The sequence below is a fragment of the Aquarana catesbeiana genome, linkage group LG04 (genome assembly GCF_042186555.1).
Source record: "Aquarana catesbeiana isolate 2022-GZ linkage group LG04, ASM4218655v1, whole genome shotgun sequence".
In the NCBI taxonomy this organism is placed as follows: domain Eukaryota; kingdom Metazoa; phylum Chordata; class Amphibia; order Anura; family Ranidae; genus Aquarana; species Aquarana catesbeiana.
The window spans coordinates 211,565,510-211,637,598 of NC_133327.1; positions in this window are offsets into that span (position 1 = coordinate 211,565,510).

A 72,089-nucleotide genomic window follows, 5' to 3' on the forward strand; every position below is an offset into this window, starting at 1 on the left:
ACTTTCTTTCTACTATTTACACTTTGTACTGATTTATAATAGAGGAATATGATGGGGCAGTTTTGATGGGGCAATTCTAATGGCGCAATATGATGGGGCAGTTTTGATGGGGCAGTTTTGATGGTGGCAATATGATAGGGCAGTTTTGATGGGGGCAATTTTGATGGGGCAGTTTTGATGGTGGCAATATGATGGGGCAGTTTTGATGGGGGCAGTTTTGATGGGGCAATTCTGATGGGGCAGTTTTGATGGTGGCAAAATGATGGGGCATTTTTGATCGGGCAATTCTGATGGGGCAGTTTTGATGGGGCAGTTTTGATGGTGGCAATATGATAGGGCAGTTTTGATGGGGACATTTTTGATGGAGTAGTTTTGATGGTGACAATATGATGGGGCAGTTTTGATGGGGGCAGTTTTGATGGGGCAGTTTTGATGGTTGCAAAATGATGGGGCAGTTTTGATGGGGCAATTCTGGTGAGGCAGTTTTGATGGTGGCAATATGATGGGGCTGTTTTGATTGGGCAACTCTGATGGGGCAGTTTTGATGGTGGCAATATGATGGGGCAGTTTTGATGGGGACAATTTTGATGGGGCAATTCTGATGTGGCAGTTTTGATGGCAGTATGATGGGGCAGTTTTGATGGGGGCCATTTTAGCAATTCAGCTATTCAGCATTTTCCCCAGGAAATGCATTTTCTAGTGTTAAACATAATTTTGTGTGCTGCCTTTTAAAAACACGAGACAACATTAATAACCTAGCTACGCTCAGCACTCAGCTAGCATTATTTTCATTGGTCTTTCAGTTTCACATTTTAGTTGTCTCACAAACATTGTAGCTAACTGTTCCTTTTCAGAAAATGCTACTTGCAGTGTTTCTAAAAAATATTGCTCTCCCCTTCAGTCATGTCATATAAATCTTACTGAAACCATTTATCAGCTAAGCATGAGGAAAAACATGTTGGCCTTTTCAATAAGAAACAAACAAATCACAGTTTACAAATGTTCTTTCATATGCCTACAAAAGATACTTTAAAAGGCTGCCCTCAGGCATATTCAATAATGCAGTGCACACTGTAGAAACTTATAGCTTATATTTCACTTTAGTGATGTAAATCATTTAAGAGAAAACACATGAGAGAATGTTTTCTCTAAAACAGTGCAGCCAAACACTACAGCAGTTTTGCATGGCAACCAATCATCTTCTATCTCCAGCTTATTCAGTTAAAACGTTTGTTAACCTAGAAAAAATAAATAAAGAGCCTGTTCCTTTAAAGCATTTTATACAGCACAGTGCTTGTGCTGTGTCATTTGTCCCCCTGTATCACCCGAAATACCTGATCCTGCCTGGTTCTTCCCTCCCCTCTGTAAGATGACCACGGTGTATCATGGCTGCTGAGCCCTGACACTATGGTCAGTTTACGTGCCTCCATCATCTGCTCTCTCCTCTGTCTTTCTCTGTGCTCCCCTCTATCCACTTCCCTGCTCTCTGACTGTCAGCTCTGTGTCTGTGCCTGCCCCCTCCCCTCCTGCTGCTTTAACTAGGGTTACATTTACAGTATCCTCTCAGTTTATTTATATTATATGCCCTGTGTCTGTGCCTTATAAAAATAATGCAGCTATATACCTGTTTCACAGTGCTGATTGGCGCTCACATGACCCGCCGTTTCTCTCCTCTCTAGCATGACAGCTGCAGTGGGCGGGGCCGCCTCTCTCCTCCTCCCCTCCTGACACATCAGCGGGGGATCCTCGGCCCCGCCTGCTGCAGCAGCCAGGCCAAGAAAGGGGAGAGACGGCAGGTCACGTGAGCGCCGATCAGCGCTGTGAAACAGGTATATAGCTGCATTATTTTTATAAGGCACAGGGACACATTAATACATAAACAGATTATACTGTAAAGTGTACTTAGTGGGTTAACAACCACTTCAAGCTTTGAAAATAAAAGATAGAAGCTGATGCAATAAATGATAAATCCCCCTCATTATTTCTTTAGGTTACTGTATTATGAACATCATCTTCACTCTTTCCTTTACCAATCTAAGGGAAATGCAAAAACACTGCGCTCTAGTGGAAAAACCAAATTATATAGATAACAGCTGCTGCATACATTGTGACAAACAATAAATAACCAATCAAAGAAGAAATGCAGTGCTAGGATAGGTGAAATGTTTGGTATGGCCAAACCTTATAAATAAAAACTGCACATATTAATGAAACAAAAATTCACAAATCAAAATACAAAATAAATGGCAAATGTGTGATAAGTCCACATAAAACCGGGAAATTAGTCCAAAATAAATATTAAAAAGCCTCCAAAAAAAATGTGTGTGGATGATGTGCATCCACAGATGGTGAAGCAAAGTCAATGGTGAAAACACTGTAGATCCGTGACTCAGAACCAACATCAAGGTGTAGGACATCAAGGAATAAAACATCAAACAGTAGAGAAGAATGGGTACTCTTACCGACAGGCGTGGACTCCCCTGTCTTATGACATGGAGTCAATAAAACATTGTTTCTTTACCAATCTAAGTAAGCCATTTATGCTTATGTTTATGTTATATTGTAGAGTTCAGAGTCAGGGCAGGCGTATAAGTCAGAATAAGCAATGTGTGTTAACTCAGGAAGAAGGTATCATGGAACTTAGTGGAATGTATGTATGTAAAGCACTGTGTAAATTGACAGCACTATATAAATACCTGTAATAATTAAATAAAATAAGAGAAGTGTTTGTGCAGGCATCACAATATGAAGGGGTTTGAAGTCCTGGTAAAAGGTTTGGTTACAAGAGAACCATTGAATATGCTAAAGTTTCACTCAGTCTCACTCACTCTTCGTACATGTGTATAGAAAACACCTTGTTGTAACAATGTTATATTGATTTATCCTTTGCTATTATTTAAGCTTAATACATTAATCCACTTATGCCCATAGGATAGGAAACCCTGATGTGGTAGAGCAGGTACAGAAAAACAAGTAACATCCACATTAAAAGATTTTAGATTCTACAGATACTATAGACTGTAGAAGAACACCTCTATGACAATGACAAAAAGCAAGAATACATCAACTGCCCGGGAGGGCCAGAAATCCTTTTAGACATTTTTCTGCCCATATCAAGGTAGTAAGGACATGCCTAGCTTCATTTGCCAGAGAATGATCGGACAACCTTTAAAATAACTGGGTGATCAACAAAGTTACCAAAGGACATCATTGTACCATATCATCAAGGCAAAATAACTACATTCACCAATGAAGAAAAGTTCTCTTAGATTAATTTCTGAAACCAATAGAAAAATTGAACATCATACCTGTCCCAAGTTCAGAGCACTCCCCACTCTTTATTGTAAGCAAAAAAACCAGCAGTGACCTTCGACCAGTGCTAGACCTGAAAAATATAAACAGACATATCCAACTCTGTGTTCTCGCAAAAAAAAAGGCATGCCAGAAATCAACTTAATGGCAACACCCAACAGCTCTCAATGCATTTACTTGATGACCAGATACTCTTTCTCAACAGAGGAGACTTCTCACTCTGGATACATATAGGATAAGTGCATCCTCTAACACCGCTGATAATGAAGCTTCTGAGGAGATTTAAACCCAAACCGGTAATCTTTATTGTCATTATTCCTTACTAATCATGCAGACTGTGGTGTACACTGCTCACAGACCTCAGCATGAACAGTCAATGGCAAATTCCTGTTATGCCAGATCCACTTATTCAGGGAGAATTCTTTACCGAAATCCATACAGTTTGCAGTTCATGCCCTGGAAATTGAAAGTTGGAAGCTGAAACAGATGGGTTGTTCATCTCGGGTCATAGAAATGCCTTTGAGGGCAAGATAATCATTCATAAATTCAACATACCGCATGATCTGGGAGAAATGTATACATTTCCTGTATTCTAAATCAATATATTAACTTATGCGGCATACACAAGATCGGAAATGCCGCCAGCAAAACTCAGATGAGAGCTTTTTGTCAGAAAATGCGACCGTGTATGTTCCATCGGTCTTTTGCTGGCGGAATTCCAGCTAGCAAAAGATTGAGAGCATGTTCTCTATTTTTCGGTCGGGGAAAGTTCCTATCCGAAAATGTGATTGTCTGTATGCAATTCACACGCACAAAACATCACGCATGCTCAGAATCAAGTACGAAATGGAAGTGCTCGTTCTGGTAAAACGAGCGTTCGTAATGGAGATAGCACATTTGTCACGCTGTCAATTTTTGAATTTTTAATGCAGCGCATTCTTTTGTTCTTTATAATGCTAGAAGAATGAATTTGTTTTACTGCTGATAATCACACAGAGTTCTCACAAACTTGTGTGTCAAGTTTCCACAACAACATTATTATCTTGTATTTTTAAAGCTCAAGGAGGTTAGTTGTTGTCCCTTGTTAATTTGACATTGTATTTTTGAAATGTACCTGCCTACTCATAAACTGTCCTTTTTGAAGAAAAACACATAGGCAAGTATTTTCATATAAAAAAATCTACATTTATTCTGGCTCATAACAAAATAAAGAGGAAGGCAACGCTGGAGAAACTGCTTGAATTTGCGAAGCCTTTGTACCCCAGGGCACACATCAACTCTTTGTAACTAAAAATTGGTAGCCTGAGAAGTCCATATAATAGGGAGCACAATCTGGTCCAGGACTCCCAGAGATCATGAACAGCAGCAGATGACATATATGTCCCAAGGCTGTGGTACTACCACAGCCTGCGTTTTCTGTCAGACCAGACTGAACCCAGGCCATCACTTTCTTGTCTTCCCTGCAGCCTTCCCTCCATGCTTCCCTGCAGCCTTCCCTGCAGAGGTGGACTTGTGGCAGGAGAAGGAGGAGGATGGGCAAGTGCACATAGGCCCCTCAACCCCTTCCAAAGGGACTGAAAAATACGATTCTCACACATGAAGCATTGGCCCTCCTCCATTTGCTACAATTTTGCAGCTACATAGCAGCCATAAGCCTCTTCAGCATCGAAGGGTGTTTTCAGGCCCGCATTAGCCTCCTTAATGAGGCCCAGTGTTGCCTCTTCCACATTACTCCCCTTCCTGGCCCTTTTTGCTGTAAGGTTGAGGGGAGGCACCTGGGATTGGGTGAGGCTACTGGGCCTGGCCACCTCCTGGCTAACACTTACCCCCACCTCCTCCTGGCTGACACAAGGGGTTTTTAACCTCCCACAAATTTCTCATATCCCTGTATCTGTCTATAAACTGGCCCATGAATTCAAGGTCTTTAAATTGTTTCATATTTGCTGCAGGGCAAAACACCAGACAAAAACACTAATATCAGGATAAACTCTCTTAATCTTATCCCAATATAGGCCTCAATCTCGAATCAGTATAGGCCACTAATGTCCCAAGTTAAACTGTTATAACGTTCAGCGCTTCCTCCACTCATAGATCGTATGTACGGGACACGCGTGTTAGCTTTATATACACTGCGCATGCGTGAAACTCCACCCACATCTCCCACCCCTGATGTTCTTTCTTGAATATTCTCCGCCCCTTCTCTTTCGTCGCAGTGGGAGAGGAACATGGCAGAGACACATCAGGTGCATGATAATAGCAGTAACGAGGAGGAAAGCCCGGAGCGATCCCGCAGGAGATTTAAGGCCTCAAATATGGCCTTTGTAGAGATGGTGGAGATGGTGGACATCTTGAAGAGGGCCGACTATGACGGGAAGTATGGACCGTATCTAAACCCAAATGTGAGAAAGGCCAAGATCATGACTAAAGTTGTGAAGTCTGCACAAGAATTTTGGGGTACGACGATTCAAGGAGCAATTGAGGAAAAGCTGGTCAGACCTGAAATTGAGGGAGCAAGATCAGTACAAAAGGATCAAGAAAGTGCTTCTAAAAAGTAAATAGTTGTTGTGTGTTCTGATTATTATTATTACTTGCATGCTGCTCCATGTGCTTTTCTTTACTGTTGTACAGTTTAAAATGGCTACTTTCATGTTCATGGGCACAGTAATCGGTCGTAGGAAACATTGTTCGTTTGCCAACTAAATACGATGTTTTGGGCAGATACAGGGTTAACTACTTTTGGTCATGCTAATTTGTATTAAAAGAAGTTCAGGACATTGTTGTCTAGATGTGTTTGAAACTAGAAAGAATTGCAAACTTGATTCAGTGTAATGTAAGGAGAGGACACTCAGCAGCTGTTTATACATCTGGACGCAGAAGCACTAGTGTTGGACACAAGAACAAACTTTTTAGGGTGCCCACACAGGTACTCCAGTGGATACTTGGGGTGTCTCCATGTGTGAAACTTGTCCAAAAAAGGTAAGTATTCCAGCTTTGGTAAGTGAAACAATCATGTCTTCAGCTTGAAACTCTGCCAAAATAGACAATTGTACCCCACTTCCAAACAATGTTTCATATTCCTATTTCTGGCCTCAAATATTTGTGTGATAAGTATACCTTCTGTTTCATTCTCATAGGGGAGAAAAGACTCCGGACATCTGAGGACACCAGGAAACCCCCACTTCCTGAAGAACGGGAACAAAGGACACCACAACCTGAGGATGTGGAGGAAGGAGAGGTGGTTGAGATTGTCACAACAACAGGTGAGTGTCTGACACCATAGATTCAGGTAATAGATGTATGCCTGCATATTTATAATACATGGTGTGTAATTTTTCTTTTAGGTGATGTGCATGTTGTGGAAGAATAATCTACTAATTTCACGACTGACAGTGCACAAAGGCACTGTCAGTCGTGATCAGGATTTAGACCTTATCAAGCAAAAAACAAATGACATAGAACAAAAACTGAAGAACATGATTGATGTACTAGGAAGAATCTAAAGAACAACAAAATGACACCATTTTATATTTTTGGAGACCAATTTTTTAAAAAATGTTTACGCATTTTAAAAGCTAAATTTTGAAGATGGACACAGTGTGTTAACATGTGCTATTTGCCATCAGGGGATATCAATGTACGGGGAAGTGGTTGCACCCCCAAAACACGTCCATTGATCCCCCATGTTGGAAGATAGCACATGTTGACATTAGGCATGGGTTCAGTAGTGAAATCCCCAGCTTGACTCCCAATTTGTGTGCATCTTCAAAATTTGGCTTTTACAGGGGGACATCACCCCATCTGATGAAGGCAATATCAACACATTTTTGACACTACAATGTCTGATATTGCCTTCAGTTTTTCAATATTGAACTTTGTAAGTTTCTGAGTTGTGTATGTCATGTTTTGAAACATGCCTGTTTATGTATTAAAAAAATATTTTCAAGGTAAAACTTAAAAAAAAATATGTTTTTTTGAAAAAAATTTTTTTACAGCGCACATGTGAATGTGCACGGAGTGAAAGGTTTTATACTCAACAATCTGTGGCTTCTTCTTTCAATGCTCAATACCATTTTTTGTATTAAGTTGGTGTTTACAGTGACAATGGGTGTTATTTAATAATGGAAAAACCACTTGGCACTACAAGTGCAGTAGGAGAACCTAGGAACCAGCTAAAAGAAACACAAGCAGTAAATCAAATTCAAGATTTGATCAGATCAAATTTTTTTTTTAATATCTAAAATAATTACAAATTTGCTGGCATAGCAATGCCCCCCTACCTGTAAAATAATCTACATATTTTTGACACACTTCACGGGAGCTTTGGGGGGGGCAGCCAGGACGGCCAGTTTCCAGGGCCATCAGTGGATTTTCTGGAAGTCCGGCCTCAGGCCCAACTGAGGCAACATCATTTGGAGCAGATCTCTTCAAAAAGTTGTGAAATATGCAGCATGCTAGAACTATGTGGTTAAGTTTGTACATATTTGCCATATTTATTGCCGTAAGAAAAAGGCAGAACCGGCTGGCCATTATCCCAAAGGCATTCTCCACGACTCTTCTGGCTCTGGTCAGCCGGTAATTAAAAACCCTCTTCTCCTCTGGGGGAATGGCCTCATCAGGTGATCACCCAGACCGAATGCTTCATCAGTTCGCGCCAAATTCGTGTGGCGCGTCATGGCCCATAATTCACTGCGGCATCGCAGTGCATTGCTGGCTGATGATTGGCCAAGCATGCACTATGACCTGCATGCTTGGCCAATCACAGCGCCGTCTGAACAGAGAGCCGTAATTAGCCAAAGCCAAGGAGGCTTTGGCCAATTATGGCTCAGGGGATTTAGCACATGCCTCACACTATATAAGGCCGCCTGCACGGCGGCCCTGTGTAGTGTGTGTTCCGGTGTTCATAGATAGAGAGAGAGAGAGACAGACAGTGTCATTTGATTTGAGTTAGATAGATTAGGCAGAACAGTCAGTCAGTTAGCTGCACTTACAGTGTATTGTGTATATATATGCATTCCAGGTGTTGCATAAATATATATACACTGTATTCAGTTTAGCTAGATCCGTTCCTGTTATCTTCTTACTGACAGGCAGGCTTGTCTTGTTACAGTATTTACAGCTACCTGAAGAAAATTGCTGGTGTTCTTTTGATCCTATTAGTACCACAGTCAGGCAGCTAGACTATTTACAATTAGTGCAGTGCGTCCTGCTCACAGTGTTCAGCTAAAACAGAGGGGGTGCCCAAGAAGGACAGCAATCTGGCAGTCATGCTCCCCCTGCTGCAGCATACTGCCAGGTTTGCTCCAGTGATGAGGAGGGAGGGGATGATGAGGTCACTGACTCAACGTGGGTGCCTGATAGGAGAGAGGAGGAGGAGGAGGCGGCACATCACCAACGAGGCAGGATGGCCTCCAGGGGCCAGCCTAAGGGCAGCACCTTGACTGCATCACACCCCAAAGCTCCACATGTGCAGGGCGCTGCAGTCTCTGCGCGTTATTCAAAAAGTTCTTTGGTGTGGGCCTTTTTTGAGACGAGTGCATCAGATCGCACCGCTGCTATTTGCAACATATGTCTCAAGTGTATCTCGCGTGGCCAAAACATCTCCCACTTGGGTACCACATGCTTTACCAGACATATGTTGACCTGCCATGCAGTTAGTTGGAAAGCGTATCTAAAAGACCCACACCAAAGAACAAGGAGGACCTCTCCTTGCTCCTCATCAGCTGAGATCTCCAACCCCACTATACCTTCAGTCCTCTCTGAGACCTGCACTGTGAGGAATGAAGGTGTAGAATTAGGTGTGTCACAGCCAAGTACTTGTGGGCAATCTGCTTTTGGTACACCGACGTCAGATTGTACCAGGCAAATTTCCCTGCCCCAGCTGCTGCACCGCTGAAAGAAGTTTGCTCCCAGCCATCCACATGCCCAGCGGTTGAATGCTAGCTTGGCAAAATTGCTAGCACTTCAACTGCTGCCTTTTCAGTTGGTAGACTCTGCCCCCTTCCGTGAGTTTGTGGAATGTGCAGTTCTTCAGTGGCAGGTACCCAAACGCCACTTTTTCTCATGGAAGGCGATTCCGGCTCTCTACCGGCATGTGGAAGGCAATGTCCATGCCTCGCTGGACAGGGTGGTCAGCGGTAAGGTGCATATTACCGCTGACTCATGGTCCAGCAGGCATGGACAGGGACGTTACACGTTTCACGGCGCATTGGGTGACTCTGCTGGCAGCTGGGAAGGATGCAGGACAAGGTGCAGTAGTGTTGGAGGTTGTTCCGCCACCACGCCTCCAAAATGCTAATGATTGTGACACACCTCTCTCCTCCACCCCCTCCTCTTCTTCTTCCTCCATGGCCTCTTCCTGTGCTTTGTCCTCGGAACCAGCGGTGCTTCGTAGCCGTTCAAGGGGCTACGCAAGTACGCAGGCCAAAAGATGCCATGCGGTGCTTGAGCTGGTGTGCTTGGGGGACAGGAGCCACACTGGGGCAGAGGTTCTGTCAGCTCTGCAGGGGAAGGTTCAGAGGTGGTTGACGCCATGTCAACTTAAGGCAGGAATGGTGGTTTGTGACAATGGCACCAACCTCCTCTCTGCCCTCCGACAGGGACAAATGACCATTGTGCCCTGTTTGGCTCACGTCCTTAACTTGGTGGTGCAGCGGTTCTTGGGCAGGTACCCGGGCTTACAGGATGTCCTGAGGCAGGCCAGGAAAGTCTGTGTGCATTTCCGCCGGTCATATAATGCCAGTGCTCGGCTGACGGACCTCCAAAAGAAGTTTAACCTGCCCAAGAACCGCCTAATCTGTGACATGCCCACCAGGTGAAACTCAACGTTGGCCATACTGCAGCGGCTGCACACGCAGCAGAGGGCCATCAATGAGTACCTGTGCGACTATGGCACCAGGACAGGGTCAGGGGAGCTTGTTTTTTTTTCCCCACGCCAGTGGGCCATGATCAGGGATGCATGCACTGTCCTGTCACCATTTGAGGAGGCCACGAGGATGGTGAGCATTGACAGTGCATGCATCAGTGACACTGTCCCCCTTGTCCACTTGTTGGAGCACACGCTGCATGGAATAATGGACAGGGCACTTGAGGCAGAACAGAGGCAGGAAGAGGAGGACTTCCTTAGCTCTCAAGGCCCCCTTTATCCAGACAGTGTTCCTGCGTGCCCGCTGATCACACAGGAAGAGGAGGAGGAAGATTGTGTCAGTATGGAGGTGGAGCCTGGCACTCAGCATCAGCAGCAGTCTTTAAGGGATCAGTCCCAAGAAACACATGGACTTGTACATGGCTGGGAAGAGGTGGCTGCGGACCATGTCGTCCTTAGTGAATCAGAGGACTCTGGACCGAATGCCTCAGCAAACCTACGCTGCATGGCCTCCCTGATCCTGCAAAGCCTGCGTAAGGATCCTTGTATTCGTGGTATCAAGGAGAAGGACCAATACTGGCTGGCAACCCTCCTTGATCCACGTTACAAGGGTAAGGTTGCGGACCTTATCTTGCCATCGCAGAAGGAGCAGAGGACGAAACATCATCGGGAGGCCTTGCAGAAAGGTCTGTGCAACGCGTTCCCAGAGACTGGGAGGTTACAAACTCCTGTTTCTGGACAACGTGTTGCTGAGGCTTCGGTCAGTCAAAGAAGGAGCGGTGGAGAAGGTGGCCGTCTGACCGATGCGTTCAGACAATTTTTTGGTCCGCAGCCTTAAGGTATGATCGGTTCCAGCAACCATCGCCAGCGTCTGTTTTACATGGTGCAGGAATACCTAGGGGCAAGATCAGACTTGGACACCTTTCCCACCGAAAATCCTCTGGGTTACTGGGTCTTGAGGATGGATCACTGGCCAGAGCTTGCACAGTATGCAATTGAGCTACTGGCCTGTCCTGCATCCAGCGTTCTTTCGGAACGCACATTCAGTGCTGCTGGAGGCTTTGTAACCGATCACAGGGTGCGTCTGCCCACCGACTTGGTCGATCGACTGACCTTCATAAAAATGAATCAGTCTTGGATCACCACTAGCTATCAAGCACCTGATGCTGATGTAACCGAATAATTTTTTTTGAAATCTCAGATCCCTTCAAAGACTGCCTATGCTGATGCTGAGTGACTATCCCTGAGTAATTATCCTCTTCCTCCTCAATCATCACGCTGATAGCTTGTAAGAACATTTTTGGTTCTGGGTGCCACCACCAGTGCCTAAGGCGTGGGGCATGTAATTACAATTCTTGATCTAATATTTCACAGCAGGGCCCATTTCTGCACCCACCAAGAGCGAGTGAGGACTTACAGTGTTGTGGCACCACCACCACCAAAGGCCCAATTTTTCTGCCCTTGTTCAACAGGGGCATGTAATTACAATTCTTGATCTAATATTTCACAGCAGGGCCCTGTGAGGGCTTACAGTGTTGTGGCCACAACAACACCTAAGGCCCAAATTTCTGCTGAGTATATAGGGCAGGCCCCTACTTTCAAACATCTAACTTACAAACGACTCCTACTTGCAAACGGAAGGAGACAACAGGAAGTGAGATGAAATCTACCCCTAGGAAGGGAAATTCTCTCCTGTAAGAGTTATTATGGGAAAAACATTTCTCCTTTCCACTGATGCTTTCCAATCCTTGTTCCACAAAAAACCCCAAATTTTCAAAAAACATTTGTCATTGGGACAAAAAGTGAGGTGAAATCTTCTGAAGAGGAGGAAAGACAGCAAAACAAATGTCACAGGGGTAATAACCCTTCCCTATGTTTTACAAAAAGCTTAAAAAAGATTTTTTGGCTGGAGCTAAACACGTTAAAAATGTACCCGTTAAAAATTACAAACAGATTCTACTTAACAACAAACCTACAGTCCCTGTCTTGTTTGCACCGCCTGTATACTGCTGTTCAGAGTATATAGGGCCTGGTGGCCCCACACCTTTCCTTATTTTAATTTGGGTGCGGGGTTCCCCTTAAAGCGGGGGTTCACCCACACCGCCAAAAAAAAAAATATTAAAAGCCAGCAGCTACAAATACTGCAGCTGCTGACTTTTAATACATGGCCACTTACCTGTCCCAGGGTCCAGCGATGTCGGCAGGGGACGCCGAGAACCCGCTCGGTTCTCGGCAGCTGCCGCCACCATCCTAGGTGAGGGAATCAGGAAGTGAAGCGTTGCGGCTTCACTTCCCGGTTCCCTACTGCGCATGCGCGAGTCTCGCTGCGCGCCCCAAATGGTCCCCGCTCTCTCCTGGGAGCTGTGTGTTCCCAGGAGACAGCGCGGTGGGGACGGGAAGAGGCGTAGACTCCCATGGGAGTCTATGCCGGAAGTGGGTGCAAATACCTGTCTTAGACAGGTATCTGCACCCCCCTGAAAGGTGCCAAATGTGACACCGGAGGGGGGGAGGGTTCTGAAAAGCGGAAGTTTCATTTTTGTGTGGAACTCCGCTTTAATATCCATACAAGACCCAAAGGGCCTGGTAATGGTCTGGGGGGTACCCATGCCGTTTGTCTCACTGATTTTCATCCATATTGCCAGGACCCGACATTACATTAAACCCGCAAGCAGTTTTAAATGAGATTTTTTCCTTTAAAAATGACATTTTGTGCAGGGACTGTTCTAAACACGGGAAACACGCGCCACTTTACAGGCATACTATAGACACACCCCAGGTACGATATTTAAAGGAATATTTCACTTTTTTTTTATTTAAGCATCATTAAAATCACTGCTCCCGAAAAAAACGTCCCTTTTTAAAAGTTTTTTTGCATCGATACAAGTCCCCTGGGGTAGGACCCGGGTCCCCAAACCCTTTTTAGGACAATACCATGCAAATTAGACTTTAAAATGAGCACTTTTGATTTCGAACGTTCGAGTCCCATAGACGTCAATGGGGTTCTAACGTTCGTGCGAATTTTCGGTCCGTTCGCAGGTTCTGGTGCAAACCTGCGAACGGACCCTATTCATTAGCGATAAAAACAAATGGGAGTCCACGTTCTCTTCCGCAGGTGGCAATATTAGTACTTTTGCACATAACATTGCAAGCAGATTAGACACAAACATTCTTGGCCAACATCAGTATAACATTTATTTTAAGGAGTATTTAAAGACAAAAATATAAGGCCCACTTATCAGATTCCTCACCTCCTCTGATGGCCCATTGGAAACATTTTAGTGGGGGAGGGTTATAAATGTGTTTTGGACCCCCAAAAAAAGCCTCTGGCACTCTGAATTTAAGGACAACAATAACATTTGGACACATTTTAAGGGGTGTTTAGGGTAAAGCACTACAATGGAGCTGACAAATAGGGATGAGCCGAACATCCCCCGGTTTGGTGCGCACCAGAACCTGCAAACGGACCGAAAATTCGCACAAACGTTAGAACCCCATTGATGTCTATGGGACTCGAACGCTCAAAATCAAAAGTGCTAATTTTAAAGGCTAATTTGCATGGTATTGTCCTAAAAAGGGTTTGGGGACCTGGGTCCTGCCCCAGGGGATATGTATCAATGCAAAAAAAGTTTTAAAAATGGCTGTTTTTTTGGGAGCAGTGATTTTAATGATGCTTAAAGTAAAAAAAAGTGAAATATTCCTTTAAATATCGTACCTGGGGGGTGTCTATAGTATGCCTGTAAAGTGGCGCGTGTTTCCCGTGCTTAGAACAGTCCCTGCACAAAAAGTAGGGACCTGCCCTATATACTCAGCAGAAATTTGGGCCTTAGGTGTTGTTGTGGCCACAACACTGTAAGCCCTCACAGGGCCCTGCTGTGAAATATTAGATCAAGAATTGTAATTACATGCCACTGTTGAACAGGGGCAGAAAAATTGGGCCTTTGGTGGTGGTGGTGGTGGTGCTGGTGCCACAACACTGTAAGTCCTCACAGTTACTCCTGGTGGGTGCAGAAACGGGCCCTGCTGTGAAATATTAGATCAAGAATTCTAATTACATGTCCCTGTTGAACAGGGGCTGAAAAATTGGGCCTTAGGCACTGGTGCTGGTTCCACAACACTGCAACCCCTCACAGATACTCTACTTGGAGCGCAGGAACTAGCCCTGCTGCAAAGAATTGCATCAAAAATTGTAATTACATGCCCCTGTTAAACAGGGGCTGAAAAATTGGGCCTTAGGCACCGGTGCCACAACACTGCAACCCCTCACAGATACTCTACTTGGAGCGCAGGGACTAGCCCTGCTGCAAAGAATTGCATCAAAAATTGTAATTACATGCCCCTGTTAAACAGGGGCTGAAAAATTGGGCCTTAGCACTGGTGCTGGTGCCACAACACTGCAACCCCTCACAGATACTCTAGTTGGAGCGCAGGAACTAGCCCTGCTGCAAAGAACTGCATCAAAAATTGTAATTACATGCCCATGTTAAACAGGGGCTGAAAAATTGGGCCTTAGGCACTGGTGGCGGCGCCCAGAACCAATAATGTTCTTACAAGCTATCAGCATGATCATTGAGGAGAAAGAGGATAATTACTCAGCATAACAGGATAGTCACTCAGCATCAGCATAGGCAGTCTTTGAAGGGATCTGACATTTCAAAAAAAATTATTCGGGTTACATCAGCATCAGGTGCTTGGTAGCTGGTGGTGATCCAAGACTGATTTATTTTTATGGAGGTCAGTCGATCGACTGAGTCGGTGGACAGATGCACCCTGTGATCGGTTACAAAGCCTCCAGCAGCACTGAATGTGCGTTCCGAAAGAACGCTGGATGCAGGACAGGCCAGTAGCTCAATTGCATACTGTGCAAGCTCTAGCCAGTGATCCATCCTCAAGACCCAGTAACCCAGAGGATTTTCGGTGGGAAATGTGTCCAAGTCAGATCTTGCCCCTAGGTATTCCTGCACCATGTGAAACAGACGCTGGCGATGGTTGCTGGAACCGATCATACCTTGGGGCTGCGGACTAAAAAATTGTCTGAACGCATTGGTCAGACGGCCACCTTCTCCACCGCTCCTTCTTTGACTGACCGAAGCCTCAGCAATACGTTGTCCAGAAACAGGAGTTTGTAACCTCCCAGTCTCTGGGAACGCATTGCACAGACCTTTCTGCAAGGCCTCCCAAAGATGTTTCATCCTCTGCTCCCTCTGCGATGGCAAGATAAGGTCCGCAACCTTACCCTTGTAACGTGGATCAAGGAGGGTTGCCAGCCAGTATTGTTCCTTCTCCTTGATACCACAAATACGAGGATCCTTCCGCTAGCTTTGCAGGATCAGGGAGGCCATGCAGCGTAGGTTTGCTGAGGCATTCGGTCCGGTGTCCTCTGGATCACTAAGGACGACATGATCCGCAGCCACCTCCTCCCAGTCACGTACAAGTCCATGTGTTTCTTGGGACTGTAAATGATCCCTTAAAGACTGCTGTTGATGCTGAGTGCCAGGCTCCACCTCCATATTGACACAATCCTTCTCCTCCTCCTCCTCCTCCTCTTCCTGTGTGATCGGCGGCCAGGCAGGAACACTGTCTGGATAAAGGGGGCCTCGAGAGCTAAGGAAGTCCTCCTCTTCCTGCCTCTGTTCTGCCTCAAGTGCCCTGTCCATTATTCCACGCAGCGTGTGCTCCAACAGGTGGACAAGGGGGACAGTGTCACTGATGCATGCACTGTCACTGCTCACCATCCTCGTGGCCTCCTCAAATGGTGACAGGACAGTGCATGCATCCCTGATCATGGCCCACTGGCGTGGGGAAAAAAACAAGCTCCCCTGACCCTGTCCTGGTGCCATTGTCGCACAGGTACTCATTGATGGCTCTCTGCTGCGTGTGCAGCCACTGCAGCATGGCCAACGTTGAGTTCCACCTGGTGGGCATGTCACAGATTAGGCGGTTCTTGGGCAGGTTAAATTCCTTTTGGAGGTCTGCCAGCCGAGCACTGGCATTATATGACCGGGGAAATGCACAAGGCTTTCCTGGCCTGCCTCAGGACATCCTGTAAGCCTGGGTACCTGCCCAAGAAATGCTGCACCACCAAGTTAAGGACAAGAGCCAAACAGGACACATGGGTCATTTGTCCCTGTCGGAGGGTGGAGAGGAGGTTGGTGCCATTGTCGCAAACCACCATTCCTGCCTTAAGTTGGCGTGGCGTCAACCACCTCTGAACCCGCTCCTGCAGAGCTGACAGTGCCCCAGTGTGGCTCCTGTCCCCCAAGCACACCAGCTCAAGCACCGCATGGCATCTTTTGGCCTGCGTACTTGCGTAGCCCCTTGAACGCCTACGGAGCACCACTGGTTCCGAGGACAAAGCACAGGAAGAGGCCATGGAGGAAGAAGAAGAGGAGGGGGTGGAGGAGAGAGGTGTGTCAGAATCACTAGTAGTGGCATTTTGGAGGCGTGGTGATGGAACAACCTCCAACACTACTGCACCTTGTCCTGCATCCTTCCCAGCTACCAGAAGAGTCACCCAATGCGCCGTGAAACTTAGGTAACGTCCCTGTCCATGCCTGCTGGACCATGAGTCAGCGGTAATATGCACCTTACCGCTGACCACCCTGTCCAGCGAGGCCAAGACATTGCCTTCCACATGCCGGTAGAGAGCCGAAATCGCCTTCCGTGAGAAAAAGTGGCGTTTGGGGACCTGCCACTGAGGAACTGCACATTCCACAAACTCACGGAAGGGGGCAGAGTCTACCAACTGAAAAGGTAGCAGTTGAGGTGCTAGCAATTTTGCCAAGCTAGCATTCAACTGCTGGGCATGTGGATGGCTGGGAGCGAACTTCTTTTTGCAGTGCAGCAGCTGGAGCAGGGAAATTTGCCTGGTACAATCTGACATCGGTGTACCAATAGCAGATTGCCCACAAGTACTTGGCTGTGACACACTTAATTCTACACCTTCATTCTTCTCAGTGCAGCTCTCAGAGAGTACTGAAGGTATAGTGGGGTTGGAGATCTCAGCTGATGAGGAGTAAGGAGAGGTCCTCTCTGTTTTTTGGTGTGGGTCTTTTAGGTACGCTTGCCAACGAACTGCATGGCAGGTCAACATATGTCTGGTCAAGCATGTGGTGCCCAAGTGGGAGATGTTTTGGCCACGCGAGATACGCTTGAGACATATGTTGCAAATAGCAGCGGTGCCATATGATGCACTAGTCTCAAAAAAGGCCCACACCAAAGAACTTTTGGAATAACACGCAGAGACAGCAGCGCCCTGCACATGCGGAGCTCTGAGGTGTGATGCAGTCAGTGTGCTGCCCTTAGTCTGGCCCCGGGAGGGCATCCTGCCTCATTGGTAATGTGCCTCCTCCTCCTGTCTCCTATCAGGCACCCATGTTGAGTCTGTGACCTCATCATTCCCTCCCTCCTCATTACTGGAGCAAACCTGGCAGTATACTGCAGCAGGGGGAACATGACTGCCAGATTGCTGTCCTTCTTGGGCACCCCCTCTGTCTGGGCTCATGTTACTGCCTTAATCTAGCTCAGTATCATCATCAGAGCCTTCTAAAATCTGGGCATCCTCCTGGAGCATGTACCCAACACTGTGGTCAAACAGTTCGAGGGACTCCTCAGGAGGACATGGTGATGCCATTGACCCGAGGGAAGAGGCGGTGTTGGCAGCTGCTTTGCCAGACAAATACCCTGTGCATGGGTGAGAGAGGATGAGGAGGATGATGACAGCTTGGTCATCCACTCGTCCAAGTCTTCTGCATATTGCGGCTCAACAAGGCCAGCTGCCGAAAAAAAGGCCAAGCGTGTCCCACGGCCACGTGCTGATGAGGATGCACCATGTCCACGACCAGCACTGTTGCCTCTAGACACAGAGCCTGCTTGCCCTCTTTTATTGGCTTGTGACTGTCTGCCTCTCCTTGTTGGCCTTCCAGATATACTAATGGCCTGCAGTGAGATGTAGCTGCACTAAGCTGGGAGATATATATATATATATATATATATATATATATATATATATATATATATATACTGATACTGCAGCTAGCAAAATCAACTGCCTGCCTGTAGTATTATTAGAATGAGAACACCACCAATCTTCTACAGGTAGCTTTAGCTGAACACTGTGCAGAGGTCGCACTACACTAACTTGTAGCTTTAGCTGAACACTGTGCAGAGGTCGCACTACACTAACTTGTAGCTTTAGCTGAACACTGTGCAGAGGTCGCACTACACTAACTTGTAGCTTTATCTGAACACTGTGCAGAGGACGCACTACACTAACGTTTAAATAATGTAGCTGCCTGCGGTAGTGATAGGATCAGGAAAACACCACCAACCTTCTACAGGTAGCTTAAGCTGAACACTGTGCAGAGGTCGCACTACACTAACGTGTAAACAATGTAGCTGCCTGCAGTAGTGATAGGATCAGGAAAACACCACCAACCTTCTACAGGTAGCTTTAGCTGAACACTGTTCAGAGGTCACACTACACTAACTTGTAAATAATGTAGCTGCCTGCGGTAGTGATAGGATCAGGAAAACAACACCAACCTTCTACAGGTAGCTTTAGCTGAACACTGTGCAGAGGTCGCACTACACTAACTTGTAGCTTTAGCAGCACACTGTGCAGAGGTCGCACTACACTAACTTGTAGCTTTAGCTGAACACTGTGCAGAGGATGCACTACACTAACGTTTAAATAATGTAGCTGCCTGTGGTAGTGATAGGATCAGGAAAACACCACCAACCTTCTACAGGTAGCTTTAGCTGAACACTGTGCAGAGGTCGCACTACACTAACGTGTAAATAATGTAGCTGCCTCCGGTAGTGATAGGATCAGGAAAACATCACCAACCTTCTACAGGTAGCTTTAGCTGAACACTGTGCAGAGGTCGCACTACACTAACGTGTAAATAATGTAGCTGCCTGCGGTAGTGATAGGATCAGGAAAACACCACCAACTTTCTACAGGTAGCTTTAGCTGAACGCTGTGCAGAGGTCGCACTACACTAACTTGTAGCTTTAGCTGAACGCTGTGCAGAGGTCGCACTACACTAACTTGTAGCTTTAGCTGAACACTGTGCAGAGGTTGCACTACACTAAAAAATAATGTAGCTGCCTGCGGTAGTGATAGGATCAGAAAAACACCACCAATCTTCTACAGGTAGCTTTAGGTGCACACTGTGCAGAGGACGCACTACACTAACTGTAAATACTGTAGCTAATAGGACTAATAGGATCAGAAGAACACCAGCAATTTTCTTCAAATACTGTAACAACACCTGCCTGCCTGTCAGTAGGAAGATAATAACAGGAACGGATCTAGCTAAACTGAATACAGTGTATATATATATATATATATATATATATATATATATATATATATATATATATATATATATATATATATATATATATATATATACAACACCTGGGATGCATATATATACACAATACACTGTAAGTGCAGCTAACTGACTGACTGTCCTGCCTAATCTATCTAACTTAAATCAAATGACACTGTCTGTCTGTCTCTGTCTCTGTCTGTCAACGTCGAAACACACTACACAGGGCCGATGTGCAGGCGGCCTTATATAGTGTGGGGCATGTACTAAACCCCTTGAGCCATAATTGGCCAAAGCCATCCTGGTTTTGGCCAATTACAGCTCTCTGTACAGACGGCGCTGTGATTGGCCAAGCATGCGGGTCATAGTGCATGCTTGGCCAATCATCAGCCAGCAATGCACTGCGATGCAGTAGTGAATTATGGGTGACGCGCCACTCGAATTTAGCTCGAATGGCCCATATCGTTCGCAATTCGGCGAAGGATCGTACAGATGATGTTCGAGTCGAACATGGGTTCGACTCGAACACAAAGCTCATCCCTACTGACAAAATACATTGTTAAATGACTAGGCTAGGTATATATGGGCCCAGGATAGCATGCTGGGGAGGTTAGTGAAGGCAAATATGCACGAAGGACAAAAAAGGAGCATTAAAAGCTTACAGCATGCATGAGGACAAAGGGGATATTCACAGCATATTACAATCATGGGAATTAGGGAATGATGAAAGAAATACAATACATTAGCATACATTAAATACATAGAATGTGATGTTAAAGGAGAAGACTGACCCTAATATAGTCCTTCTGCAGGACCTGTATGATGGTAGAACAGGTCTTTGGGATAATGATCACCAGAGACTGGGGGAGATGCCTGTAGAGAACTTGAGGTCCTGTAGACTTCTCCCTGTCGCAAAGTACCGCAACGTGGCGACTAGCCTCTGTTCCGGAGTGATGGCTTGCCGCATGCAGCTGTCCTGCTCCATAGTATAAGGGGACAGCAAAGCCAACAGACGGTGAAAAAGGGGGTCCCACATCTGGAGAAAATTCCTGAAATCATCAGAGTTATTCTCCTGGATCTCACGCAGCAAAGGCATATGAGAGAATTGGTCATGCTGGCGCAACCGATTCTTGGTCCATGAACTCCTCCCCACCCTGTTCATGGACCCAAAGCAAGAACCCCAACACCAAGCCCCCGCATAGCATGAACTCTGCGACGAGCACGTACCCGCAACATGGCTTCAAAATGGTCGGCTGGTCAGAGCGAACTAACAGAACGCACTGAATGGACTGAACAGCACGAAAGCTGAAAAACGTAAATCGTCTCTCACCAAACTTCTACTAACATGAGATTAGCAGAAGGAGCCCAAAGGGTGGCACACTGGGTATTGAACTTCCGTTTTCTAGTCCTGTCGTATGTGTTGTACGTCACCTCGTTCTTGACGGTCGGAATTTGGTGTGACCATGTGTATGCAAGGCAAGCTTGAGCAGAATTCCATCAGAAAAACCATCCAAGTTTTTTTGGATGGAAATTCCGCTCGTGTATATGTGGCATTAGTCTAGGGTTTAACAGTGTCCTATATTTCTTTCAGACAGGTCTAATCAAAGTCTTTGAAATAATCTCTCTCAGATTACAGGTGTTGGCCCTCTCTGCCCTCTCTGCGCCTTAATGGGCTACTCAGTCACCTATTACCCTGTACATGAAAGCCTGAAACAAGGTCCAGAGAGCCAAAAAGGCAAAATGGGGTCTCACACTATTTCTGGAAACTTCACCCTATTTCTGTGAAACCAGTTAGTTAATGTTCCCTGTGGAACCTAACCTTTAAAACATCATTCTTAGTAGCTATAGGTTTGAAAAGACGAGTTTCTGAGACACAAGCGACAGGGTATTAAGCCATGGGATGCCCTATCTTGCTCAGATAAGGTGATTCTTCAATTCTTTCCCCAAGACTTCATTTTCTCTTGAAGATCACCTCTGCATTCCATGTAAACAAAAAAATTACCTTATCGGCGCTTTGACCCATCAGGAGTAGGCAACTCCTTAGGCATAGTTTCTATCCTGTGGTTATACCTAGAAATGACAAAATCTTTCAGATCTACAGAGAGCCTTTTTGTCTTCCTGCATGGTAAAAGAGGGATCAAACTCCTTCCTTGAAAACGATTGCAACCTTGTAAGTCAAACACCTCTAAAAGCCTTTAAGATGAGGTGTCTCCCAGTACTAGATCAAGGAGCATGACTATGTCACGGGCATTACTCTGTAGAATCTCTCCAGTAACAATATTCAGGGTAGAGAGTTTATCCAGCCTGCATTACTACTGCTATCTTTGGCAAATAAGTGTTAGGTACCCTCCTCTGTCATGTTAAATAAAGTGTGTTTTGTTTTCTGCACCTTCCTGAGTTGAGATACACTGTGTAAGTCCCATTGGTATGCTGTCATAACGTGCCTGGAAAATGGAAACTTGCCTTCTGTAATTTTCCTTTCCTGGTACATTTAATGGCAGCATACATATACCCACACCTAATGTCTTCAAAGCTAAACTAAATATTGTGGCAAGCTGTTCACTCATAGCTGCACTGCAGTGCAAAGTGGATTTGCCTTTAGTAAATCAACCCCTATACATAGAGAAGGTTGTTTGCCCAAGATCAATGATTAAGTAGGAAGAGCACTGGTCAGAATTACAACCCAGAGACCAATTGCTACTTCGAAAGTACAGTAAAAATACACATGTGAGATGGAATAGTTTAAAAAAAATTAAATGTATTAGAAAGTCTCAGTCAAAACCAAGAGTTCATAACAACTTAGACTCTGTGGTAAGACCTAAAAAAAATTGTCCCCAGTTATCCCCAATTTAACCTCTTCCTGACACTTATATGTTTATTAACACTCTGACCATGATGCCCTGTAATGAGGACACCTTAGTAAACAGTCTTCTCTATGAAAACCAGTAGCCAGCAATTTGCTATTTCTCAATTTTGTTTGTTCACGGTCACCTGATGACTCAATTCTGATTACTATGTACATATTTCTATAGGAGGGGGTGAATATCTGGGGGACACATTTCTATAAAATTCCTTACAGATTTCTTTATAAGCCCCCTCCCCGCACTAATCCTCACATCCTTTTTGGGAAGAAGGCTGAGGAAAAGTGGGCCTTGTTTTTAACATTGGGTGCCCAATGTTGAAAAGCATGAGAGCTGGTATGATATAGGAAGAGGGGTCACGCACTCGCTGCCTTCTCTCTCCTGTCTAACTTGGCAGCATGCCTGGATAAGTGTCTGCATGGCATCTTGTCCCAATGTTGAGCTACAAGAGCCACTTTCCCAAATTCTGTCTGCCAAAAACAATGTGGGGGTGACTTTCAGGTGAATCTAGAATCCCCCTTTATAAGGGAAAATTAGTACAGTGATAGATTAATACCATTTATTACTCATTACCAGAAAAAATAAACTGTAAATAAACACAACACTGTGAAAAAAAAACATTTTATTTATGTTACAAATATAAATGCAATAAAAAAGCCCTGATGTAAATCCTTTATCAATCATGTCATGCAATGGTGTAAATCCATAGTCACTTGTGATGTCCAGCATTGTAAATCCTGGTTAATCATGATGACCTGACTCTCAGTGAAGTTAAACTAAATGACAGATCGCCAACTTTGCAGAAATGTAGGAAGTTGTTAACCAAATAGGGTCGTTCTTGAATTCCAAATATTTTTTATTGAAACATTTTTACAAATGCAGAAATGCATGCAGACTGCAGAGTTTGTTGGAAGGGTACAACATAAAAGGAAAAAACATTACACAGAATGTAATGAAATTTAAATGACTGATAATAACAACTACAGATGCATTAGTTTATACAGTAAAGTCATACAAACCGGATGTGAGATCGCAGGATTAAAATTGTGCAATTCCATTATATGGAAACATAAGTGATAAACAATAACAAAGCTGACCATTGGAAATAAAGATCCAGTGAATACATATTATTATATATAAAGCACCTACAGTACACCAAATAAACCTTGACTATTCATTGAGGTTTGAGGTGTACATCATCATAACTGTAAACACAAGAACCTTACACAAGGATCAGAAGATCAGCGGAACTTCGCCAAAGATTTCGAGCTAACTTCTGAGTGGTTATGAAAGCTTCCTAAATCCTCTCCAGGGAGCACAGAGTTTGTGAAATCTAATCAGCTTGCCTTCCTTGAGATCCATCATCTGTTATAAAGCTTACTGTATGTATCCTATATGTATCTTTTGACCTTGCCTACATTCAGGGACAAATTTGTCTTCGATTCACGGAGTAAGATAAGACATGCTGCGGACAGATAATGCATGGTTATAGGTCTAAAATCCTGGGGAAAATATTCCAGACCCATACTAAGAATGGCCTGAAGAAAATAGTTTTTGGTGATAATCCCAGTTATCTTTGCAATTAGATGAAATACTTTGTTCCAGTAACTATGTAGATGTGGGCATGCCCACAACATGTGCCTTAGTTTTCCAACCTGGCCACATCCCCTCCACCATAAGTTCGAGGAAGATTTATTGTATTTAGACAAAGTGAAAAATGTGCAATACCACGTTAGATGGAGTTTCTGTGCCATTTTCCAGTATGTTATAGGTTTGTTTTAATGGCAGATTCCCATTGTTAATTAGAGATATTAGTTTGTAGTTTGATGTCCCACTTTGTTAATGGGTTGGATTTAGCAAAAAGTGACTTAGCGTGGAGGGAGTTATAAAAAAGAGAAATACCCTTGCGTTTGGGAATAGGTGAGGACCAATGCTGCCAAGCTTGTTTTGAGATACTTAGCTCTGTAACCAGATGATGGTGAACATAGGAAGCTACTTGCATGAGGAGGTCTCTTTCTGGGAGTGCATGTGTAGATTTCAATTTCTGGAAAGAAATAGGGCTGCCATTTTGGACTATATCTGGCAGCCTGCCTATCCCCCTGGCCTCCCCATTTGTAGTGGATATGTTAGGTATAAGGAATTTAAGTGCCCAAATAGGGAGTGGTTTCTTTAAGGACTGTTTGCAGGTGTTAACATGGTTTAGAAAATATTTCCATGCTTCGAGAGAAGCAAGGATCATGGGGTTTATAAGGTGCAAGTCAGGGGTCTGTGGAAGTGTATGTGCTATTAAAAGGTCACGCAGGTTACCTTTGCCAACCCATTCCTCTTCCAGAGGGCGCCAATGCATTGTACCTGGAGCACATCTAGTCCTTCCTTTAACCCAAAGAAACTTCCTTAGTGTACTCTGTAACTTTTTGAAAAAGGTAAGTGGCACCTTTATATGGGGGAGGAGCCACTCACGGATGACATCACACTCTGCCATCCTTGGAACATTCAGCACACTGTTGTGCTACAAGCTTGTATTACTTCATTCCATGTGAATAGTCCGTATTGGACCTTAATAATATTTTAACCTGTTGCACAGTGAGCACTTAAATCTCCCCTTTTTTATCTGTATATGGTTTGATGCTCCTACTGACATTATCAATCTGGATGAGAAGTCCCTTTCATGACTAAGCCTATTTTTGAAATTTGGTGTTTACAAGTTAAAATCCGTATTTTTTGCTAGAAAATTACTTAGAACCCCCAAACATTATATATATTTTTTTAGCAGAGAATCTAGAGAATAAAATGACGATTGTTGCAATATTTTTTATCACACGGTATTTGTGCAGCGGTGTTTTAAACGCAAATTTTTGGAAAAGTGACACTTTCATGAATTTTAAAAAATCCAAACAGTAAAGTTACCCCAATTTTTTTGTATAATGTGAAAGATGATGTTACGCCGAGTAAATAGATACCAAACATGTCACCCTTTATAATTGCACGCACTCGTGGAATGGCGACGAACTACGGTACCTTTGAATTTCCATAGGCGACGCTTTAAAAAATTTTTACGGTTACCAGGTTTGAGCTACAGAGGAGGTCTAGGGCTAGAATTATTGCTCTCGCTCTGATGATCGCGGCGATACCTCACATGTGTGGTTTGAACACCGTTTACATATGCGGGCGCGACTTCCGTATGCGTTTTCTTCGCTGCGCGAGCTTGCGGGGACAGGGGCACTTTAAAAAAAAATTTTTTTTTTAATTTATTTTATTTATTTTTGTACTTTATAAATTGTGTTTAAAAATTTTTTTTTTTTTTTTACTTTTATTGCTGTCACAATGTAAACATCCCTTGTGACAGTAATAGTTGGTGACAGGTACTCTTTATGGAGGGATGGGGGGTCTAAAAGACCCCCCATCCCTCCTTTACACTTCAAAGTATTCAGATTGCCGAAAACGGCGATTCTGAATACTGTGTACTTTTTTAAATTCGGCGCCATTGGCAGCCGAGTAAACGGGAAGTGACGTCATGATGTCGCTTCCGCATTTACAAGAAGAAGGCTGGAACGAAGCCGCTCGCAGCTTCGTTCCAGTCCGCCCCCAGCCGCCGAAGGCAGCGGAACGGACACCGGGCCTCCCGATCGCACGGGAGGCCCGGTAACAGCGGCGGGAGGCGGCGGGAGGGGGGGATGTCCCCTCCCGCTCCTCCGGTATAACAACCGAGCGGCTTTTAGCCGCATCGGTTGTTATACTCGGGTAGCCGATCGCCCGCAGAAAACAACGGTACCGGGATGATGCCTGCAGCTGCGGGCATCATCCCGGTATAACCCCGGAAAGCCGAGTACGCATATATGCGTTCGGTCGGCGGGAAGGGGTTAAACTGACCTGTTTTGCTGCCTACCTTTTGTATGGGTAAAAAAAATATAAATAAAACAGCGCTGTCTAAAAAAGTGAGTGAACAGCTGCCAACACACCTATAGCCCCAGGTAGTAGAAAAATATGAAAAAAAGTGTGGCGCTATAGACTCAAAAAAGAGATTATAATAACATAGGTGACATATCTAGAGCCAAATACAATGTGTAAATATTAACATACCATAAGCTTACATGTGATATGAAAAAACAAATAACATCTATATAATATACAAAGGTGTGAACCGATGTGTGAGAAAATTCTACAGTATTAGTGTAAATTACGAATAATACACTGTGTATACACTATAACATATACCAATAAAAAAAATATATATATAGATATATCAAAATATATCAAAACATGTGAAGAGTGATGGCAAATAAATTATAGAAGTCCAAAAAGATTTGAAGTAGAATTGACACCACAAGGAGCCAGCAAGTTGAAGTCCACCAACAGTGTAAAAAAAGGAGTGAAGAAGCCACCACCTGGGATCATAGGGGGCTTACCAGATGTGAATGACTTGGAACGACGTATGCCGGCCAAGTCATAACAGGCTATGAGACCAGTGGGTTGCACAATTGTAGTATTTTAAATGCCCATAATGGATTGAAGGTTGGAACAAAAAGATGTATGAAGAGGCTATGTAGAAGCAACCAGAATTCCCGGGAAAGGCAATGATGGTAAGGAGAAGCCATCACCTGAAGATATTAAAGGCTTACCAGAGGTTGTTGACCTGGGGAGACTTATGTCATCCAAGTCAAACAGGCATGGTGACCAACTGGTCGGAAAGGTATTCCCCTTTAGCGTATCCTCAAAGTAATCCAAAATGGGGCAGCTGCTTAGCGTCCACAGTAAATCTCAACAGTCATGGAAATAGTATCTCAATGGAAGGCCACAAACGGATATTCATATGCCATGTGAGAAATAGATGAAAGAGACTCACATAGCGTAATAACGTATGTACTGGTTTATTAAAATTATGGAAAACAAACTCACATTTTCGTAGATCATCAAAAAGTTTCAAAGGTCAAGTAGCGGTAATAGTGAGGGGTCCGCCCAACGCGTTTCTGCTAAAGAGCCGTCATCTGGGGTGTGGACCCCCACCTCACCGCTGTATAAAGAACTAATGACCCCCTATGTAAGTGTCATGGTACCGGAAGTGGAACTGAATTGCATCACTTCTGGTCAATATATCTAAAAAAACGGATAGCCAAAATAATCAATAAAAAACAGAGGACTAAATTGCCTCTAGAGAAAATAATTAATAAATATAGAACTATATTAAATGTAGAGCATGTAAATGAACTGTATCCACTGATGTACAGGGAACGAGACCAAGCCTTGTTTTAATATCATATCTACAGAGGCTGTCTGCATTAAACAGAGCCAAGCCTCGTGTTCGTTTTGCGCGGTGACATCATTACACAGTCACGCGATGACATCACAGCGCTGCAGCTCTACAGAGGCTGTCTGCACTGAACAGAGCCAAGCCTCTTATTCATTTTGCACGGTGATGTCATCACGCGGTCACGTGGCAGCGTCACAGCGCTCCAAGAGAGGTGAGCCAAGCCTCCATCTGAATAAGGTCATATGACCCCCTATGAGGGCAGTACGGCAGCGATGGGTGGAGACAGCACTGCCACCTAATGTGACGCCGCTATGCAATGACGCAACAGCATCACAACGCCGCTCAAAGAGGTAAACAAACCCCCTTCTAGAGAGTGGTCCTATGACTCCCAAGGAAACGTCATAGCCGGAATACTCGTATTCCGGGTGGATGGAGCAGCTTAGCCATCTACCGGAATCATTCACAATGGGCAGAATGTATTCGAACACATTGTGCAAAAATTCAAAAATTGGTAGGTATTCAGATAAAGCTGGATGGCATCTGGTAGGTTGTAAAACAGCCATATATATTATGTGCATTCTAGATTACACATATGCACATGAAGGTTTAGTTAGATGGAGGCTCTTACATCTTTAATTTATATATAAATAAAAATATAAAAATATGAAAAATAAAATAATTATAAAATAAATGTAAATATATATTTAATAAAATTATATATATAATAAGTTTACAAAAGAAATAAAAAAAATTAAGATTTGATAGCTGGACTTACAGAACTGAGACCCTAAATATCTGAACTACAACTACCAATGGGGGTCATTATTACATAAAAATTATCGTAAAAATAACAGATATCATAATGAACTACCATGATCAGTTTTATTTTATTAAAATATATATAAAATCATAAAAGAAAAAAAGACAAAAAAATTCCCATTAACCCCGATTAATAAATGAATTGATATCTCACTCCACATTCATTCCTTGTGGGTCTGCAATTCATAAATCCAGAACGTCTTAAGACGAGACTTCTATAATTTATTTGGCATCACTCTTCACATGTTTTGATATATTTTTATATATCTATATCTATTTTTATTTTTATTGGTATATGTTATAGTGTATACACAGTGTATTATTCGTAATTTACACTAATACTGTAGAATTTTCTCACACATCGGTTCACACCTTTGTATATTATATAGATGTTATTTGGTTTTTCATATCACATGTAACCATATGGTATGTTAATATTTACACATTGTATTTGGCTCTGGATATGTCACGTATGTTATTATAATCTCTTTTTTGAGTCTATAGCGCCACACTTTTTTCATACCTTTTGTATGGGACCTGCGTGCATGACTACCTGTTAGCTCAGGGGCCCATGCTTTGAGGCGTAGAACTTAGATTGAAGGTCTGTCACCATTCATTTGATATTGCTGATCTTCACCGGTGGAGTGATCTTTTCATCCTTCTGAGATTTGTTGTTCACCAGCATATTGGACTGTTTTTTTATTGTGCTGCACTTCTTATTTTTACCATTTGCTATGGATTTTTGTGAAAGTCTTTTAGTGTTCAGCTTGCATATGTGGGTTTTTTTTTTGCGTTGATTGCATATTCTATTTTATCTTTATTGGGAGCACCCTAAATATGTACAGAATTTTAGGGAGGGTCAGCATCCTAAACGCAGCGAGTCTACCAGACCACAGCAGGCAGTGTTTGCTCATTTTGGTAAAATCATGTTGCATGGAGGTTAATAAGGGAAGGTAGTTTTGTTAATACAGGTTGGAAGTAGGGGACATTAAGGTGATTCCTAGGTACGACAGGGAGTCCCTTGTCAAGGGATACAGAAACTGAGATTGGAGGCTAGATTTCTTCTTAACAGGGACAGAGATCCCTAGAATTATAGATTTGGACTCATTAACCTTATAATAGGAATACGAGTTAAGTAAATTTAACATTTTATGGACAGCAGGTAGGGATTGTTCCGGGTTTGCCAGTGTTAGGATGATATCATCCGCGAAGAGTGTGATCACATGGGGGTTCTCTTTAGATGTGATCAAATGATTGTGGGATCTTGCCATTTCCACCAGCGGCTCCATGACTAAAGCAAATATAATTGTGGATAATGGATACCCCTGCCTTTACTGTTACTGATTGAAAAACTCTTAGAAAACATACCTACAGTATAGACAAATGGGTGGTATACAGGGCTGCAATTGCTGAAAATATTTCTCCATGTTGGCTGAATTTATGCAATACTTGTGAGACATAGCCCCAATGGACTCTATCAAAGGCCTTCTCTGCATCCAAAGTATCCTGGTACCCTCAGCATGATGCATTAAGTTGAAAATGTGCCGGGTAGCATTTGGAGCCTGGCGTCCCAGAACAAAACCCATTTGATCTGATTTTAGCAGGGAGGGTAGAAATTGAAGGAGTTTATTAGCTAAAAATGTAGCATATATTTTCAAGTCTACATTTAGTAGAGAGATAGGCCTAAAGTTCTGTGGGGTGGCTGGATCTTTTCCCAGTTTGGGCAAAGTGATGATTGTAGCTTCAAGCATTTCAGATGGAAAGGAAGCTTTAGACGCAGCAGCACTGAACACCGACTCCAAATGTGGGGATAAAATGGATTGGAAAAACTGGTAGTATTCTGATGAGAATCCATCAGGCCCTGGTGACTTATTAGGGGGAAGGGTATTAATGACATCTGTTATTTCTTTAGCGGTAAAGGGTTGATTGAGACTATCCAACTCCTCAGGTGAAATTTTGGGTAAAGAGACCAAATCTAGGAAGAAGTTTTGGAGTTTATTGATGAGTGAATTTGTCCCGGTGAAGACTGTAAAGTTTGCCATAGTAAAAACTAAAGGCGTCCACAATTTTCTGTGGATTGAGGAGTTTCTTGCCTAAATTGGAATGAAATAAGTGTGAAATTTTCTGTTTAACAACTTTCTCTTGAAGTTGTTGAGCTAGAAGTTTACCAGCCTTGTTACCATAGTTAATTGTTGGATTGTATATACTTGACCCATCTATGGTGTTGTGACATAAAGAATAGCCTCAGATCATTTCTCGCACAGTTTAGCTTATCTAATAGGAGAGGAGTTGAATTTTGTTTGTGTGCGCATTCCATCTGTTTTATAGATAGGAGGAGATTATCAAGCTTCTGCATCCTATGCTTTTTGGCAATGAAGCTTAATTTAAGCAAATGACAGCTCAAAACAACCTTATTTGAGTTCCACAGTATGAAGCGGTCCGAGGTGGGGGGTTGGGGGGCATTAATGTAAAAAAACTCTTGCAGGCCTTCTTGAATTTATTTTTAGGCTGTGACATCATTAGTACATTGTTTCTCCATCTATTAGCCCTTGTCTCCACCCAAGACCCACCCCCAATGGACACAGGCGTGTGGTCAGAGCACGTAATGTTACCAGTATCTGATCGGGTTAGAAGTAGAAACTTGTCTACCAGTACCAGGTCAATGCAAGAGTATGTGTGATGCGTATGTGAGAAAAAAGTCCTTTTCTGTTAAATGCTGGCAGTGCCACACATCGAACAACTGGGATGAGTTAAGAAAATAAGACAAGGTTGCTCAATTAGCTCAGGTGCGTTTAGGGGAAGATGTGTCCTTAAGCTTACAGGGAATGGCATTAAAATCCCAGCATAGGATGATATGTCCTTTGCACAGAGGTTGTACTTTCTTCCATATCTTTCTGAGGGCAGAAAGTGGTTTGGTGTTGGGGAGGTACACATTAATAATCAAGCAAGTAGTAGCATTATTAGAAGAGATCAGAGCCAAATAACTGCCTTGGGGGTCAGTCAGAGATGCATGGAGTTAGAAGGCCAGCGTGTCCTTAATTGCTATTAACACGCCCCAATTTTTAGAGGGAGTGTTGGAAGTAAACATATGGGTACTTCTTGTGTTGGAGCTTTGAAGGGTTTCTCTTGTAAGCATATGATATCGCAATTGAGCTTGAGTGCCTCCTTCCATACCATATAATAGCATTTGGCTGGGCTGTTAAGGTCCTTAACATTTAAAGAGGGCAATTTAAATTGCATCTTGTGACCCTTCCAGAACTTTAATCCAACAGTGTGAGGTGGTCTTATCAGATGTGTAACCTGGAAGATATTAGATCATAGTTACCTGACACAGAGGTTACCTGACACAGAGATGTTGCAAGAAGCTGCGATCTCTGGAAGCAGTAAAGATGGCGATGTTACTCGGCAGGTGCATACTTGGAGAACAGCTGATATGAAAGTTGCGAGACTTAACTTAGCTTAGTCGACTTTCAATATGGTGGAACCTTATGTAAGGAACAAAGACAAAAAAATTTAAAGAAACAAGAAAAAAAAACAGAAGACGTTTGTCACATCGAGAAAAAAACGTATAAAAAAAGTGATCCTTGTAGGAATATGAGCAGAAAATCAGTCGTTAAATATAGGGGTGCAAATATAAAGACTAGGTATCATTTGGTGAGTGTTCCATGTCGGTCTGCCAGAGCACAAGTATATTGAGATTTTATGGAAGGGTTACTGGGTCTTACTCAGTGGGAGAATTCTGATGGTCAGAAGGGTCTGGGGATGGTGGAGGCAATGAGTCAGATGTGGAGCTTTCATTGCCCAGGATTTGACACTTTTTCAGAAGAGCGATGCCTTCAGACAGTGATGTAATAGTGAAAATGTGGTTTTTCTTGGTGATAAAAAGTTTTGCCAGGTAGCTCCATTGATATACGATGCGGTAATTGTGCAATGGTTTGGTCATTGTGGCAAGTTTCCTCCGTTGCTGCATTGTGTAAGCTTATAGATCTACAAAGTTGGAAAGGCCCTGGAGACATTCTGGTTGTGGATCCAAATTTCTAGACACTGACACAAACTGCTCCCTCATGTGGAAATAATGTATGTGTTCCTGGGAAGATGAAAGGGAATATGTTTTGGCTTGGATAGCCTATGAATGAGATTGACAGTTAGCTCTTCCTCGGACTAGTAGAGTTTACTGTAGGAGACTAACTAAGTATGCTTTCAACTCCCCCCACACTGTAGTCATCTAGGGTCCTGATGTAATTTAAGACCAGAGCACAATCCATAGCCATGCTCTAGATGTAAGGATGCTGAAGGACAGTCCACCAACAAATTGTGGGGGATTGCAGTCTGACTGGGGAGTGGAGGATCAGGAAAGTAAAACTGTTTCTCTTCTCCCCTGTAAAAAAAAAGCTATTAACCCTTGCAGTGCAGGGTTTTTTTTTTGCCCAGAGTTGGGCTTTAAAGTGATAGCCTTATATAGGATGGCAGGAACAGCTCTGAGTAATGTTATACAGCAAAAAAGAGCAGATGTTTCAATGTTGATATAAAATTAGATAAAAAATAATGAATATGCATTAATCAGCATTCACATGCATTCAAAATATGCATAATTATATTTCTAAAAACCTTGCAAGATATTATGTAATCTTATCATTACCAAAATTAGCAACTCCCAGTTTTAACAAACACGGTTATTTTTTCCCAGGTTATAGTATTAATTTTGAACCACCAGCTGTCCAAGCCAATTCTGATATTTCTCTTATACATGTGAAAAACAGCATTTTTGGGTAGAAAATTACTTAGCACCCCCAAACATTGTACATATTAAGCAGAAGCCCTAGAGAATAAAATGATGGATATTGCAACTTTGCAAAGATTGGTTTGATCAGATGATGTTGCAAGCCAGTAACAGGTTGTGAACAACAGATCAAAACCCAAAGTGTCAACATCTTCATTGCTTCCAGTTTCATACCATAGAGATGATTGGGGACCTTCTGTTCCTTCCTCATCTCTATAGTGGTAACTGGAATGGGAGAGCCCGGGAAAGGGAAGCAGCAGCTGTATAGCCGTTTCCCACTTTTACATTATTCAGCATTGCTGGCTGAAAAAAAAAAAAAACAGGTTCATGATTACTGCTACAGCCATAACCCCACTATAACACTGAAACCTGAGGGTGCATGAGTACTTCCTATAGGGCTTCAAGTGGTTGATTTTACATCTTTATGGACCTTGCTTTGTGCACTGATGCGCAGTCATGTTGGAACAGGAAGGGGCCATCCCCAAACTGTTCCCACAAAGTTAGGAGCATGAACTTGTCCAAAATATCTTGATATGCTGATGCCTTAAGCGTTCGCTGCCCTGGAACTAAGGGGCCAACCCCTGAAAAACAACCCCACACCATAATCCCCCCTCAACCAGTAATAGGAATCCAATATGTTATTAACGTTGTGTGGTTATATCAATGAGAGCTCCAACTTTCTTGTTTTTATCTTGTACTAATTTTTAATTTTGCAATATATTTGTAATAAATTGAACTTCATAAAATGATATGGTGTTCCTTTTCTGGTACCGGTAAAGTCCCCTCACAATGTCCTATATCTTTTAAACCCTCCACCAAATGATTTGGACCAGTACACAAAGCAAGGTCCATAAGACATGGATGGGGTGGAAGAACTTGACTGGTCTGTACAGAGTGCTGACCTCAACCTGATAGAACACCTTTGGGATGAATTAGAGCGGAGACTGCCAGCCAAGCCTTCTTGTCCAACATCAGTGCCTGTCCTCACAAATGCACTTCAGGAAGAATGGTCAAACATTCCCATAGACACACTCGTAAACCTTGTGGACAGCTTTCCCAGAAGAGTAGAAGCTGTTATAGCTGCAAAGGGTGGGTTAACTCCATATTGAACTTTACAGACTAAGACTGGATGCCAATAAAATTTATGTGCATGTAAAGGCAGGCGTACTAATACTTTTGACAATATAGTGTATATATATTTATGATAATGGTTTTGTACAGGGTGGTTATGTTATATCAAACTAATGATATTTCCTCCAGTAACATGTCAGAGTTAGTGTACAGAGGTAAAAACATATACATGTCATCACCAGTGTACATAGGGGCTCCCAGTCCCCGCTCAAGTGAGGATATGTAGAAGTGGGTGTACGCTTATCATGGGCTGGGTGGTTGCCTTCTGAGAGAGAGGAATAATGACATTCCTCTGGTGAGTTAAAACCAGAGTGAGTACCTTGAGTGGAGAGTGAACAAGTCATTTTTTTTTTCCTTGTAGCTTTTTAACACCTTTTTCTGACACTTTTTAAACAGCTAGTTTTTTTTCTTTGCTTCCTTCAGCCTACTAATTAAAGGAGTGGTTAATTGCTCACTCATATTGAGCCTGCTAATTTGTGAGTCTACTGGAACTCTGTCCAAGTGGAACTGGTCTAAGTGGTGAGTTAAAACCAGAGTTTAAAACAGGAGGTTATAACAGGGGTCAGAGTACCTGTGTAGTGTGATTACCTGAGTGTTGTCTGAGTAGTGTGTATGGATCGTTAGTATTTGTGTATTGTGTACCGTATACTTGTGTATTGCAAGTGCACGTAGGTCTGCGAGTCCATGTAGGTCTGCGAGTGAGCTGTGAGTGGTCTGTGAGTGCGCGTAGGTCTGTGAGTGCGCGTAGGTCTGCGAGTGGTCTGTGAGTGCGCGTATGTCTGTGAGTGGTCTGCGAGTGCGCGTATGTCTGCGCGTAGGTCTGTGAGTGTGCGTAGGTCTGCGAGTACCTGTGTATTGTATTGAGTATTAGTGTCAGGAAGCTAGTTGTTAGGTAATTTGGACAAGATATAATCCCCAATCCTCATTAAATTTAATAGGTAAGATGCCCGATGGGTGTGGAGAGGCGACTCTTTGTACATATTGCGACATGTATGCGTTCCTTGATCATCCGAACAAGGGTGAATACTGCTGTGCAAAATGTAAGCGCATTGTTTCCCTGGAAGCCCAGGTTCTTAATCTGGGGAAGTAACTGTCAGCACTGAGACGTCCCTCCATACTAAAGGAGAGCCAGGAACATACACGGCAGGTGCGGCAGGGGCCAGCACAAAGGCGGGTGGAGACAAAGAGGTGCAGGCAATAGCAAAGAGTAGATGGGTGACAGTCAGGAAGGATAGAGGGGGAAGTGCCAGGGAGGCCGATCCAGGGCTGGAACATCCCAATAAGTATCCTCCATTGAGTGACATTGGTGAAACCAGTCAGGGATCAGCACTGCTGGAGCTGAGGGACTCTCCTAGCTGCCATAGGAAGAACTCCTCCAGTGAGAGTGTGGAAGCGAAGGGAGAGGAAAGACAGATTCTGGTGGTAGGGGACTCATTTCTTAGAAGGACAGAGAGGGCAATCTGTAACAAAGAACTAAAGCGCCGAACAGTGTGTTGTCTACCGGATGCTCAGGTTCGACACATCACAGATCTGGTGGACAGATTACTGTGAGGGGCTGGGGAAGACCCAGCTGTCATGGCGCACGTTGGCACCAATGACAAAGTCAGAGGCAGATGGAGTGTTCTAAATAGGGATGAGCCGAACACCCCCCTGTTCGGTTCGCACTAGAACATGCGGACAGGCAAAAAATTTGTTCGAACACGCGAACACCGCTAAAGTCTATGGGACACGAATATGAACAATCAAAAATGCTAATTTTAAAGGCTTATATGCAAGTTATTGTCATAAAAAGTGTTTGGGGACCTGGGTCCTGCCCCAGGGGACATGGATCAATGCAAAAAAATTTTAAAAATGGCCATTTTTTCGGGAGCAGTGATTTTAATAATGCTTAAAGTGAAACAATAAAAGTGTAATATTCCTTTAAATTTCATACCTGGGGGGTGTCTATAGTATGCCTGTAAAGGGGCGCATGTTTCCCGTGTTTAGAACAGTCTGACAGTAAAATGACATTTCAAAGGAAAAAAAGTAATTTAAAACTACTCGCGGCTATTAATGAATTGCCGGTCCGACAATACACATAAAAGTTCATTGATAAAAATGGCATGGGAATTCCCCACAGTGGAACCCTGAACCAAATTTAAAAAAAAAATGAAGTGGGGGTCCCCCTAAATTCCATACCAGGCCCTTCAGGTCTGGTATGGATATTAAGGGGAACCCCGGCCAAAATTTTTTTAAAATTTTGGCACGGGGTTCCCCTTAAAATCCAAACCAGACCTGAAGAGACCCCACGCTATTTTTTTACAAATTTTGGCCAGGGTTCCCCTTAATATCCATATCAGACCTGAAGGGCCTGGTATGGAATTTAGGGGGACCCCCCACATCAATTTTTTTTTCAAATTTTGGTTCGGAGTTCCCCTGTGGGGAATTCCAATGCCGTTTTTATCAATGAACTTTGTGTATTGTCGGACCGGCAATTCATTAATATCAGCGAGTAGTTTTAAATGACTTTTTTCCTTTGAAATGTCATTTTGCTGTCAGACTGTTCTAAACACAGGAAACATGTGCCCCTTTACAGGCATACTACAGACACCCCCCAGGTACGAAATTTAAAGGAATATTACACTTTTATTGTTTCACTTTAAGCATTATTAAAATCACTGCTCCTGAAAAAAATGGCCATTTTTAAAACTTTTTTTTGCATTGATCCATGTCCCCTGGGGCAGGACCCAGATCCCCAAACACTTTTTACGACAATAACTTGCATATAAGCCTTTAAAAGTAGCACTTTTGATTTCTCCCATAGACTTTTAAAGGGTGTTCCGCGGCTTTCAAATTTGCCGCGAACACCCCAAATTGTTCGCTGTTCAGCGAACTGGCAAACAGCCGATGTTCGAGTCGAACTTGAGTTCGACTTGAACTCAAAGCTCATCCCTAGTCCTAAAGAATGATTTTAGGGACTTAGGAGCTAAATTGAGGAAAACGACCTCCAAGGTAGTATTCTCAGGAATACTATCAGTACATCGAGCCACACCAGAAAGGCAGAGGGAGATTAGGGAAGCAAACAAGTGGCTGAAGAGCTGGTGTAGTAAAGAGGGGTTTGCGTTCCTGGAGGACTGGGCAGACTTCTCAGTCGATAACCGGTACTATAGAAGGGACGGAATGCACCTAAATGAGGAGGGTGCAGATCAGCTGGGAATGAAGATGGCCAAAAAGTTAGAGGGGTTATTAAACTAGGTGATGCGGGGAGGGTCCAGAGGTAGAGATAGTCAGTGTGGAACATATTCCAGAGGGCAGTATTGGGGCATTAGTGGTAGGTTGACCAAAGCACAAAAACACAAGGTAAGTATGGTAGCAAGTCCTAGTTGAAATCTCGGAACACCCAATACGAGGATAATATGTGACCGGTCTAAACTACGTGGCATGTTCACCAATGCCAGGAGCCTGGCGGACAAGATGGGTGAAGTAGAGATACTGTTGTACGAGGAGCATTTGGATTTTGTGGGAATTTCAGAGACCTGGTTCAACAGCTCTCATGAATGGCTGGCAAACATTCAAGGGTATACCCTTTATCACAAGGATAGAGAGTGTAAAAAAGGGGGAGGGGTTTGCCTATATATCAAGAATAATGTACAAGTGAATGTGAGATGACATCACTAAGGGAGTTAGGGAGGAGGTGGAATCCCTTTGGGTAGAGCTCCAAAGGGATGAAGCAAAGGGGAAAATAATACTGGGAGTATGCTATAGGCCCCCTAACCTGAGGGAGGAAGTGGAGACAGATCTCCTATCACAATTTGGATTAGCAGCAAGGATGGGAAGTGTTATCATAATGGGGGATTTTAATTATCCAGACATAAACTGGGCGGAGGGAACCGAACATTCATCGAAGGCTCGCCAGTTCCTTAATGTCTTGCAGGACAATTTTTTGGGTCAGATGGTAGACGTACCAACTAGAAATAAAGCATTACTGGATCTATTGATTAACAACAATACAGACCTGATCACGGATGTGGAATTACGGGGCAATTTAGGTAACAGCGATCACAGGTCAATTAATTTCAGTATAAATCACACAAATAGGAAACATACAGGGAATACAAAGACACTGAATTTCAAAAGAGCCAACTTCCCTAAACTACGAACCTTGCTAGAAGGCATAAATTGGGATAAAATCTTAGGAACAAAGAACATGGAGGAGAGATGGGTTTGCTTTAAGAGCATATTACACAAGGGCATTAGCCAATGCATGCCATTTGGTAATAAATTTAAAAAAGCGAACAAAAGTCCTGGATGGCTTAACTCCAATGTAAAAATGCATATAAAGCAAAGGAGAAGGCCTTCAAAAAATACAATGTTGGGGGATTATCATCAGCATTCAGACTTTATAAAGAATGCAACAAGAAATGTAAGGGTGCAATAAGGATGGCTAAGATAGAACATGAAAGACACATAGCGGAGGAGAGCAAAAAAATCCCAAGAAATTCTTTAAGTATGTAAACAGTAAAAAAGGTAGGACAGACCATATTGGCCCCATAAAGAATGAGAAAGGACATCTGGTTACAAAGGATGGGGAGATGGTAATGGTATTGAATTTATTCTTCTCCTCAGTCTTCACGAGGGAATCAGGGGACTTCAGTAACCAAAACTGCAGTGTTTATCCTCAATCACCTACATGGTTAACAGAGGACAGAATTAAAATTAGACTTGAGAAACTTTAAAAAAAAAAAAAAATGGCGTGGGGTCTCCCCAAAAATCCATACCAGACCCTTATCTGAGCACGTAACCTGGCAGGCCGCAGGAAAAGAGGGGGGACGAGAGAGCGCCCCTCTCCTGAACCGTACCAGGCCACATGCCCTCAACATTGGGAGGGTGCATTGGGGTAGCCCCCAAAACACCTTGTCCCCATGTTGATGGGGACAAGGGCCTCATCCCCACAACCCTTGCCCAGTGGTTGTGGGGGTCTGTGGGCGGGGGGCTTATCGGAATTTGGAAGCCCCCTTTAACAAGGGGACCCCCAGATCTCGGCCCTCCCCCCTGTGTGAAATGGTAAGGGGGTACAAAAGTACCCCTACCATTTCACAAAAAAAAGTGTCAAAAATGTTAAAAATGACAAGAGACAGTTTTTTACAATTCCTTTATTTAAATGCTTCTTTTTTCTTCTATATTTTATCTTCTTTCTTCTATCTTCCTTCGGTTTCTTCCTCCATCTTCTTCTTCTTCTGGTTCTTCTGGTTCTTCCTCCGGTGTTCTCGTCCGGCATCCTCCTCCGCGGAGCCGGCGTCTTCTTCCCTTCATTTTCTGGGCCACTCCGCATCCAGCATGGTGGGAGGCTCCCACTGTGTGATGCTTCTCCTCTTCTGATGGTGACCCCGCCCCCCTCTGACGCACGGTGTCTTCCCTGTCCGCCCCCTCTGACATCACGGGGAATGCCACAGGGAAGTCCCCGTCAAGTCCCTGTGCATCAGAGGGGGGCGGGGTCACGGGTGGCCCTGCCCTCCATTATTTAAGAACAGTCAGAAGAGGAGAAGCGTCACACAGCGGGAGCCTCCCACCATGCTGGATGCGGAGTGGCCCAGAAGATGAAGGGAAGAAGACGCCGGCACCGCGGAGGAAGATGCCGGATGAGAACACTGGAGGAAGAACCAGAAGAACCAGAAGAAGAAGAAGAAGATGGAGGAAGAAACCAAAGGAAGATAGAAGATAGAAGAATGAAGATAGAAGATAGAAGAAAGAAGAAAGAAGAAAGAAGAAGCATTTAAATACAGGAGTTGTCAAAAACTGTCTCTTGTCATTTTTAACATTTTTGACACTTTTTTGTGAAATGGTAGGGGTACTTTTGTACTCCCTTACCATTTCACACAGGGGGGAGGGCCTGAATCTGGGGGTCCCCTTGTTAAAGGGGGCTTCCAGATTTTAATAAGCCCCCCGCCCGCAGACCCCCACAACCACCGGGCAGGGGTTGTGGGGATGAGGCCCTTGTCCCCATCAACAAGGTGTTTTGGGGGCTACCCCAAAGCACCCTCCCAATGTTAAGGGCATGTGGCCTGGTACGGCTCAGGAGGAGGGGCGCTCTCTTTCATCCCCCCTCTTTTCCTGCGGCCTGCCAGGTTGCATGCTCGGATAAGGGTCTGATATGGATTTTTGGGGAGACCCCAAGCCATTTTTTTAAAAATTTTGGCACGGTGTTCCCCTTAAAATCCATACCAGACCTGAAGGGACCCCAGGCCATTTTTTTTTAAATTTTGGCCAGGGTTCCCCTTAATATCCATACCAGACTAAAGGGCCTGGTATGGAATTTAGGGGGACTCCCCACATCATTTTTTTTTTAAATTCTGGTTCGGAGTTCCCCTGTGGGGAATTCCCATGCCGTTTTTATCAATGAACTTTTGTCGGATCGGCAATTCATTAATAGCCGCAAGTCGTTTTAAATTACTTTTTTTCCTTTGAAATGTCATTTTGCTGTCAGACTGTTCTAAACACGGGAAACATGTGCCCCTTTACAGGCATACTACAGACACCCCCCAGGTACGAAATTTAAAGGAATATTACACTTTTATTGTTTCACTTTAAGCATTATTAAAATCACTGCTCCTGAAAAAAACGGCCGTTTTTAAAACTTTTTTTGCATTGATCCCTGTCCCCTGGGGCAGGACCCAGGTCCCCAAACACTTTTTATGACAATAACTTGCATGTAAGCCTTTAAAATTAGCACTTTTGATTTCTCCCATAGACTTTTAAAGGGTGTTCAGCGGCTTTCGAATTTGCCGCGAACACCCCAAATTGTTCGCTGTTCAGCGAACTGGCGAACAGCCGATGTTCAAGTCGAACATGAGTTCGACTTGAACTCAAAGCTCATCCCTAGTCCTAAAGAATGATTTTAGGGACTTAGGAGCTAAATTGAGGAAAACGACCTCCAAGGTAGTATTCTCAGGAATACTACCAGTACATCGAGCCACACCAGAAAGGCAAAGGGAGATTAGGGAAGTAAACAAGTGGCTGAAGAGCTGGTGTAGTAAAGAGGGGTTTGGGTTCCTGGAGGACTGGGCAGACTTCTCAGTCGATAACCGGTACTATAGAAGGGACGGATTGTACCTAAATGAGGAGGGTGCAGATCAGCTGGGAATGAAGATGGCCAAAAAGTTAGAGGGGTTATTAAACTAGGTGATGGGGGGAGGTCCAGAGGTAGAGATAGTCAGCGTGGAACATATTCCAGAGGGCAGTATTGGGGGCATTAGTGGTAGGTTGACCAAAGCACAAGTTGAAATCTCGGAACACCCAATACGAGGATAATATGCGACCGGTCTAAACTACATGGCATGTTCACCAATGCCAGGAGCCTGGCAGACAAGATGGGTGAACTAGAGATACTGTTGTACGAGGAGCATTTGGATTTTGTGGGAATTACAGAGACCTGGTTCAACAGCTCTCATAATTGGCTGGCAAACATTCAAGGGTATACCCTTTATCACAAGGATAGAGAGTGTAAAAAAGGGGGAGGGGTTTGCCTATATATCAAGAATAATGTACAAGTGAATGTGAGAGATGACATCACTAAGGGAGCTAGGGGGGAGGTGGAATCCCTTTGGGTAGAGCTCCAAAGGGATGAAGCAAAGGGGAAAATAATACTGGGAGTATGCTATAGGCCCCCTAACCTGAGGGAGGAAGTGGAGACAGATCTCCTATCACAATTTGGATTAGCAGCAAGGATGGGAAGTGTTATCATAATGGGGATTTTAATTATCCAGACATAGACTGGGCGGAGGGAACCGCACATTCTTCGAAGGCTCGCCAGTTCCTTATGTCTTGCAGGACAATTTTTTGGGTCAGATGGTAGATGCACCAACTAGAAATAAAGCATTACTGGATCTATTGATTAACAACAATACAGACCTGATCATGGATGTGGAATTACGGGGCAATTTAGGTAACAGCGATCACAGGTCAATTAGTTTCAGTATAAATCACACAAATAGGAAACATACAGGGAATACAAAGACACTGAATTTCAAAAGAGCCAACTTCCCTAAACTACGAACCTTGCTAGAAGGCATAAATTGGGATAAAATCTTAGGAACAAAGAACACAGAGGAGAGATGGGTTTGCTTAAGAGCATATTACACAAGGGCATTAGCTAATGCATCCCATTTGGTAATAAATTAAAAAAAGCGAACAAAAGTCCTGGATGGCTTAACTCCAATGTAAAAATGCATATAAAGCAAAGGAGAAGGCCTTCAAAAAATACAATGTTGAGGGATTATCATCAGCATCCAGACTTTATAAAGAATGCAACAAGAAATGTAAGGGTGCAATAAGGATGGCTAAGATAGAACATGAAAGACACATAGCGGAGGAGAGCAAAAAAATCCCAAGAAATTCTTTAAGTATGTAAACAGTAAAAAAGGTAGTACAGACCATATTGGCCCCATAAAGAATGAGAAAGGACATCTGGTTACAAAGGATGGGGAGATGGTAATGGTATTGCATTTATTCTTCTCCTCAGTCTTCACGAGGGAATCAGGGGGCTTCAGTAACCAAAACTGCAGTGTTTATCCTCAAGACACATCACAGGAAGCACCTCCATGGTTAACAGAGGACAGAATTAAAATTAGACTTGAGAAACTTTAAAAAAAATTTTTTTTTTTTTAAATGGCATGGGGTCTCTCCAAAAATCCATACCAGACCCTTATCTGAGCAGGCAACCTTGCAGGCCGCAGGAAAAGAGGGGGGGACGAGAGGGCGCCCCCCTCCTGAACCATACCAGGCCACATGCCCTCAACATTGGGAGGGTGCTTTGGGGTAGCCCCCAAAACACCTTGTCCCCATGTTGATGGGGACAAGGGCCTCATCCCTACAACCCTCATCCCTACAACCCTTTAACAAGGGGACCCCCAGATCCCGGCCCTTTCCCCTGTGTGAAATGGTAAGGGGGTACAAAAATACCCCTACCATTTTACAAAAAAAGTGTCAAAAATGTTAAAAATTACAAGAGACAGTTTTTGACAATTCCTTTATTTAAATGCTTCTTTCTTCTTTCTTCTATCTTCTATCTTCTTTCTTCCTCCATCTTCTTCTTCTTCTGGTTCTTCCTCCAGTGTTCTCGTCCGGCATCCTCCCCCACGGCGCCGGCGTCTTCTTCCCTTCATCTTCTGGGCCGCTCTGCATCCAGCATGGTGGGAGGCTCACACTGTGTGATGCTTCTCCTCTTCTGACGGTGACCCCGCCCCCCTTGACGCACGGTGACTTCCCTGTCTGCCCCCTCTGACATCACAGGGAATGCCACAGGGAAGTCCCCGTCAAGTCCCTGTGCGTCAGAGGGGGGCAGGGTCACCGGGTGGCCCCGCCCTCCGTTATTTAAGAACAGTCGGAAGAGGAGAAGCGTCACACAGCGGGAGCCTCCTACCATACTGGATGCAGAGTGGCCCAGAAGATGAAGGGAAGAAGACTCCGGCGTCACGGAGGAAGATGCTGGACGAGAACAATGGAGGAAGAACCAGAAGAACCAGAAGAAGAAGAAGATGGAGGAAGAAATCGAAAGAAGATAGAAGATAGAAGAATGAACTTAGAAGATAGAAGAAAGAAAGAAGAAAGAAGAAACATTTAAATACAGGAATTGTCAAAAACTGTCTCTTGTCATTTTTAACATTTTTGACACTTTTTTTGTGAAATGGTAGGGGTACTTTTGTACCCCCTTACCATTTCTACAGCTACGGCCGTTTTTAAAACTTTTTTTGCATTGATCCTTGTTCCCTGGGGCAGGACCCAGGTCCCCAAACACTTTTTATGACAATACCATGCATATAAGCCTTAAAAATGAACACTTTTGATTTCTCCCATAGACTTTTAAAGGGTGTTCCACGGCTTTCAAATTTCCCCAAATTGTTCGCTGTTTGGCGAACTGGCAAACAGCCGATGTTCAAGTCGAACATGAGTTCGACTCAAACTCGAAGCTTATCCCTACTGGAGAAGAGGCGCTTGAGAGGGGATATGATTTCAATATACAAATAACGTACTGGTGACCCCACAATAGGAATAAAACTTTTTCGCAGAAGAGAGTTTAACAAGACTCGTGGCCACGCATTAAAATTAGAAGAAAAGAGGTTTAACCTTAAACTACGTAGAGGGTTCTTTACTGTAAGAGTGGCAAGGATGTGGAATTCCGTTCCACAGGCTGTGGTCTCAGCGGGGGGCATCGATAGTTTCAAGAAACTATTAGATAAGCACATGAATGACCACAACATACAGGGATATACAATGTAATACTGACATATAATCACACACATAGATTGGACTGGATGAAATTGTGTCTTTTTTCAACCTCACCTACTATGTAACTATGTAACTATGTAATGACATTCTGGTAAAGGATTACTAACCATTTAAGGACCACCCTATAGCAGATTTACTGCCAAATGTTTCACGCCAGAGCGCTCCTTCAGGAGCTTAGGGTAAGTATTCTAGGTAAATCAAAATATGCAGTAAATATAAACATTTTAGCATATATACATACAACTCTGGTGATCCTGGACCCCCCTCACCAGCTGGGGCAACAATAACTTGCAGCATATGTAATATTGTTGTGTGTAAATATGCTAACATGTTTATACTTACTGCATATTTTGATTTATCTATAATACTTACCCTAAGCTCCTGAAAGAGCTCTCTGGTGCAAAACATGTAGAGCTCCAATCTACTACATTAAACACACACCAAGCCCACCAAGATATTGATGGCCGTAACCCACTGTCACATTGAATATGACTACGATGGGGCCTTATTGGTGGTTTTGTTGATGGTTTTGCTTGATTTAGGGTAGTATGCTATTGTGTGAATTCTAATTTACACTATCGTGCGTTTAATAGAATTGTAATGAAAGATATATATTTTTTTGTAACAAATACTTGTGTACTCTGGTGCCTATAAAGTCCATAAGTAACGCAGTGTCATATCGAAAAAAAAAATTGTTTGGTAATGAATGGGGGTAAATCTTCTGAAGGTCAAGTGGTTAAAGTGGAAAGCTAATGGGAAACCAGACCATTGGCGGGAACACCCATTTATTGGGAAATTGCTGTATGATGTTCTTTTATAAAGGAGTCAGATATATGTGGTGAGTGCACATGTGTGGAGCACGTAGTGAAGTACAATTCTGAACTAAGGAAGAAATAAAGAACACTGGGGTTTATTTACTAAAGCTGGAGAGTACAAAATCAGTCTCACATCTGCAGAGAAACCAATCAGCTTCTAGTCGCAGCTTGTTCAATTAAGCTTTGGCAATACAACCTGGAAGCTGATTGGGTTTTAAAGCGGGAGTCCGGCGACCAATATTTTTTTTTTTTTTAGGTCATTGAGACACTTTGCTAACCCCAAAATAATACTCACAGTTTGGGTGTAATATTTCCGCCTCTGTCTGTTTTTGTACTGAAAAATAACTTAAAAAATGTGATGCTGGCTGTTTCCATCTTGCTTGTGGGCATGTGAAGCCCACAAGCATTGATTTCCTGGATGCGGTGAATGCTGTTCATTCACAGCTTGTACACACACACGATCATTGTTTCCGCACTGAATCTTGGGAAGCCTGACACTAAGTTCCAAGTGCCAGATAGTGCGGCACCGGGGAAAGGCAATAAACACGCCTACTCCCATGGGAGGAGAGACAGGAAGTGCCACAATAAAGTACAATATAAAGGTAATTACAGCGATAAAAAAACTTTTCGTGTGGTATTTGAACATCTGTGCAATTAACTGAAGGGGGTAAGATTAAGTTAAAAATGTTAGTGGAACCCCGCTTTAAGCAGAAGTGAGACTGATTTTGCACTCTCCAGCTTTATTAAATAAACTCCACTATTTTTATTAGCACAGTGTGGGACTTTTCACATATAGCAGATTTGAATCTATGGAGTTTAGTTTTTTTGTCACAAATTAAAAGTGTGAAGCGCCTACCTTTTTCATATTTATTATTGATGCATAGGTGTTATACCTTGTATTTGACTGGTATTTTACATTTATGTTGTTTATCTAATTTTGATATTTTGCATTGAACAAACATTGCGAACATTTTATCTCTGTGCTATTATTGAAGTTGGGCACCTTGCAAATCTCAATACTTTACACTCAATATTGTGACAAGGATGATATTTTTTTCTGCGCCGTGATTAAAATAATTGTGGCCACAGCATACAATGTTTGTACAACCCTATCTGCTACCTTTCCAGCTTAAGGGGGTGCTAAAAACGCAGCTTGGTCATGTGTGGTAATATACCAAACTTATAAAAAATCTTAAGAAAAAGTGTGTAGCGCCAAAAGTAAATGAACAGCAATGAAATGTGAATACTGTGTTTTAAATCAACAGCACATTGAAATAAAGTCCAAAAAAGTGCTATGGTAAAAAAAAAATATGTGAAAAAATTATATATATAAATCCAATCTTGAATGAGAATCAACAATAAAAAAACAATATACTGAAAATTATAGATTTAAATGCACAGTCCCATGATAGGATCAGCAATATAGACTTATTGGTGAAAGCAGAAAGTTCATTGCAAAGATGTGCACAAAAAAATTGTGGTGACTTGAAAACTGAAGAGCTCATCCATCCAATACAGTGCTCCAGAATCATCCACTGCACCCTATGAAATGGACACTCATCGGGAAAGCTGACTGCCGTTACAGCAGCAAACACGCACTCAGTGTAGATCTGCCATCTGTTGTGGGGAACGCTGTTCAGCAACTTGAACCATCCAGATGTAAATGTGGTCAAATAAAGTTTACTGAGAGCCAGATGAAGTCTCCATAGAGTAGTATTTATTGGATCAATATGTTAAAAGTCAAAATAAATAAAATCATAAAAACATATGACAATGGGTGCCACTGCCGACCCGGTATCAGACAGTGGCCTGATGTCAGCACTAGTGTCTCTGATGCATTTCATCCAATAGAACATTATCAAGGGGTCCTCTAGTGTCAGACGTCAAACTAGTATAGTATGGTATAGTATAGAGCCTCTCGAAACTGCTCAAATTATGGTGTCACCTTAGAGAAATTGCAAACAATGTGCTGTCCATTTAAAACAAAGTATTTACATTTCATTTCTGTTCAATTATTTTTGGCGCTACACACGTTTTATTAACATGTGCATTTACTGTCCCCAACTGCAAGTGTAAACGAGGCATTAGACCAGTTATATATTTGCTATGTATCTTCAAGCTGTTAACTGTTATAAAACATCTTTATAAGCTACAGTATATACAGAACTTCATTATTTCCATTATAATCTGTAACCCTGGCAGTCTTCTGATGTGATAATAATGATTATTTGTTGAATAGAATGTAGAATATAAGGTAAAAAGGTTGAGTGAAAATGACGCATCTGAGTATTATGGCATCCCAGAAGGAGTTTACAACACCCCCACAATCACAAACTCAGTATCTTATATCTTAAACTAGAAAAGGATACATAGGAAATTCAATAAAGGATTGTAGAGTAAAACGTCTTATTGATGATCCGTGAATATATAGAGTTCCAATGAGAGCTAAGTCTCTACTTTGCATGATACCAATTTAATGATGTAAACAGGCAGTTTATTTAAATTGTAATTACAAATGACTATTTTACATTTATACTTATTATTTAGAAGGTACAGTATGGATTTTATTTTACGTTGCAAAATAAATTAATGTCATTTTTTTGATTTCTGATTAGTGCAGGAGAAAGAATTTGTATACCTTATACCAAATGTTTGAATCAAATAATTTGAATCAACAACAATCATAGAAGCATTTTGCATAGATTAACAGTACTGCCAACTTAAACACAAACATTTTTTGTTTGCAGGAATGGATTTCATTTTAGCAAAACAAGCACTTGGCTGTACAATGAATATAAAGGCTGCCACTGTTGAGCTTTCTCTCTAGCTGTCTGGCTGTACTAAGGCTGATGAAGACTACAGTATTTTCATTTGACTGTAATGCCCCGTACACACGGTCGGACTTTGTTCGGACATTCCAACAACAAAATCCTAGGATTTTTTCCGACGGATGTTGGCTCAAACTTGTCTTGCATACACACGGTCACACAAAGTTGTCGGAATATCCGATCGTTCTAAACGCGGTGACGTAAAACACGTACATCGGGACTATAAACGGGGCAGTGGCCAATAGCTTTCATCTCCTTATTTATTCTGAGCATGCGTGGCACTTTGTCCGTCGGATTTGTGTACACACGATCGGAATTTCCGACAACGGATTTTGTTGTCGGAAAATTTTATCTCCTGCTCTCCAACTTTGTGTGTCGGAAAATCCGATGGAAAATGTCCGATGGAGCCCACACATGGTCGGAATTTCCGACAACACGCTCCGATCGGACATTTTCCATCGGAAAATCCGACCGTGTGTACGGGGCATTAGACTTGATTCAAGGACTTTAGTGATTTCAGAGTCACCAATATGGAACAAATATGCAGATTAGGAACTCTCACTTTACTTTGACTTTCTAACCAACATATTTATTCCTGGCAAAACCATAGAAAGCCAGGCAAATAATATTCTTACACAACACAAGCAGATTGGGTGCTGAAAGACTGTCCCCCCATCATAGTTTCATGATGACAGCTGAAGCACAAAAGTTAGTAATAGGCACAAAAAAAGCAGGACAGCCACAAATTGTCCCCAGGGATGGTAGGGAAAGAAACTGTACACAACCAAACCACTGCCAGGCGCTCAGGCTATATTGCACCAGAATGTAAACTGTCCATGGTCCATTTTGTGGGGCTAATGATAGTGAAGATTGGAAGTCCAGAGACCAGTAACATAAGTAGCCAGAAGTCAAATAAAACACAGTTTTTTCCAACAATGAAGCAGCAAAAAAAAAGCAAGAATCCTGAGCTGAATGTGGAACAGCATTACCAGTGGTGGATCCAAACCCATCCAGCAGCAGCAGAGGATGACGAGGGAAAACCTGTGTGTACCAGGAGATCTGGATGGAGGGCAGATCCTGTGTGAAAAAGCTGCCCGCCACAGCTGAACAGCGGGGAAGCACAGGTCACTAGAAACAGCGTGGCTGTAACACAGGGATCAGCTATTCCACCAACAGGAAGCTGAACAAACAGTAAGCGAAGTCGGTTGCCAGGACTACATGTTTCAGAACACACTTCTTTGTCAAATCCTGGCTTGGCAACCGACAGAGGCATTGTATAGTTAAATAGTATTCTTATAAGAAGGAACGCAATCGCAGCCACTGTATATTTTTTAGTACAGACAGAATCAGAAGGGTGATTTTTTTTTTAGATTCCTTATTTTAATTTTTGTAGTCATACACAGTTTCTGTACCAATCATCTTGGAAGGAAAAAGTAAAAAAAACAGAGAGAGAGACAACCAACCATGTTGCAGCAGCGTGTGCTGTGTTCACGGCAAACCCTCCTTATCTGCACAGGTGCTCCTGCCCAGGGCTGCCCCCCTCGCCAATTGACACGTGACATCACTGGGCCTGGCCCCACAGAGCGCAATGCATGAGAATCACGCATGAGCAGTGTCCCAAAACCAGTCACATACACATGGACACGGATAACAGACATGCAGTGTGTTGCCGGTTAGACATGGAGAGCGAGGGTGGCATTGCCGCCACCACGCTCTCCCTGCAGAGCCACATGTCTGCCAGGACAGACCAAAATGAGGACCACAACCCAGAAAGCCACCCCAGGAGTGGTCAGATTCCATGGCAGCCATGTTGGATAAAGGCAGCCAGAGTGAAGACCGACGGTTGCCGATGTTGGATAAAGCCAGCCAGAGTGAAGACCGGTGACACCTAATGGCTAATGCAAAAAATTGCATAGCAAAAAATCTAAGTGTGTTCCAAAACAATGAATAGGGATAAGCCATGGAAAAACCTCACAGAAAGGACACCATACAGGCCACAGAATAACAAAATATGTAAAAAAGAAAACATAACATACATGTAGTTTATAATTAAGTACACATAAAGAATAATTTTATAATGAACATTCTAGATCACTAACAGTTTATGTCTAAATCACCTGTTGTCGCTCAAAAACCAAAATTCAAATTATGTTAAAGTATCACCAGTTGAATATTAAAAAGAGGAGAAAAATAAGAAAAGAAGAAGGGGGAGAAATTTGATGAGCATGATCAAATATGGCCAGAGACAGTCGAGAAGTGCATGTGCATGCACAATATGCACCAATGCATATATGTGCTTACCTGCATCCACAGAGCCGGGAAGGCTCAGAGAAAAGGCCTATATGAATTGACTTCATTCAGGCCAGGCGGGGTCATTGCATCAAGACGTTCGATCCATAGAGTTTTTCATTGGAGTATACGTTTATCCCAGTTTCCCCCTCTAGGATCTGGAGGTATAACCTCCAGAACAAAGAAGGAGACCATCTCTGTGTGATATTTATGATGGAGACCAATGTGCCTAGTGACAGGCGTAATGATTTTAGTAGTAGGTATGGTCGCCGATCCTCTGTCCAAACTGGCGCTTGGTTTTCCCCAATATAACAAGCTTCAAACCTGCAGTTCATACTACATATGACGCCCTATGTGGAGAAGTTGGAGAAAATGTGTGATTTGTGCCATTGCCTATTGGGTAGATTAATACCCTGGCCCTCCAATACCCACGGACAACATGGGCATTTGCCAAATTGATATGTCCCGTGTGAGAGTGAATTAGCATTTTTGTGAGGGACATAATGACCTGAAGTTAGTTGGTCTCTAAGGGTGGTCACATGTCTGAAAATCAATTCAGGTGTTTGTTTCACATATTTTGAAGTAGTGTAATCTTCTGAAAGAAAGTGCCAATTTTTTGAGATCAGTGATCGTAATTGAGATTCATTCATGGAATAACGTGTAACAAACCCAACAGTTTGCTCACGCCTTTTTAGGGGTAGTCCGATACAATAAAGAGGTTCTAGATCTGGCCTTAGATCTATTGAAAGAACGCCTCAGTAGAGGTCTGGTATAGCCCCTTGCTAAGAGCCTATCTTGTAAAAGGTCAGCTTGTTACTTAAAGTCTTGATCTGATGTGCAATTTCTTTGTAGCCGTATATATTGGGTACCCCTTTTTACTATTATCTAATTTTTTGGCACTCCCATTAAACCATTCATTTTGGGTGGATAACACACCCGGAGGCAAATTCTCAGTGCCTTATCTTTTGTTATTATGACTTAATTACCTTTGTTTTTTGAAAATTTCTCACTTTAACTAAAATAGATTGCTGTGGCTGTCTGATTCCCTGTATATTGCTATGGACCTTAATGGTACTGCCTGGGCAGGATTTATGTCCCAAATAGAAACTGGATGTATTACCAACAATAAAAAGGGTGACAATGATCTTGCTTTATATTTGGGTAAAATTAGAGCATTACTTAAACGCAAATCCCATCTATATTGGCACAATGAATTCTTCCATCGTTATATTGAAGAGGATGTTAACCCTCAGGGCCTACGCCTTCATACTTTTCCTACCATAAAAAATCCCTCAGAGGATTTTAAGAAATGATGGGAAGGAACACTAACTAAATGCAATAAGGAATTGATGACCTTATTGGCCAATCACTAAGCCAATGATCTAAAGCTCCTAGATGTAGAAATTGATGCTCATATTGCCCAATACCAACACGTCCTTGATCTCCCAGCTTTCCCTTCTAAATGGAAGGAAATCAGGGATCATCTGGAAACCATGAACAGGGAAATTGTCACCAAGAAACAGAAAAAGTTTAATTTGGATAAACTAGCTTTTGTTGAGGGTACAAGTGGATGGGGAAAATTAATCACAAAAATATGTCTAGATGTAATAATTCTCATGCACAATCTCATGGTAAAGACACTACAGAATGTGATTCCTCAACTAATGCTTCTTTTTCTTCACAAGATCATTCACGTTTTTCTAATTCACCCTCGTCTAGAGCACGTCCTTCTAAACAATCACATAATCACGGTGGTGGGTAATCGCGGACAGATTTTGATAAAAAGGCACGTCTGGATGTGTCTTCTCGAGTTGGGGATGCAGGTATTGTTAGCAGCAATTTTACTCCAGTGGTGCAAAGTATACTTAATAGAGGTACTACTATTGTACCTGCCAACACAAAGCTCCCTGCACAAGTTGGGGATTTTTTAGATCCGGCTCTAGCCTTGGAGGAAGCCAAAATCCAAAGCAACCTCAATAGGTATGTGGTGCGAACACCACAGGTATCCTCGACACCAACACTTCGAAACTCAGTATAATTAACCTCATGGATTTCCCCCTCACCCCAGTCCAGGATTCAGTTCTCCGAATGGGCTTAGGATTTTTCCCATCGGAGGAAATAAATGTTATGGAGACAATTAAAGATTTATACCTTTTTTCCCGTAATCTTACCTATAAATTCATGTTTGATCATGAGAGTAAAGAAAACTGAGAGGGAGATCTCTGAGCATTTAAAGAGTTTCACAATGAGAGACTTCAGGGCTCACAGAGACCTTATGATTTTGTATGATGAGGGGGCTGTCAGACTCGATTCCCTACTTGAGATGACACAATCCAAAGACTGACCTACTTCACGAAGGGTGAGTAGGGTCTTTAAATCCAAATCATGTCACTTTCCTGAACTTTCCCTCTGTCCCAATGTATGGATATTCCTCAAAAAAACCACCAGGGACATAAAGGCTGCACGTTGGCAGTCCTCTTCTTCTCCTTGTAATCTATCTGATGAGCAACTCATGGCTCTTAGACAGTTGAAAACACAAACCCAGGCAGTCATCAAACCCTCAGATAAAGGGGGCAACATCGTTCTGATGTCACACTCACAATACCAGCTAATGTGTGGTAATGTGCTTAATAACAAATGTTGGTATCGTGCTATTGACCTAAGCACAGTCTCGACATTTAAAAAGAATTTTGAATACCATATACACTCGAGTATAGGCCGACCCGAATGTAAGCCGAGGCACCTAATTTTACCACAAAAAACTGGAAAAACGTATTGACTCGTGTATAAGCCTAGGGTGGGAAATGCAGAAGCTACTGGTAAATTTCAAAAATAAAATTAGATATACAGCCTGCCAGTGTCCATTATATACAGCCTGCCAGTACCCATTATATACAGCATGCCAGTGTCTATTATATGCAGACTGCCAGTGCCCAATATATACAGCCTGTCAGTGCCAATTATATACAGCCTGCCAGTGTCCATTATATACAGCCTGCCAGTGCCCATTATATACAGCCTGCCAGTGCCCAATATATCCAGCCTGCCAGTGTCCATTATATACAGCCTGCCACTCAAGAGGTCACTTATACTAGACATCCTTCCAACACTGGCTTGCTTTGTGTGGCTATGGCATCTGATCTGGTTAGCATAAAACTAAAGCTAGTCCATCCATGTGGGTAGTAGTTGAATAATACAAAACAATTGACCAAATAATAAAAAGTATTATTTTGAATATTATGTGATTTGTCTTTGTCCACCATAGCTGTAAGAGAATTTCTGGGCCTGTATATATCCATATCCTGCCAGTGCCTTATATAAAGCTTACCAGTTCCTGATAATGTAGAAAAAGATTCACCCAAGCTCTACCGCATGTTTATAGGATAATGAGCTGAATAATGGTGCTCAGGCCATTGTGTCCCATACGTCAAAATTACAAAAAGAATGCCAGCAACTTGGTTGCTTCTTCTTAAATCTTTATTGAGCACAGACAGCAGTGCGACATCAAAACACTAATATGTTTCGGCAAAAGCCTTCCTCATAGCATACAGATTTACAATAAAATGAAGATCCATTCCTCCTAAAAAAAAGGGGCGGTACAATCCAATTTTAAATCAATTAACAATTACAGTACCTGACTGCGAGATTGTGTTTCCAGTGCAATCCTATCGCGCTGGTTCTCAGCGACAGGGTACTGTGCATGTCGCGCTGGCTCGCTGATCAGGAAAGGAAAACTTTTTTTTCCTTTCGCGATGAGCGACAGGCAGTGCTGACAGTTGTCTGGTATGAATCATGAGGGGGAATGCCGCTCCAAATTTTAAATGAAAAAAAGCGGCGTGGGTTCCCCCCCAGGGGCATACCAGGCCCTTAGGTCTGGTATGGATTGTAAGGGGAACCCCCTACACTGAAAAATTGGCATGGGGATCCCCCCAAAATCCATACCAGACCGTTATCCAAGCACACAGCCCGGCCGGTCAGGAAGGGGGGTGGGGACAAGTGAGCACCCCCCTCCTGAACCGTACCAGGCCGCATGCCCTCAACATGGGGGGTAAGTGTTTTGGGGGGAGGGGGGCACCCTGCAGGCCCCCCCACCCCAAAGCACCTTGTCCCCATGTTGATGAGGACAAGGGCCTCTTCCCGACAACCCTGGCCGTTGGTTGTCAGGGTCTGCGGGTGGGGGGCTTATCGGAATGCGGGAGCCCCTTTTAATAAGGGGCCCCCAGATCCTGGCCCCCCACCCTATGTGAATGAGTATGGGGTACATGGTACCCCTACCCATTCACCTAGGGAAAAAGTGTCAATAAAAAAAAAAACACACTACACAGGTTTTAAAAGTAATTTATTAGGCAGCTCTGGGGGTCTTCTTCTGAATTCGGGGGTCTTCTTCCGACTTTAGGGTCTTATTCCATCTTCTCCCGGTGTCCGGCTTCTTCTCCCGGGCCCCTCCGCTATCTTCTTCCAGCTCTTTTGCTAGCGGGGGCCCGGTCTGCTTCCGCTGTCTGGTTCTTCTCTGCTATCTTCTCCCGGGCCCCTCCGCTATCTTCTTCCAGCTCTCTTGCTAGCGGGGGGCCTGGTCTGCTGCAACTGTCTTGTCGCTTCTTCTCTTCTCCTTTCTTCTTCCGATGTTGACACAACACTGCTGGAATGCTGTGTGCGAGCTGCACGGCCATTTATATAAGTGGTGACCCCGCCCCCTTGTGACGTCACAGTCCCAGCATGCACAGGGACTCTGGGGTCATGCCCCCTTATGACGCCAGAGTCCTGGTGCATGCTGGGACTGTAACGTTACAAGGGGGTGGGGTCACCACCTATATAAATGGCTGCGCAGCTCGCACACAGCATTCCAGCAGGAGAGAGCGTCGTGTCAACATCGGAAGAAGAAAGGAGAAGAGAAGAAGCGACAAGACAGCGACAACAAGACAGTGGCAGCAGACCGAGCCCCCCGCTAGCAAGAGAGCTGGAAGAAGATAGCGGAGGGGCCCAGGAGAAGATACCAAAGAAGAACCGGACAGCGGCAGCAGACCGGGCCCCCACTAGCAAAAGAGCTGGAAGAAGATAGCGGAGGGGCCCGGGAGAAGAAGCCGGACACTGGGAGAAGACGGAAGAAGACCCCGAAGTTGGAGGAAGACCCCCAAAGTCGGAAGAAGACCCCCGGAGCTGCCTAATAAATTATTTTTAGAACCTGTGTAGTGTGTTTTTTTTATTGACACTTTTTCCCTAGGTGAATGGGTAGGGGTACCATGTACCCCATACTCATTCACATAGGATCCCGGATTCCGATAAGCCCCCCGCCCGCAGACCCCGACAGCCAATGGCCAGGGTTGTCGGGAAGAGGCCCTTGTCCTCATCAACATGGGGACAAGGTGCTTTGGGGTGGGGGGGGTCGCAAGGCGCCCCCTCCCCAAAGCACTTACCCCCCCATGTTGAGGGCATGCAGCCTGGTACGGTTCAGAAGGGGGGCGCTCGCTCGTCTCCACCCCCCTTCCTGACCGGCAGGGCTGTGTGCTGGGAGAAGGGTCTAGTATGGATTTTGGGGGGACCCCACGCCGATTTTTCGGCATAGGGGGTTTCCCTTACAATCCATACCAGACCTAAGGTCCTGGTATGCCCCTGGGGGGAACCCACATCATTTTTTTTATTTAAAATTTGGCGCGGCATTCCCCCTCATGATTCATACCAGACACCTGTCAGCACTGCCTGTCGCTCATCGCGAAAGGAAATAAAAGTTTTCCTTTCCCAATGGGTAAGCCATCTCAGCGCTGGCTCCCGCGACGGGGCCCGCAGGTGTCAAATCTTGCCGATAATTGCGGCGAGATTGACACAATATCACGGTCACCTACTGTAAAATCATCTGCGGTTGGTAGAACCAGAGAAAAGGGGGAGGGAAAGAATAGAAACACAGAGTGAAAACTCAAGGGCAAACAATTATTAACCTCCTGTGGAATCAAATTATATTATTTTATTTTAAAAACAAGTTCACATCCATTCTACTGTTCATTCCACTAGGCAATTGAGCATTCAATCTGTGTATACACCACACCTCCCGCTGAAGTAGGGTATGGTGTGTATCCCCCAGATCTTCTCACCTGTTCCAGACCGCAAAAAGAAAAAGACTCCAGATTACCACCATGAACTGTTCTAAAATGTTTAGATACATTTGAAATATTTGAAATATTTTTTGCATTACTATTTGTGTTCTGATATTCTAATACGTAGATTGCGGATAGTGCATCCCACATACTGTACTCTACAAGTACTGCAATCCAATTAGGTAAACATTCATCTTTGAATTACAATTTATAAAACTTTTTACTGGATATGTTCTACCTGTTGAAAAAGAAATGACAGAGTTGCTTTTTCCGTGTCTTTTGCACTGTTTGCAGGTGTTATAACCACAGAGATAGGGGCCCACTGTCCCCAACCATTAAATGGAAGAGGAAGTGGAAGGAAATAGAGAAGGCGAAAGCATAGTACCCAAAGTAGGAGCTTTATTACTAGAAAAACTTCACCCGTCTTAAAATATGATCCAAAGTTTTGTCCGCATATAGGACAGGGAGGCAGTGTTTTATGATAGAAACAATCTGGTTGTATTGTTGTGAGTAAGTGGTCACAAAGTGAATACCTTCCCTCCCACTGGACTGTGCCTTCTTACTAGCAGAAGAAGAATTCCCAATCAGATCACCACGTTCTCTATTTTCTGCCAGTCTTCTTCCTCTATCTATTAACTGTCCGCTATATCCTCGCTCTCTCAATCTACCGGAAACAGTGTTACATTCTTTAACAAAATCCTTATCAGAGGAGCAATTTCTCTTTGCTCTGATGAACTCACCCATTGGCAATGCCCACACTGTATGCGCTGGATGACAACTTGATGCCAACAAAAATGAGTTACCTGCACACTGTTTCCTATAGGTTCTGGTAGAGACTATTCCACTAGCCACACATCCCACCAAAATCAAATCCAGATAATCAATACTGACTAGATCTGAAGTGTGGGTAAACTCCAAATTCAAACGATTGCTATTGAGATAGGCCAAAAATGAATCCAATACATTGGCTGGCCCCTTCCATACAAATATCAAATCATCCAGAAAGCGACAATACCAATCAATGAATTCTCCATATGGGTTACCTTGGGAGAAGAGGAAAGTCTCCTCCCACCAACCCATATACAAATTTGCAAGAGAAGGGGAAAATTTTGAACCCATCGATACATCACGGCACTGTAAATAATATTTAGAGTCAAACATGAAATCGTTGTATTTTAGCAGGAGTCCTGTGGCCATGCACAAAAATTCACACAATTCCTGCTTATAACAACTATAATGTGTAAGGTGATATTTAACAGCTTGGAGTGCCAAGTGGTGTGGTATGCAAGAGTATAATGTTTTGGTGCGCATGCGCGAGACTTCCAAGATGGCCCCCTGAACTCAGAGCCACCCTGCAGCACCCACAGCACGGATGCCAGAGAAACGGGTTTCGTCCCCCCCGCAACACCCGTGCTCACCCCCGTATGCGCCGATCAGGTGCCAGGCATAATTTAGAGCTGTAATTCTCCGCCTCCACCCATCCCGGGTGCACCAAGATGGCTGCCGCGTCCTCACAGCCTCATGCCTCAGCCTCAGAAGGGACACTGGAAAACAGGCAAGTCCTGGCCCCCGCTCTTCTTACTTTCACCCCTGGGATCCAGGGCTATGGGCAGCAAGCCTTGACATCCTCTCCTGCCTCCCCAGAATCCCTCCTGAGTCACTCATTCAGGGATCAGGCCTACTCTCCTGCTGGGCCTGCAGATTCTCCTCACACAGGTATCTCTCGTCATGGTGCTACAGGCCCAGATTAATCCTTTAATGCAGCAGACCTGTACCTAAATTGCCTACCCTTCTGGAGAAAGGCCTAGCCTCCACTGCTGCTAAAATCACAGGGGACATTAAAGTGGACCTCCAAAATATACGATCCAGGATGGATGCCATTGAATGTAAGCTGGATCAGACTGCTGCTGTTTCACATCAGAACTCTGATCTCATTCAAACCCTCCATGACCAACTGCACACAGCCTTATCACATAGATGACCTGGAGAACAGGTCCAGGAGATATAATTTCAGAATTAGAGGTCTACCTGAATCAATTCTCAATGTTGAGATGGCCACACAAGACCTTATGAGGTCCCTGATCCAAAACATCCATTTGCCCCATCTGGAGCTGGACATAGCTCATAAAGCGCTGGGACCCCCCAGGAAAGATGGCTCCCCCAGAGACATTATTGCAAAGCCCCACGTCTATGCTGTCAAGGAGGCGGTCATGAGACAAGCCCGCTCAATGCCCCAAGTGATCTGCCATGGGCACCCGGTGCAAATTTTTGCAGATCTCTCCCCATCCGCCATACAGCGCAGACGGACCCTAAAAGTGCTACTGAATGCTCTGACCCAGAAAGAGGTCAAATACAGATGGGCCTTCCCCTTCACAGTGAAATTCACCTACAAAGGCCAAAACCAAGCCTTCTCCAACTTTGCCATGGGAGAAAAGCTGCTTCTCAGTCTGAAGATTATTTCCCAGGAGATGGAAATGGAGACATCGTCATCGTCCTCGGGACCAAACAACGCCCGCCTCCTACTAGCCTGCTGGATCCCCTATGGAACAAACCCAAGGCCCAAAGATCATCACACAAAGATCCTACATGAGCCTCTGACTATCGCATAGTTCGGGTCCTAAATATTCTGATGCACCCGCATCAGACTTTGCTCTTCTCCTAAGAGACTGACTCCCTTAAGATTCCAAGAGTTGCTTCCTCCGGTGTTCTTTCTCTGTTGGTTAACAGTTTTGATTTATTTAATATTTTTTCCTCTGTTGCTTCTAGAGATGGATTCCCTAAATGCACCTCCCCCGTCCAGGTGGCGAAGGAGGAACTATAGACTCTTTGCCGCAGTGAAAGTGACTGGATCCGCCTCATATGTGTTTAAAGATCGGCTGGTCCCCCCTCCCTCCTGCTCATGTGGGCGGGATGGGGGGCACCATTGAGAAGTGGTGGGCTCTCTGACCCCTTCTTATTTAAATATTTGCTAAATTTTATTGATCATATTTTTGATCACGCTGCTCTAGGAGCTTATTTGTTTGATTTTACAGGGTGTCCTGGTCTGGGGTGGCTCCCATGTACCTCCTCCTATCCCTTAGACTCCAATTGGTCTCCAGGGGATAGGATCTCCATGGCATATAGCCTGGAGATTTGGACTACCTATTTTTTCTCACGTCTTTTCATTAGATGATCCTTAGGATCTTTTCTCTTCCGCTGGGTTTGTTTACTCGTCGGGGGGGAAACTTCCTCCTATACTGTCTTTTCTATTTCCCTTTCTCGCTATTCTTTCCTCTTTTGAGCATCACCTGACCATTTTATCTCTTACAGATACTACCATTTGGTTTGTAGAGAGAGGTAACAATAAGCCGCCCTTGGTTCTCTCTTACTCCACTGCGCCAAAGACCAGTGACAAAACTAAATGATTGTTGTGTAAATTAATACAAAATGTGTACATACACAGTGTACAGTGAAAAGCTGCCACTTAAATAAATATGTAAATTGTTCTGAATCCCAAAACTATACCTCTCACATGTGTACAGATATAGATAGTGGCGCTAATATATATTTGTAAAGATATGAGTCAAAACAGCATGATATCGGTGACAACCTAATTCTATACAAAAAACAATAATAAAGATAGGAATATAACACCCCGTGAAAAGTATCAGTATAAAAATAAAAACATAACAAACATCATAAACTGTGACAAGTCCATGAAAAAAGTTCACATGAAAAATACCCAGCACAACAGTAGTTTTTCAATCTTCCTATGTTATAGATCTTCTAATCTTCCACCACACCACTGTGATAGTGACACCACTCCCTCTGAAGAGTGCACTCACTAGAATGTATAGCCTCCCACTCTCGTGTTTGGCAAAACAGCAATTGAACCACACCTGGGTTACATGTGATGAACCATGGCTGCAATCAAGCCAGGTCCATATGCGAAAGACAAATGAATAAAGTGCTCCACATAGCGTGATACCGTTTTAACAAGTTTATTAAAATCACTCCAAGCACACTTCAATGGTTGCACTCACTTTTAAACTGAAACAAATAAGCCTTTGAACAAATCCACAGCAAACAACAGGATCAATGATCCAACGGTGCACCGCGGTCATAGCGGACCTGAAGTGTAAACTGGTGTGTCTCTCACCCAACCTTCTAAGGCCCAGCAGTCTGATCGGCGTAGTCCTCTCCAGACAGCAGTGTCTAATGTCAGTGCGATGGAATGCTGTGTAACCATGCCCCAGACATGTTTCGTCGAAAAGACTTCTTTAAATAGGATTGGTTAGACAAGTGGTCCTTCAATCCTAATATACTACCCATGATCAATCATGTGATCATCATCAGTCATGTGATCCCCTGCTCTGCACATGCTCACACATCGTGTCCCCATGACCGTGAAGCACCGGTACACAGTTTAAACACATAACTGGAATAAACATTTTTATGGTGTGTTGTCAGAGTGCTGCATCCAGCATTATCACATAAGACATATTCTAACTTGTAAAACACCACTAATTACAGTGATGATATGGATATGCAACTAAAAATAAATAAATTAATAAATATGAGACAGCAAAAAAAAATTGAGACAGCAAAAATGTTTTGAAATAAAAATAAAAATAAACGTTTCAACAGGAGATAATAACTATATCTAGTTAAATTATATAAGCTATATAAACCAGTCATGATGCTGTCACATAGCTCCAAAGGGCAAACAATGCTTCAAGCACAGTCTGATCCCATTGACATTGAAAATATTAGAAAATATTAAAAAATATGGATGACTACACGCAAAGCTAAGAAAAAAGGGAAAGGTGATAATAAGCAATCAGTGGTCACTATACAGACATCACTCTTGCTATATTTTAGATCTTTATATTAATTTGAACTGGAAAACTGGTGAACTCTGTAAGCCTACACAGTGAATATATAGCTACACAATATGGTGTCCTTATTAAAGGGCACCATCTTGTGTGCAGTATATATAGAGTATATTATTATACAAAGGGACAGGTATCATAACCATGAGTTGGTTGCACACCCCCAAGTTATGATATATAAAGGTCAATAAGTGAAATACACAATTGTTAATGGAATAAAGGTGGTATTTTTGCACATACAAATTATTTCTTAAAAGGGAACTCTCATAAACTAAAAATCATTAATAAAGCAATTGAGATCCATCTCAATGTTTAACCCCCTAGGTGCCATACATTTCATCAAGAAAATCCAGCGGGTTTCCCTCTATCTATCACAGAGGGAAACCCGCTGGGGACAAGCTCCATGTTGGCTGCCAGGTTAACGCCCCGCTTCAGATCACCACCATGCCAAAGATAAGGATCCCTGGACTGGGCACCACCTCCAACCCCTCCAAGATACTGGACGCTTTTCAGGCGTTCTACACAAATCTCTATAGTCCCCAGACCCGCGGCACTGACACTTTCTTACACAAATTCCTGGATAGCCTTCCCATATCGTCACTCTCCCTGCAGCACAAAGAGGAGCTCGAAGCCCCCTTTACTGATGGAGAGGTACTAGGGGTGATTAAGGACCTAAAGACGGGATCAGCCCTGGGCCCCTATTATAAAACGTTTGCCGAAACCCTGGCCCCGCATTTAACAATATTCCTAAATGCAAAGATGCAGGGAGATCCACTTGATCCTCAGCTCAACATGGCATATATTGCAGTCATCCCCAAGCCGGACAAGAATCCGGAAGAGATTGGCAATTACCGACCCATTTCTCTTAATAACAGTGACTTCAAAATCTTAACCAAAATGCTAGTGAACGTGGGATGAAGTGGGGTTTATCCCAGGAAGTCAGGGCCCCAATCAGATACGGTGGATGATAGATATAGTTTCCATTGTCCAAACAAATTGGGTGGGGGGTCCCAAGCAATCGGGGATGCTCCTCTCTCTGGACCTACACAAGGTCTTTGACTCAGTGTCCTGGCCTTATATCTTTGCAATATTAGACCACTGGGGTTTGGGCACACGTTTCTTAGGCCTGATGCATGCATTATACTCCAATCCTACAGCATATATAAGACTCCAGGGTTGTTACTACAAGCCCATCCCTATAAAGAAAGAGACTAGACAAGGCTGCCCTTTATCCCCACTCATTTTTGCGATAGCTATTGAGATGCTGGCTATCGCGTTTCGCCAAAATCCAAACATACGGGGTGTCTCCTGTGGCTCCCCAAACACTTAAATGTGGCCTCTTTGCGGATGACATTTTGCTGTTTGTCACCTCCCCCATCACCTCCCTTCCGAACTTATGCAAAGATGACTTTGCAACGATATCAGGCCTACAGGTGAATTACACCAAATCCCAAGCCCTGAATGTCTACTGAATGACATGGTGGCTCTCCTAAAACAATCCTTCAAGTTCGTTTGGAGTAATTCCTCCATTAGGTACTTGAGCATCAACTTGACATCTAAGACAGAAACCCTCTACGCAAAAAACTACCCCCCTCTGTACTGAAATGTCGCAAATAACTACCCCCCTCTGTACCTAATTACTTGGCCTAAAAATAACCTGTCATGGTTGGGAAGGGTAAACTCCATAGAAATGACGTTGCTCCCACTGTTATTATACCTTTTTTGCTCTCTCCCTATACCCATACGGAAGGACCACATTAAATCATTCAAAAGTAAACTACTGAGACTCACCTGGGGAAAGGTGGGGTATAGGATACCACAAAAATCTCTATACCTTCATAGAAGGAAGGGGGGTCTTGGCTTGCCCCCCTTACTACACATACTATTAGTGAAACTCAGGTGTCTTTTCTAGACCTTAATGGATACATTTAAACAGATATATAGGAAACCCAGTGCAGGTAATACACTACTTCACGCTCAGAGCCTTCATCCACCATCATTAGTTAGAAGCACCCCCTATGCCCAATATATACGGCTACGAAGAAATTGCACATCAGATCAAGACTTTAAGAAACAAGCTGACCTTTTACAAGACAGGCTCTTAGCAAGGGGATATACCAGAACTCTACTGAGGAATTCTTTCAATAGAGCCAAGGCCAGATCTAAAACCTCTTTATTTTATGGGACTACCCCTAAACAGCGTGTTTTTTTACACGTTATTCCACGAATGACTCTCAATTACAATCACTGATCACAAAAAATTGGCACTTTCTTTCAGAAGATAACACTATTTCAAAAATGTGAAACAAACACCTGAATTGATTTTCAGACATGCGACCACCCTTAGAGACCAACTAACTTTAAGTCATTATGTCCCTCACAAAAATGCTAATTCCCTCCCACATGGGACATATCGATGTGGCAATTGTCCATGTTGCCCATGGGTATGGAAGGGCCAGGGTATTCATCTACCCAATAGGCAATGGCACAAATCACACATTTTCTCCAACTTCTCCACATAGGGCATCATATATAGTATGAACTGCAGGTGTGGAGCTTTTTATATTGGGGAAAACCAAGCACCAGTTTGGACAGAGGATCGGCGACCATACCTACTACTCTAGTGGGGGCAAAATCATTACGCCTGTCACTAGGCACATTGGTCTCCATCATAAATATCACACAGAGATGGTCTCCTTCTTTGTTCTGGAGGTTATACCTCCAGATCCTAGAGGGGGAAACTGGGATAAGCGTATACTCCAACGCTAAACTCTATAAATCAAACGTCTTGATACAATAACCCCGCCTGGCCTGAATGAGGTCAATTCATATAGGCCTTTTCTCTGAGCCTTCCCGGCTCTGTGGATGCAGGTATGCATATATGTGCATTGGTGCATATTGTGCATGCACGTGCACTTCTCGACTGTCTCTAGCCATATTTGATCATGCTCATCAAATTTCTCCCCCCTTGTATTTCTTTTAGATATAAATTGTTAGTGAAATAGAATGTTCATTATAAAATTATTGTTTATGTGTACTTAATTATAAACTATTTACATTTAGGTTATGTTTTCTTTTTTTACATATTTTGTTATTCTGTGGCCTGTATGGTGTCCTTTACCTAAGGTTTTTCCATGGCTTATCCCTATTCCTTGTTTTGGAACACACTTGGATTTTTTGCTGTGCAATTTTTTGCATTAGCCACTAGGTGTTGCTGGTCTTCACTCTGGCTGGATTTGCCTTTATCCAACATGGCCACTATGGAATCTGCCCACTCCCGGGGTGGCTTCCTGGGATGTGGTCCTCATTTTGGTCTGGCTCCGCAGGGAGAGCGTGATGGCAGGAACACCGCCCTCGCTCGCGTTGTCTCACTGGCAACACACTGCACGGTTGTTATCCATGTTCCTGTGTATGTGCCTGGTTTTGGGACACTGTGCATGTGCGATTCTCCCGCATTGTGCTCTGCGGGGGTGGATCCAGTGACGTCATGTGTCAATTAGCATGGGGGCGGCGCTGGGCAGGAGTCCCTGTGCAGATAAGGAGGGTTTGCCGTAAACACAGCACACACTGCTGCAACACGGCTGGGTGTCTCTCTCTATCTGTGTTTTCTTTTTTTTTTGAGTTTCAAAAAAAACTTTATTAAAGAGCAGTACAGTACCATTATACATATAGACAATGCCTATACTAGCCAGGGTATAGCCAACTGATTACACAACAAAGTTATTCATAGCGACTTGTAAGTGAAACTCGAGCGAAATGAAAAGAAGTAACTAAGAACCTTCGAACGAGTCAGCAATCCCAACACCCCTTATGGGATCACACTGTGTCAGGTGCCAACCAGCTCGAGGGCCTTTGAAGGCTCTTGTTCCCCTTCTGAGCCATTCCTCCAGGTCCCAGGTCTCCTGCAGATCCCTCTCCCAAGCATCCATGTAAGAAAATTTGGTGGTGGGTTCTAAGAGTGATGCATATATGAGAGATATACCCCCCTTTAGGTCTAATGCTTGGCCGCACCATCGCTCATATTGTGTGAATTCTATAGGGGTGGAATACCCCTTCTTTAAAGAGGAAAGGAAGTGAGAGATCTGGAAAAATCTAAATTTCTCCGAGTCCTGGAGCTCAAGTTTTTCTACGCAGTGTTTCATCATGATCGGTCCAGAGGGAGAAAAATAGTGTCCAATACGGTACATCCCCTTATCCAGCCACCATTGGAAGGACTTGATGTCCATGCCCGTTCCAAAGCGGGGATTATGAAAAATGTGGTCGAGAGGGTGAATGACTGAGGTCAGGGCTGGGAAATGTTTCAAGGTGTCCCATAATTTAAAGGATTGGGATAACGTCGGTAACATTACAGAGGGCCTAGATTTTATGGGACACTACAGGAGGAAGTCTAGGGTGTGTGTTGGGACTGCTTGTCTCTCTATATTTATCCAATTGGGTTTCTCAAATCTAAAGTACACCGTTGAGAGCTGGGCTAGTCTAGCTGCTTGGTAATACCTAAAAAGGTCAGGCAGACCCAATCCCCCCTTGTTTTGGGGCTATAAAGAATATTGCGGGCTAGCCTGTAAGCCTTTTTTCCCCAAATAAATTTGATAATCTTCCCCTGGAACGCCTTGAGATGATATCTTCTAATTTCTATTGGGAGTGATCTAAATAAATAAAGAAGCCTAGGCAATAGGGGCATTTTGGTAGAATGTACTCTACCTAGCCATGAAATGTTGTATCGTGACCAAGATAGGAGATCAGATTCTAGTTTGTGGAACATGGGAGGAAAGTTAGCCTGGTAAAGCTGTTCAAACTTGGGGGTAAGGTTTATCCCAAGATAGCGGATAGTGGAGTCGCTCCATTTAAATTTGAATGAAGGTTTGAGCCTTTCTACTACTGAGGGTTGCAACGAAATATTTAGAACTTGGGATTTGTCCATGTTGAACTGAAGACCTGATATGGACCCAAAGGATTCAAGGACCTTGCATATGTTAGGAAGAGAGGTTGTTGGGGATGTGACAAAGAGAAGGATGTCGTCCGCAAAAAGGGCGCACTTGTTGGTGTTTGGTCCACAACGAACACCCCTGATGTTTTGATCAGATCTAATCGCACCTCGATTGCCAGAGCAAAGATCAGAGGGGAGAGGGGGCATCCCTGTCTGGTGCCCCTGGCTATTTGAATGGGGTCCGAATAGTATCCCTGCAATTTGACCTTGGCTTTTGGGTCAGAGTATAAAGCTTTCAGAATTCCCAAGAAGTTTTCCCCGAATCCCCATCGTCTCAGGACTGCAAAAAGGAAAGGCCAAGAGAGGGAGTTGAAGGCCTTTTGAAGGTCCAACGACAGTAATAGGCCTCCCTGGCGGGGGCCTCCGTCCCATCCAGATTGCAGTAGCGAGACAATGTCTACCTCCCGTCTAACTTGATCTGGACCTTGCCTTCCCGGGATAAAACCCACTTGTTCTCTGTGAATATATTGGTTGGTGAACGAATTTATTCTGTTGGCCAGGATTTTGGTAAGTATTTTTAAATCGTTGTTAATAAGGGATATGGGTCTGTAGTTTTCTACTAATTCTGGGTCCTTGTCGGGTTTGGGAATTACTGAAATGAATGCCATATTAAGATTGGAATCCACCGGGATCCCTTCCCGTTTGGAATTAAAAAATTTAGTGATGCGTGGTGCTAGGGTGTCAGCAAATGTTTTATAATATTGATTGGAGAAGCCATCTGGGCCAGGTGTTGAACCCCCTTTTATTTTTTTAATCACCTCCATTGTTTCTTCTGTTGAGAAAGGTGTCTCCATGATTTCTACATGATCCCTACATAGAGTGGGTATATTTAGGTCAACTAGGAAGGAATCTATGATAGATTCTTCTATAGTGTCTCCTTTCTGATATAGTTTAGAGTAGAATGACTGAAAGGCTTGTAAGGTTTTGGGGGGATTTAGGGTTGTGGATCCATTCTGCAATCTAATTTTTGGGAGTGTAGAGGCACTAAATTTGGGAGAAAGCTTTCTCGCTAACATTGTACTCATCTTGTCTCTCTGAAAATAAAACTTTGCACTATTCCAATTTAAAGATCTCTCGGCCTTAACTGTATGAGCTAAGTATGAGCTAACTACTGCCATTTTTTGGGATTGATAGGCCTGAAACACTTTTTGTCTTTTTATAGCCGAATTAAGAGCTTGAACGTTATGCGATACTAACCTAATGAATGAAGGAGGCACAGTGTCACTTGACATGGTGGTGGAGGGTGAGGGGCATAAGAGAATAGACATCACTTACCTCCTCTGAAATACTTTGGAGTATTGTTGCTTGAGGAATGGAGCAGGACCTGGAACCTGGAGGAGAGGAGTGGAACAGCATCATCTGAGGACTGGCACGAGAAAAGAAAAGATTAGTAGAAAAGAAAAGAGAGAGAGATAGATATAGTGCAATTTGGCCCAACAAACGCCTGCGACATCCGGAGGGAAAAAGGATCCTCCCAATGTCGCCGAACCAAATACCATAGTGGCCCTCAAAAGGGGCCAACTGTCCATCTCCCGAAAATGGTGTAACCATTGTCGTGGGATGGATGGAGGTGCATGACTGCTACCCCAGCCAGCGCCATCCCTATTGGTAATAAAAAATAAAATACTTTCGATAACATTAAGATTAACCAAAATAAGAACTATAACAATAGTTAATGTATGAATCTAAGCCAGCCGGCTTTCGTTGTCTTACGAAGATCGAAATAGACCAGGGAGGGGTGTGGGGGGAAAGGAAGTGGTTGGGAAGGGAGGGAGTTGGGGAAAAAGGAAGGGAAAATGGGGGAGACAGGGGAGAGATGGGGGAGGTAAAGACCCAATGCTCCTAAAAGTAAAGCTCCCGAAGTCCAGGGGAGGTAGGGATCATTTGCTAGGATCCCACAGGTGAGCCCTCAATGAGTTCCATTAGAGTCCGTGGAGTTTTCTTCTCAGGGAAGTTCCTTGTGCATCTGTGTTTCTTCAAATCCATGGGCTGGTGCTTTGTATATTGACAAGGGAAGGGAATCAAAAGACTAGCTAACGGGGACACATTGTAGTGGTGGGAGAAAGGGAACAGGGAAGTCTTCAGTAGCATAGGGGAGGACCAGTGGGAGTTCGCTCTGCAGAGTTAGAACCTGAGAAATGAGCAATAACTATAATCATATTTTGGATGGCAAACAGATCATTTTCAAGGGTGAGGCCCTTCAGTCCCGAAGTCTCAGGCACGTTAGATTGACTGTGTTTGGGGGAACACCGTTATCCCTTGAGAATGCATTGCAAGAGCACAAGAACAAAAAAGGGGATTCTGGGGGGGGCCCCAAGTTCAAAGAGGAGAGTTTTTAGGGAGAGTGGCTCCCTAGGCCTGTCCCTGAGGAGAAAGATGTAAGATATAGAGGTACTTCTGGAATCAGGTGGGCAAAGGTTCCCTCAAGCGTCTGCTTTTCTTTGTTTTCCATAAGGGGAAAACTGGACTGGCAGGAGTGGGTCTCTTGGAGGATCCTGCTTGTAGGATTGACTTGTCCATATCTGGATCCTATGATATGAGCTTCAGGGAAAGGAGGACCCGTTCTCCTTCCTGTATAGTGGTGAAGGAGTGGGTTTTACCTTTGTAGGTAAATTTTAGTGCAAAGGGAAAAGCCCACCAATATCTGATTTCCTTCTGCGCCAGGATCACTAGAAGTGGTTTGAGGGCTCTGCATTTCTGTATCGTCATAGGTGATATGTCTGCAAATATCTGAACATCATTTCCTTGAAAAGAGATGTGAGATTGCTGACGAGAGAGTTTCATAATTTCCTCTTTTACTCCATAGTAATGCGGTTTCACCACCACATCCCTGGGGGACCCATCCTTCCTGGGGGTCCCAAGGATCTGTGAGCCCTGTCTAACTCCAGCTTGTGTGGGGATATAGCAGGTATGAGGACTTTGATCAGGTCTTGGAGCATTTTAGGGACGTCTGTGCAAGATTCTGGGATGCCTCTGACCCTGAAGTTCTCCCTTCTCGATCGATTTTCCAGATCGTCGATCCTATTTAAGGCTACATCCAGTTGTTCTTGAATAACCTGAATATGATCTGTGTTTTGATTGGCCCTTGACACTGTGAAATCAAGTTTCAGTTCAATTGCTTCTATTCTGGTGCCCAGGTTTTGAAAATCAGAACGAATATCATTTGTTATTTTGTGGGCTGTTTGAGCCAGACCCCGCTCCAGTAGCTCTGATAGTTTAATAAAGAGATCTCCTGCTTTCTGGGGCATGTCAGGGTCTGGGCCTCCTGGAGTAATACTAGTCTTCTGGAGGGTAGGGGTATTCCCCAAAGGAGATAGCATATAGGTAGCCAGGGATTGATCTTCAAACGAATCTGTGGGTGTTGGTGAGGGGGATACATTTAGGAGGGCTGTGGAGATTGCTTGAGGAGGGAAGGCTAAGATAGCAGGGGCGATCACTTGCCTGTTTTCTGCCATTCCCCCTGTGACTGTGTTTCGTGGCTGTGACGCGGCCGCCATCTTGGATTCGGCCTGCACTCCTTCGGCGGAGAATTGGGGTCCCAGATCCCTCCTTGCTGTTCCACCTGGCATAGGGGGGTGCTGATATGATCCTCGGTCGGAACCCGCTTTGTACGGGCTGGCTGGCTCGGGTAGTGAGGAGCTCCCAGCTTACGCTGCCATATTGGAGTCCTCCGCGCATGTGCCCATCTGTGTTTTCTTTTACTTTTTCCTTCTAATATGATTGGTGAGTAGCGGCTACACACGTCTTTTACTATCTGTTTTTGGAGACTTTGGGCACAGTACACATTATGTATTTGTGATCTTCTTTTATAGGGACTCCTTTGTGAATCCAATGGATAGCTACTGAACGCTTGATACACGTTTATTTCAGTATTAAACTACAAGGTGAGTCAGCTGAGCTCTAATGATGTATACCTTGTTGGCTATGATGCTACCCATACTGACTGGTGCTTTACATATTAAACAACAGATCCGTATGGTATGGCATAATTGATGTATCACCCAGCTTAATATCTTTTTATGGATTTGACACAATTGAGAGATTGCCACTAATCTTTGGCAACTCGATTGAATTTAAGGTAGAGTTGACATCTTGCTTTCCCTATGCTATATATGTATATATCCTTAGAGACTAGTATTATTACACATATGGTTCAAGGTTTGGGACATATTCTTATCCCCTCTCCTTTCCTTATATCCTTATAGCATATGTTGAATATTTTATCAGAGCAACTTCTGCCTATCTATTGAAATCACATATTATCAGAGCAACCCTTGGCTACCTATTGAAACTACTCACTATCTGAGCATCTTTGGTCTACTGAAATTATCTACTATCAGAGAAACCTTTGGCTGTCTACTGAAGTTATATATTTCGGTATGACGATTATTTGGTATGACAATTATTTATTATAATGTGCCTTTAGCCATTGATGCTATATAATAAAAATAGTTTCAAACTAGACTCATAATATCACTTACTGTACTTTCTAATAGATTCCCAGTTGCTTCCTTTCCTGTTCTGCGGGGGGTTCCGCGTCCACTGGGGCAGATCCACTCTTTCTGGACTCCAGCCAGTGTTGCTACCTTCGGTAAGGGATTACTCTCTGGGAGAGACGCTATATTTTGCCACTATTTTGTTATCATTTGACTATGTTATGTGATGTTTTATTATGTGTATTGTGATCAACCTGATACCTCTCTCTATTTTATCTCTGTAGTACAATATATTGTCTCTATTCATATTATGCAATACAAAGCTCCTGAGGAAGCTGTGAATATCCGTGAAACATGTCGCGCACGCAAATTTAACAGAAACGGGGTGAACTGGTATTGCCACCCTTTTCAGTTGTACCCCCTTTTTTGATTGAACAGCAGGGATGAGCCGAACACCCCCCTGTTCGGTTCGCACCAGAACAAGCAAAAAATTTGTTGGAAAACACGAACACGAATGGGACTCGAACATGAATAATCAAAAGTGCTAATTTTAAAGGCTTATATGCAAGTTATTGTCATAAAAATTGTTTGGGGACCTGGGTCCTGCCCCAGGGGACATGGATCAATGCAAAAAAAAGTTTTAAAAACGGCCGTTTTTTCGGGAGCAGTGATTTTATTAATGCTTAAAGTGAAACAATAAAAGTGTAAAATTCCATGCGTCAGAGGGGGGCGGGGTCACCGGGTGGCCCCACCCTCCATTATTTAAGAACCGTCATAAGACGAGAAGTGTCACACAGCAGGAGCCTCCCATCATGGATGCAGAGCGGCCCGAGAACAAAGAAGGGAAGAAGATGCCGCGGAGGAAGATGCCGGATGAGAATACTGGAGCAAGAAGCCTAGGATCGGAGGAAGAAGAAGATGGAGGAAGAAACCAAAGGAAGATAGAAGATGGAAGAAAGAAGGTAGAAGAAAGAGGATGGAAAGAAGAAGCATTTAAATAAAGGAATTGTCAAAAACTGTCTCTTGTCATTGTTAACATTTTTGACACTTTTTTTGTGAAATGGTAGGGGTATACTTACCATTTCACACAGGGGGGACCGGGATCTGGGGGTCCCCTTGTTAAAGGGGGCTTCCAGATTCCGATCCAGAGTCCTCATCAACAT